Raw genomic sequence first — 72,089 nt, 5'->3', positions numbered from 1 at the left:
ATTTTGAGCTCGTTTTTGTTGAGGTAGTGGCTAGAGGAGTGGGGAGGGGGGTCTTACATCTCGTCCAACCCCAAAGCTCATAGAAGTAAACTCCAGAGCCTCATTTGCATCTCCTGGCTTTTTGTAGTCCATGCCTCTCCTTGCTGCTTCTCTAACATATCTTTGGGATATAGTGACCTCTCTGCTGCTTTGATGTCATCCTAAGGTGTTGAAATATATTGTATCCTATGCCTGGATGAAAAATATAAATTTCTTTTTTTTTGGGGGGGGGAGTAGGAAGTAGAGGTTGGCATGCTGCTTTTATATCACTTTGCCCCAAAAAAACAGAACAAGAACATCTAATGGATCCTATGATCTTGCTGTTTTCATCCTCTTTCATCTCTCCTGAAACTAAGTATCTATCATTATCTCTTTAAAGATCTTCCAGGCTCATTTCTCATTTCTGCCCTCCCTTTATTTCTGCCCCTCATCTCCTTTCTTCCCTGCTCTTCATCTTCCTCTCTCCCTTGCTCCCTCCCTTCTTCTCTTTTAATTTTTTGAATGGACACACTTCTTCTTAAGAAAAATAATATACAGCCTATGAGCAAATGGAATGAGGGGGATGAGAAGAATAGGAAACTTTGAGAAAAATGAGCCCTCGTTTGTTTCATCCAATTATTAGCCTACCGTATCTGCTGGGGGTATTATAACCCAGAATTAGAGTCTGAGTGAGAAGATTTGGGAATGATTCATAAAATAATGAAATTTATTCAAATGGACAAAGCTAAGAATTTCACTTTTGTTCTTTAGTCTTAGGGAAACACTTATGTCCATGGACCTAAGAAAGTTGTGTTTGGGAATAGAAGATGTGAAAAACAAAGGGAGGAAAAATATAAATAAGTGGACAGGTTAAAAAATTGAGGAGAAGAGTTGAAAGAGTATTAAATAGAATATGGACATTATGTGGCTGAGGAATTTGTTATATCTGCAGAACTTCAGCCATACTTTCTTCTAAGCCCCAAACCAACTGTGAATCTAAGCCATAAATCCTTGTCTTTAACTCCTCAAGTATATTCTCCAGGTGGCCTGAACTCTAACCAGTAAATGTATTATTCAGTGTGTTTTGCCATGTGGAGAGCAGAATTTTGAAAAGTTCACCTTTTTCATTCTGATTATTCTTTTTGGACTCTTCTTCCTTTGAATCCATTGAGACAATACCATGTAAATGTCGTTCCAGACATTTTAAAAACAAATAATGGTAACTCAACTTCATCCAGAAGACAGAAGCCAAAAGACAGGCATTGTGGAATTTAGGGGAATAAAATGGAAATAACTAGATGAGTACTCTCCCTTCAAAATTATGGTGGAATATATATATTTAGTCAGTTTAGTAATTCATTAAATATATATTTATAACCTACCATGTGCTTAGTATGTTTTCAGATGCTAAAACTTGGAAACTTGGTCCTAGAAGTCAGAATAATCTGGGTCAATATATTAGAAGCTATGTAAATGCATGTAAGTGGTTCCTCATCCATAAGATGACAATGAAATCTCCCACCTTAGAGTTCTTTGAAGATTAAAATAATACACTTAATGCTTAGCAGAGTGCCTGGTTTATAAGAGATGCCTTGCAATAATTAGGTTCCATCTGTCATATCATGACAGATGAAAGACACTCATTCATTTGTCAGAGATATATGAATGACCAGAGAGATCAGAAATGGCTCCATAAAATAAACAGCTGAATCTCTTTGTTTTTTTTTTTTTTATATATTTTTTAAGTCAACTGAACTTTATATTTATAAAATAGCTTTTTGGTTATTAGAGAATGATATATGCCCAGTATAAAAAAGTCAAGTATTCATACAAAGTAATAATAATAGTAAAAGAGTCAAGTGTTCATATAAAGTAATAATAATAGTAAGAGCTAATATCGATTGAGGGTAAATTAAGTGCTTGCTTTCATGTCTAACCTTTGCTGCAGTACCATGTTTTAAAATTGATGCTATTATTGTATCTTTCAGATGCTATACACACACATGTGTATATATACACACATACACATAAAAAAACCCATATGTTTTATATGTATATATATGTATATAACCACACACAAAAACATTTTCTTTTAAGGTTTTTTGGTTTAACACTGAATTTGAATTTATGGAAAAATATCATATTTAAAATATTGAATCTTCTCAAATGTATTTGTTGTATTTTTCAAATTTATCCATAATTTCTTTAGTATTATTCAACAGAGTTTTGTCTTTCTGAAATAGAAATCTTATAATAAAATCTTTTTAAAAGAAGACCTTACTTACAAGTTTTATTACTGGGTATCTTTACATCATGCCAGGATGGAAGGTAGGTTTGGAAATAGAACATTCTAAACTAAAGAAACAAACAGAACCATGTGCAAATTCATAGAAACAAAAACATTATGGTATGGTCTAGGACCTTTAAATTGATTACCATGGTTGATGGACTGGCCAGTTGAAGGGAACATTTATTTTTTCCTTCATAGGGATGTGATATTATGATTTATAATAGATAATATTTGGCCTTTGTCCCTTTTCTGGCAAAAAACCCTCCTAAAACACATATAATTTCCTAAGTGAGAGAGCTTAAAAGTGTCTTTTTAATTATGTGAATGAGGTAACATTGGGAACACACCTGAATATGGGGGTTGGTGGCCAGTGGACCAACCATGTGAATGGAAGCTTGGAATTTTCACTAGTACCACCTTTCTACCTCTCTAGGAAGGGTGGAGGAGCTACAGCTTGACTCAATCACCAGTGGCCAGTGATTTAATAAACCGTGCCTATAATGTAGCCTCCATAAAACCCCAAGGAATGGGGTTCTGAGAAGTTCAGGCTTAGTGAATACTTGTGGGAGTGGCGAGAGAATTGCATGCTTGGAGAGGTCACCAAAGCTCCAGGCCATCTTCCCATACCTTGCTCTATCATCCCTCTCTTTAATGTGGCTATTTTTGAATTATGCCTTTTTATTATAAACTGATGATATTTAATAAGTAAATGTTTCTCTGAGCTCTGTGACCCATTCTAGCAAATTAATCAAACCTGAGGTGGAAATTGTTGGAAAATAGCTAGTCAGGGAAAAGTACAGGTAATGATCTGGACTTGGAACTGGCATCTGAAGTGGAGTGGGGCCTGTCTTGTGGGATTGAGCCCTTAATCTGTGATATCTGACATTATCACTAGGTAGATAATGTCAGAACTAATTTGAATTTTAGGGCATTCAGCTGGTGTCTGGAGAATTGTTTGGTGGTATGAAGGAACACCACACACCCACATATACCCACGTGCACACACACATATAGAACTGGATACAGAACCCAAATCGGGAACTTTAGGGTTTGTTTTTTTTTTAATTGCCCATCAGAATGATCGGATTGCTCGTGTAATCCTAGATTGCTGTAATAATTAGGCTGATTCCATTTTTGATGTTTAAATGTTGACAGCTTTTCAATTCCCATCCCTCCGTCTTCCCAGACTGCCCCACATCTCAACAGCCAAAAAGGCCCTCACATCTCTAGCTCCTGCTAAAGGGTGAGAATATCAAAAATAGTCTGTAGCCTGAGGTATAAAAAACCCACTCTGGCTTCATCCCTCATCACAATAGCACCAAACTACCCCAACCTTTGCTCCCTTCTTCCACATCCCTGCTTGAGTTCTTCCCTAGCCGGGACTTCTTGCTGGTTGTGAGTACTAGATAAATGTACTTTATTCAGTCATTGGGCTTTGTGTTGTGACATCTGTCTCCGCATGCAAGTACATTCCTGTCTGAGCAGTCATTTCTGCCTCTAGGTGAACTGATCAAACGTTGCTGGTGTTAGACGAGACAGTTAGTTAGGCTTTCACAGGATGCCTGGAAACCAGCAAAGAGGGAGTCAAGACCTGTTATCAGGAAAGTCAGCAACCGTCCTGGCAGCATGCCACAAACAGGCTACAGGAAGCCAGCTCAAACCACACAGGTGCAAGACAAAGACGGTTAGAGGCCCTGACCACGTAAGGAAAAAAGGTGTGAAACCCAGCACCGAAAGAAATACCCACCTCAAGTAATAAATATCCCACCCCTTAGTTAACAACCGTCAATAAAAGATAGAGAAACTCCAGGTGCAACTCTCCCTTGAACTCTCCCGCTCTCACAGCTCCAGAGTGTACTCTCTCTGTAATAAACCCTTTGCTTGCACTGCTCAACCACTGTCTAGTCTTTCCTTGAATTCTTGCGATGAGATTAAGAGCATTTGATGCTGACCCAAGGATGACTGGGCAAGGCCTCAGGGCCAGAGGTCACCCCATTCCTCCCAGCAACACTTATAACACAAAAAGGTAGTTGTTTCCTTTACCTCTGGATCCTGCTTTCATATGACAGAGTGGGAGCCAGAGGAGTATGAGGTAAACTGATACATTACACATCCAAATTGAGCCCAATCTTGGAAGCTCCATCTGTGAAGCACTCTCCCCATGTTTACTGGCAGGATGCTGATAGCACAGGTGTGTGGATGTGTTGATAACAGAGCTTCTGTAAACCTTGTTCTCTAAAATATGGTATTGAGCACAGCCCACTTCCTGCCTCTGCCACCAGTCCTTGACTCTTATCAATTTAAACCTCTAAGAGTTTGGAGTTTATCTATTATAAAAGCTAATGTTATGTTAAATAGTACAGACTGTCCCCAGCTGATGATCATTCAACTTATGATTTTTTTGACTTGATGTGGCAAATCTGATTCATATCAGTAAAAACCACACTTCAGATTTTGAATATTGATCTTTTCCTAGGCTACTGATAGGTGGTAACTTCCTCTCTTCTGATCCTGGGTGGGGCAACAGCCACAGCTCGAGGTCGGCCAGGTGATCACCAGGGTAAACAACTGAAATGGTTACAATCATTCTGTGTTTCAGTACAGTATCCAATAAATTACATGAGATATCTAACACTTTATTATAAAATAGGCTTTCTGTTAGATAATTTGCCCAACTGTAGGCTAATGTGAGCATGTTTAAGGTAGACTAAGGTAAGTTATGATATATGGTAAGTTAGGAATATTAAACGCATGTTTGACTTACATCTTCTAGTTATGATATAATCCCACCTTAACTCAAAGAAGATCTCTATACTGTTTATTCTGTGTCATGATATGAATTATCATAATTTATGTAAGACAGTTATTTTGCATCTACATTTTACTGGGAACTTTCCGACATTAACGACAGAGCCCAAGGTCCCCAACTCAAGAAAAGACTTGCAAGTAAGAAATATCAAATCAAGTTAAGCTATTTTAACTATTTGAAAGGATGTTTTTAGCACAAAATTATTTATGGATTATAGTCAAATTTATTTTTACTTGAATTATTTAAATCTTTAAAATAATTAGACAGTTACATTAATTGACTTTGAATATTTAAACCTATATTGAGAATACCAAGTGTCCTAAGCATGCCATCACAAATCATAGTCATGATGATTTCCAACCCCCCCTGGCCATTGTATTGATGGAAAAGTACAGAAAGAGTGACAACTGACAAGGAGATTGAAATCTTTCAAGAAGCAAACATTAATGACCATCTGTTCCTTTGGGATTCATTATTTTTCTATAAATGTTAATAGATTTAACAAAAGTATTCTTTATCAGAACACATGCACATAACAGGAAGAATGATAGTAAGAATAGGAAGACTAACAATAGGAAAAATAGTAACCAGGAGAGAATAATCTGTTTTACTGTATCTTGTTTCATGTTGAGTTTAAATGTAAACAACTAAGATAATTAAATTAATAATGTGTGAAAGTGTACTTTAACAGAATTTTGTTTTGCTTTGTTTTCTGTTTAAAGATATATCCTGATGACTTTCTAATGTTTGTTTCCTGTTACATGACTTTGGGGTTATTTCCTGAAATGAGAGAGAACAAGTCGTAAAGACTTGATACTGAATACTTACTTGCTTATTCTCATATCACTAATTGTAATAGAACCTCATTTTTAAAAAAAGGGAATTTGAACAATGTTCAAATGAAGGGAGAAGAATGTAGTGGTAAGGTTTGAACTGGCACAAAATGTCTAAAGAACTTGTGTTTGACTTGCCAAAAACTTCCTCTTATGTCTTACAAATTGTACTTTCAATTCCTGTGTTCCTTTTTTTTGTAGAGAACCTCTTCCAATTCTAAAGTTCTGTGATCCCTCAGATAATCTTTATTATGAGAAATAAATGAATAAATGTAGAAAAGTTTTACTGTTTTTCTAAGATTCACTTTCAGCTCTTTCTCTCTTTAATATTCCTCAAGAATGGTGAAATGAAGAATAGTATTAAATGACTATTGTAAAGATGATAGTATGCACAATGAAGCTGAAATTTTAAGAAATTATTTAAAAAGAAACTAGATGCAGGCTTTTAAAGATAAGCACTTAAGATTCTTAAAACTGTAAGTAATATTGTGTATGACTATGTATGAAATCTGACATTATTTTAGCACATCTTTTGTGCTAAAAGATTTCAATGTGCAATGATGGCTCCTGGTAGTAATTCTGGGATAAATATAATTCTGGATACTTATATTTTTATCTTGCCAAAGTCAACAAAAGTGGGAGAAATATTAGTAAGGCATTTTCTAATTGTTTTCCAAAAATCCCTTACTCAAAAATAAAACACTGCTAGAGGATTTTGAAAATAAAAAGTTTTCTTTTAAATTTAAAATGTAAGAATATATCTAAACCAAGAAAAATATGATAAACAAAGTTATTCTGACCCATTCTCAGTCCAAACCTATTTCTAATCCAAAAGACTTCTTATTTTTTCAAGGTTAGCATAAATATGCATGAAATATGCAAAAGATCTTGATATTTCACAGATTTTGACCTTTTTGAGTTTGCCTCATGCATTTATTCCCACATCTTGCCATTTAAGTTCATTTTCTCTTATCTTCAGTCCACATATTTACTGGCCATTTAAATTAGTTACCAACACCTCTCCATCAGAGGGTATTTATGTCTTTTTCTATAACTGACTTTGTAACTTCTTTTCCCCTTCTAGAATAAATTGTTAGTGATTCTCTGAGAATGCTTTTCTGTCTGGAGCATGCAGAAAACAATGTGTTAATGCTCCAAACCACAGAATATAGAACAGCATTTCCTACACTCCAATATTATCCTGAAGTTGTGGTTGTCATATTGTTTTGTTTTTATTTTGCTTTTGGCTTTTTGTTTGTTGGTTTAACCAACTCCTTTAGTATCAGGGAAAAAAAAATCTGTTTAATTTTGGCCCTGTCACCTACCATTTTACAAAGTCAGGGAATTATAGGTTTTGAGAATTTCACAAAACCTTTCCTTATGAAAGCATAACAAATGAAATAATCACAGCATAAAGTGTAATAGAACTCTGCTAAAAATATAGGTAGCTATTATTTGTCATATGCTTATCCAATGATGTTATCATTAGAATTATTCTTCAATTAACAAGTTACATTACTAGGATTAATAACAAAAAAACCCTTAGAAGTCTGTAACATTGTAGTTTTAGAATGTACTTGGGAGCAGAAAACTGAAAATTTCACATGGGTGGTTAATGAATCCAACCATGGAAAACTCAGACAAAACTGGGTACTCTGAAAGGAGACAGATGTCTTTAATCTTACATAATTAATATGTGTTTTTATAGTTTTGGTCATTGGCTGGTAAACCTGAACATTGTATTTCTGTGATATTCTTATTAATTTCATCCTCTTCCAAAGAACAATACCACTATCATGTTCAACTGGTCAAGATCCATGTCAGTTTGAAGATATATCCTTACTAAAGTGCCAAAGAGGATACTTTCTTATTAATAAGCAGTAAATATGATTTTGTCACTCAAAAGAAGGACAGGAAGGAAGGAAGAAAGGAAAGGAGAAGGATGAGAATGGGAAACTAACATGTGGTGAATATTTTATCTGTTTTGCTAGGCACTTCCACTTATATTACATCATCTTCTCAGTAACCCTATTTCCCATGGTAATAATATATACTGAATTCACAATAAACCTGTGAAGCTTCAGAATAGCATTCCAGATAGTGAAATCACAAGGGTGTCTTGCCTCATAAAACTGGTTTGTGATAGAGCCAAGTTCCCCTGCCTGTAAAAGCAATGCCATTTCCCCACATCATGTTGATAGGGAGACCTTGTCCTATCAGTCTTATTTCTGGAAATAAGTCTAAGGTAAATAATCAGTTATTATAGGAGTAACTCTTTCAGTGAAAATACTGTGGATGAAATTATCTTAATGTAATATGTTTATCTCTGTGTAGATAGTATTTCCTCACACCATTTTTAAATGATTAAATAATTTTTAAAACTCATAGAAGACCCAAATATATGATTTTCAAATTATAGTAACACTCTTCACTCATGTTTTACAATTACTTCACATGGACAGTATCATTTAGAAATTAAATAGATTTCTTGAATGACTGAGGACTTTTTGATAGTTTGTAAGAAAGAACACTAGATGAAGGTGGTAAAATACACACTATGTAAGTAGTCACCATGTTATATTATTTTTCAGGCATTTAAAAATCCTGGAAAATGTAAATTATTTTTTCCTTTATTTTGAAAAATCATTAAAAAAACTATTCTTTTCTGCAAGGGGGAATTGCATGAGATGGCCCTTGCTTTGTTCTAACACTATTACTTTCAAATTCTATATTAATCATTAGTAATATATTCCTGCATGCTATTTTTCTGTATTCTCATATACAGTATTTTTTAGTCCATCATGAACTATGTTATTAAATTTAAGATATTTAAGGGACACCTGGTGGCTCAGTCAGTTAAGCATCTGCCTTCAGCTCTGGTCATGATCCAAGAGTCTTGGGATAGTGTCCCGCATGAGGCTCCCTGCTGAGCAGGGAGTCTGCTTCTGCCTCTGCCTACCACTCTCCCTGACTATGCTCTCTCTCTCTCTCTCTCTGACAAATAAACAAATAAAATCTTTGAAAAAAATTCAGATATTTAAGAATAAAACAGTATGTTTGTGTGTGTTTTCAGTCTATGTGTATATATTAATGCATGATCAGACTGATAATAGGAGATAACGTAAATTAATATTGAATTACTCCATTCATCTAACAAATTTTAATTTAGCTCTATAATATGCCATTTACTAGACTCATTAATTCATTCATACCAGAGGTCAGAACGGTGAATTAGATATTGGAGTCCTTGCTATATGAAGCTTAAAATCTAGCCTGGAAGGTGGTTGTGAAAGAAAAGCTGCACCAATACAAATAAAATCACAAATTTGATGTGTTGTAAATACCATAAAGAAAAGGTGACTAACAGTTTGCTCAAGATAGACCTGGTTTATTTCTCGTGTGTGTGTGTGTGTTTGTGTGTGTGTGTGTGTGTTTATGAAAGAGTAACTCCTTTCATTTTAAAAATGTCTTGGTTTGAAGGAAGATGTATAATAGTCACGTTAATTACTGTTGAAACATCCTTTTACTAGTGGGATGAGTCTTAATCATGATATATTTTTGTTGATACAGCATTATCTTCTGCTTGCTAGTATTTTTTTTTTTAATTTTTGCATCAGTGGTATGATTGCCAGGAATTAGTGTGTGTGTGTGTGTGTGTGTGTGTGTGTGTGTGTGTAGTTTTAAATAAGTTATCAGCATTGTTGGATTTGCTTTCTCTATGCCTTTTCATATCTTTCTGATTCTTTGGATTTTAAACTTGATAATATTTAGCCATTAAATTATTTGGGGGATGCTCTTCAATAATATTACCTCTTTGTTTTCTATGGAAATAACTCTTAGAGTTTCCTTGCTGGGGTAATAATTGGTAAATTATAGTTTCCTTGAGAGTTATCAATTGCATTTAGATTTTCAAAAATATTTAAGTAAAGGTATGAAACTAATGTCATAAGAGTTTTAAATTTTTTGCTTATGATGGTTATTTTATTCTTCCATTTCATGAAAATTTTGGAAAAATTTTGTGTTTTTCTACTTTTGTTTAAATTAGTTTAGCTGGTGGTTTGCATATGGTTTATTACTTATTTTTCTGAGTGTTTTGTTTTCTACTCATAAAATATATATTTTATACTTATGATATATTATATGTTATATTTTTCTGTATTATGTGAGGATTTTTTTCTGAGCACCACTGTGTAATCTGATTGTTAACTTTTAAATATGTAGAAATTTGAAGGTGTCATGAATCAAGTCATTGACTTCCCCTCTACAAAGCAACAACTGCTTACTTCACTCTTTAGAAGTTCTCTTTTCCAGGTGACATTGAAAATGTAACAAGACTTCACTTTGATAAATTTAGGTACCAAGAAAATCCATAATGTAATTCAGCAGCAGTGCTCAATATATGGGAAATAGTATTTCCAAGCTAGACACTAAAAGTAAAACTTGCTTTGGAAATACTAAGTCACATTTAAGCCTAAAAGATATGGTGAAATGTGATCCACTATATCATGATTTTCAATTTAAAATTTAGTCATGCTTATTCCTTCACAGTCTTTCATAATATATGGAATTAACCAGGATAGTAAAATGGAAGTCAATTTTGATGATCCATTCTTCTTAGTCATCAATACTCATTCTATCAGTACAAACTTCCACTTTTCTCCTCTCATTAAGTTTGAAGTAAATACACATGCCTTTCCTCCAATGTCATTTCCTTGATATAAGTCACCATAATTTCTGGCCTGAATAGTTGCAGTAGACTCTTAGTTTATATCCCTGAATTCACATTTGTACTTCTCAAAAGATTATTGGACAATAGCCAGTATGATCTTTATAAATACAAGTCTGATAATATCACTCCAAATTAAAATATTTCAGTGGTAAAACTCATAGAAGATCACATAGGAGAAAACCTAGGAGACGTTGGGTGAGACTATGACTTTTTAGACACAACACAAAAGTCATGATTTATGACAGATGTAACTAACAAGCTGGGCTTCTTTAATTTAAAACTTCTATAAGAGACAATGTCAAGAGAATGAGAGGAAAATCCACAGACTAGGAAGAAAAAATAAGCAAACTATATGTCCAGTAAAGACCTGTCACTCAAAATATACAAAGAATTCTTAAAATTCCACAATTAGAAAACAAACAACCTGATTTGAAAGTAGGTCAAAGTCTGTCCTTGCAGATGCAAGTAATGGTTCTTTATGTTTTCAGTTATATGACATTCTGAAAAAGGCAAAACTGTGAAGATCGCAAAAGGTCAGTGATTGCTGATGGTTGGGGATGGGGCCGGGGAGCGAAATAAAGCACAGGATTTTTTAAGGCAGTGAAAACACTCTGTATGATTTCCATAATAATCAATACATATTATTATACATTTGTCCAAACTCATAGAATGTACAATACCAATAGTGAACAGTAATGTAACCTGTAGATCTGGATAATTATGATGGGTCAGTGTAGGTTCATCAGTTATAACAAATACACCACTGTGATGAGGGATGTTAATTATTGGGGAAGCTGCATGTGTGAGGAAAGGTTATTATGGGAAATCTCTGTACCTTCCTCCCAATCTTGCTATAAATCTAAAGCTGCTCTTCAAAACTGGTAAACAATAAAGACTCTCAGTGGCTTTACATTCTCTTAAATACAAATCTGAAATAATCATCGTGGAATGCAAGGCCTCGTGATGAACAGAATTCCATCTGTGCATCTAATTTCTCCTTATTCCACCTTTGATCTCCTACTTTGGTCATTTTATCAAGTTTCACATATGCCAAACTCTTTTTCCATCTGAAAATTGTGTGCATTTGGTTCATTCTGCCTAGAATAGTCCTATGTTTATCTCTTTCTCCTTTACTAGATATCAGTCTTTGTGTAATTTTTCTCAGAGAGGTACATTATAAACATTGAATCTGTAGTTGATTTTCTTCTTTCATATGATTTACCATGAATTGTAATTACATATTTGGTGATATATTTATGTCTTCACTGTAGTATTAGTCCCAGTTGTCAAGAACTGTGTCTGTTTGTCCACCAAAGCATAACTAGCATATTTAACATAATGAGTAGCCCATAGTCACTCAGAAATGTTAGTTTTGACTGACTGATTTCACTGTTAAGTAAATTTCTTTTGCATCATTATATTATCTTGTCCTTATAGAAATCATAGCTGACAGGTTATTATTATTCATATGTTGCAGATAAGAAAGCAGAATATTAAAAAGCAAAAAAAAAAGAATATTAAAAAGCATTCTAATTCTAAAGTAATATAAATTCAGAAAGTAAAACATGTTCAAATTCCCATTCCCATTTACTTAATATTTGTTTATTTTTATTCTTATGAAGATATATTAAATTGGGCAAATCAAGAAATCCATGGTGTTCAATGGTTGAGTTTTCCAAAAATTACTATGTTAAACAGTATGGAGATTCCTCAAAAAGTTAAAAAATTGAAAAATCATACTATTCAGTAATTCCATTACTGGGTATTTACCCAAAGCAAACAAGAACGCTAATTTGAAAAAAAATAAATGGAATCCTATGTTTATGGCAGTATTATTTATACTAGCTGAGCTATGGAAGCCACTTAAGTGTGCAGACAGAAGAATGAACCAAAAAAAGGTAGTATGTATACACAATGAAATATTACTCAGCCCTAGAAAAAAATGAGAGACTGTGGACTCTGAGATACAAACTGAGGATTTGGGAGGGGAGAGGGGTGAGGGGCTGGGTGAGCCTGGTGGTAGGTATTAAGGAAGGCACATATTGCATGGAGCACTGGATGTGGTGCATAAACAATGAATCTTGGAACACTGAAAAAAAATTAAATTAAATTAAAAAAAAAAAGAATAAGATCTTGCCATTTGTGACAATATGGATGGACCTGGATAGTATGATGTTAAGTGAAGTATGACAGATAGGAAAATACAAATATGGTATGATTTCATTTGTATGTGGAATCTAAAAAAACAAAACAAGTGAACCAATAAAAAACAGACCCATAATGATCAGAGAACAAAAGTGGTTGCCAGAGAGGAAGGGAGTGAGAGAATGGGTAAAATGGATGAAGTGGAGTGAGGGGTACAAGCCTCTAGTTATGGAATGAATAAGTCATGGGGATAAAACGTGTTACAGCATTGGAATTACAGGGAGTGATTTTATAGAGACAGGTAGTAGCTACAGTTGTGAGCACAGCATAATGTACAGTTGTCAAATCCCTATGTTGTACATCTGAAACTAATATCATATTGTGAGTCAACTGTATTTTAATTTAAAAATATATATATTTTAGGAACAAATCCTAATTTTTATCATAAGTGGCAAAAATACTAACTTTTGAAAACTTCTCAGTTTTAATTGCTATGTATTTTTTATACTGCTAGTTACTTCATAACTATATCGATACAAATTTTTGAAAGTACACAAAATATTTACGTGTAGATAGCTGGGCAAAGAAAGTAAAACTTTGGAAAAAAGGATAATAATAGGATATTTATAAGATAAATATCAAGTTATATACAAAATGCATACTAGAAGTGATCTGAAGATTAAAACAGAATTCACAAGAAATACAAAACTGGGCTATGAGAGAAATGGCTCTCATGGGTCACCACAAGGAAGACAATATGCCAGTTAATGAGTAACATCCTCAGTAACAGTTCTACAGTGAAAATAATAATGAGTTTCATGGTGATATATACTCAGCATCCCTCAATATAGGCTGATGGATAAGAGTAAAAATTAAGTTTCTGTGGAACAAAATGATATATTCTCAATGAACCCTCTGTGCAGAGCCATATTGGTATTTTAGATCAATTATCTTATCTGAACAGACACAAAATGGCAAGTTAAATGCGTACAACCTTACAGTGATCCTTCTAGCTATCTTATCCCAAGCAACTGGTCTCTTTTTTCCTGAGAGAAAAGTCTCACGGATCAGATTTAAATAGTTAGCTTTAGTCTTGGAATGCTGAGAAAATAAAATTAAATTAAATTAAAAATATTAAAATTCTGACAAAAAATAGTTACCTTTGATTTCAAGTTAATGATTTTGTTTCCTTTATATACTATAACAAGTGCATGAACAGCTAGCAATAAATAGATCAGAATTACCCTGAGGTGGTCCATATGACAAATACAAGATTACTTCGGACTCATTCAACACACAGCTCCTTTCTCAGTTTTAAGATGTTCAAAGGACTCCTCAGTGGTGGTTTTCACCATTGGATATAGCCTGCCATGTTTAACTTCCGATAAGCTACAATTCTAAAAGAATATTTGATACACTATTATTTTCATCTAACATTATCCTTATGTAGAGATGACCCTGTAGCTTTTAGATAAGAAAGTTTTATTATACTGGAAGGTCAAAAGTACAGTATTTAACCTAAAGCGATGTAGTCTTATCTTTTTTCTGCATTCGCAAAGTTTGTTAGGAGAGCTCCACAATATGTAGCAGTTAAATTCATAGGCTCCATTTAAAGCCAGATGCAGTTTTATTAAATGACTAATTTGAGAAAACCTGACTAGAGTAGAGAATTTAATAGTTAAGATTAGATGATATCATGTGTTAACCGAAAAAGCTATAAATTAAATGACTCAGGAGCTTCATTATTCTTTGTATCAGGGGCTCAGAAGCTAATGATCTCATGTATCTAGAAGGAAACAGGCAGGGAAAGAAAGAACAGTTCTTTACAATGTTGTCACCCGGAAGCAGTGTGATATAATCATTAAGTAGTTATTTATTGATGAGAAATGTTAAAAACTCTAATCTAATTTATGTACATGGTCTCAAAGTCAGATTGATAAAAGGTCTGGTTTTATGAATTACTTCCTCAAGTCAGATTGCTGAAACTTGAGGTGTTTTGGTTTGAATTATATCAAAACATCCCTATAACTATCATAATACAAAGTGAAAGCTGTTTCTGATAAAAGTTGTATTTTTTAGAACATTTGGCTAGAACTTGTCATGGTGGATTGAATGTATTTTAAATTGAATGTTATGTAAGCCTTTAATAAAGATGTGAATGCAAATCATTTAGGAACAAGGAAACTAAGCTAAAGTTAATTTTAGCTTTCCTCCATCATTTTAAATTATTCTTTCCTAAAGTGAGAGCTATCAAACCAGAAAGGCTTTTCCAATGTTTTGTGCAAATGACAAATAGCAGTGCTTCCAAATGTGTTTGCAAACAATTGCAAACAATAAAGACAACTTCCTGTAATCCTAAAACCAACAAAGAAGAAGGAAAAAAAAACAAAACTATTTCCAGCCACATGTGGGTAGAAATAGATGTTTTTCTGTCACAGAAGAAAAAATAAATGATTGACAATAGATTCAATTTATGAACATATGCATGGAAAATGTGTGATAACTCGGTAATTAAATTGTAGACAATAGCACATTCCCAAGTGTAAGGTAACGCATGTTATCAACAGCTTGGTGAAATCATCCAGCTTGACACATCATCCAGAAGATGATAAAATTGGGAAGAATAAATTAATTTTTCCAGCTGCACACACAGAGGATAAGGAGCAAAACAAGGGAATTTTATTATTTAATAATTACTGATATTTTTCATTTTTAATTAAACAATTTAGTTACCTGTTCTTTCTGAGAATAATAAATAAATTAAAAACAGGATATCAGTTTTTTTTTCTGGTTATCTATTTTGGCAGAATACTTCCATGGCTGGAATATTAATTTATTTCATTAGCCAGGATGACTCGCAAGAGGCTTCACAGAGGACTTAAACTGGTTTTGACTATTGAGTCTACCATTTATTATCAGAGAAAATTAAAGCAAGTTACTTAACTCTCTCCTCCGCTCCATCTATAGTTTTCTTATCTTAATGTGAAGATATCAGGGTTATTCTGAGAATAAGATATCATGTATAAAAAACTTTATTGCATACTAGTTACTCATTGTTAAATTAATCTTCTTCCCATTTCTATATACACAAATATTCCAGTGACAGAATTATGCAATAAGATTTGTTATAAAAATAAGACTCATTTTTGTTTATTCTATCTACTGTGAGCTAGTTTCTGCGTATATTTACATTACTAGGTCTCTGATAAAATTGAACAAAACAAAAGAAACAAACAACAATAAAAAGAAAAACCTAAATGATAAAAACTAAGTGATAGTTCTTATTTGGACATCATTCATACAGGTGTTATCTGCACATGAATAGCTCCTGTCCTAGTATTCCCTTCGTAGCTTTCACACATACACTTAATCAGCTGATTTTATATATATATGTATAAATGCATATATATGTGTATATATATATTAGAAAGCTGGTGGTCTTTGTTATGGTCTTTGATATATACAAACTACAGGTTGAACTTCTGTGTTACCAGTTTCTCTTGTGCAAATATTTTAACATAATTTTGCTTACCACATATTCCTTTAAACTTTGTCTTTCTTTATAGAAAATGCCTTTCCCCCCCCATATTATTAAGTTAAGTCCACTTCTTGATAATTGGACACATCACACATACTTCTATTGACAGTGAGTCCCTTTATCACATTAATCTATGCTGATTTTATTTACCTTCTCTCTTTTTTGTCAACTCCAAACTCATCAGCAAACCCTATATCGTACCTTTGAAATATATAGTCTTCACTTTCACCCCTCCTCCCGGGTTAACACTTCTGTTCAAATCATCATCAGCACTGTCTTACGAGAGCCTCCTAGTCACATTCCTTGCTACAAGTTCCTTGCACTTCTAAGGTCTATCCTCTGCACAATGGCCCAAGCTATCCTTTTAAAAATGTAACACATTATGTCACTTCTCTACATAAAATATTTCAATGGCTTCTCTCTCTCTCCTTTTTTTTCCCCTGAATTAAAGTCAAACTCTTTACCAGTTGCTGAAGTAAATAAGCCCAATTTTTGGATAAATTCTTTTGCTTCTAACACTCCCTTTGATGAAATGAGACAATTTATGCAGTTTTGCTTTTAACAAAACCATAAAAAAGACAATCCAATAATATTAGTGAGAGGTAACAAAACAAATAAAATCAATAGTTAATTCTAAAGCATATATTCAATACATCAGTATAAAACAATAATGCCAAATATAAGTCATATCATGTCATTCTTCAAACTGCTAATTTTTTTGAAAATTAAAAAAAATCGTATCTTTTAAATTACAACTAATACTTCTGGGCTTACTTTTCTTTTTTTTAAGGTATCGTAAATTCTGGCTGATTTTCAAATCTCCTTTGTAGGCCACTGTTCTATAACTCTCTATGTGGAATATTTCAGGTTAAGACTCAATATTTATTAGAAATAAAAATATCACAATTTTATGTTTTTAGTGTTACCAGAGCAGAAGAATTGAATAACAAAATTCTCATTTCATTTTCACTCTCCATTTTACAAAAACCATAGGAGGGAGACCCAAAAAATCGACCCTTAAGTATGAAAATAAACATAGATTTTAAATATAATCACCATGTGCTTCGAAAAACCAAGCTCTAAGTTTGGAGTTTATATGTGAGGCTGCTGCGTTTTTCAACAGTATGGATGAAACTCTTATCGTTTCAGCATAGTGAGGTCTACCAATCCAAAATAAATACTGATATTATTAGATGTGAAGAAATCATTGAATATAAACACACCTGAGATGCTCATCAGTGCAGAAAAATAGAACATTAAAGAAAATATGCACATAAAATATTTTGTAATTTGCATATATGCAAAGTGCTGTAGAACAGTATTTTCCATGTATTGCTGCTCTCTTGTCAACTTCTAGCTAAAATCATTTTTGCAACTCGAGTCGTTTTGTCAGTCTCTATTGAAATATATCATGTCAAATAATTCACCTTTAAAAGGACTCTAAGTATTCATATTCTTGCACCAATGGAGAGTTGCTTTTTTTTTTTCTATCTACATGTAATTAAATCACATACTTAAGTAAAACTCCCTATGCCAGTAATCTGAACAGTTTTACTTATATATTTTTTTTCTTTAGTGTATATGGGGAGATAGGAGATTTGTAAAAGCAATGCTATTGCTTACAGAAAATAGTATCTCATTACTGATTCTCTCAATGGCTGTAAATTCTTTCTGACATGAAAATCCCTGGGGTTAAAATCCTATTTAAAGTTCACATTTGAGTTTATAATGGTTCTGCTTCTGTGCTGATTTAGATTTAATCAGAACATGAAATAAAAAGAACACATAACCTTTTACATCTAAAACAGATTATATAATATTTGTAATTAATAAGCATCACTACATGGATAAATGGCATTCTGCATGACAATTTTATAGCATCATTAATATCAATAGTAAATGTCAAAGTACCCAAATGTCAAAGCATTTTCTTTACCTTACAAATACTCTTCTTATAACAAATGGTGTAGCACCTGTGAATTCATGATAAAGTCATCCTGAGATCTGAGAAGGAGTTCACAAGCACATGATAAAGAAGTTAAATCATCACCCCAAGTTACATGGGAGCTCCCCAAATACTATGTTTCAGACAGTTGATTTTTTAGTTCAGCTGGCAATGTCAATTTAGGGTCATGTAAAGTATTACAAAGTTTAACTATTTTTCCAGTCAAATATAAGTCTGACCTAACAATTTGCTGAGCATGGATTCAAATCAAACTACTAGGCTATGATGGTTGTAGCTAATAGTTTTCTTGAATGAGTGATCGGTTGGAAAAGAGACCTAACCACTCTATGTTTAAAACTTCATCATTGTACATTATTTCACATCATTTCAATAACTGAAACTTGATTACTCTAGTGTATGTCTCTGTACATTCTCTAGTGTTGGCCATTTCTGTCATTCTTCTCAAATGTTCCTGCCAAAAGGAAACATTGGTGTTTTCCGTGCCATTCTCTCCTCAATCTCAAAAGTTGTTCTACTATTCCCAACCTAGCAATCTCTCCTTTGAGGATCTTTCATGGCATACCAACCCTTAACATCACATAGAACTTCATAGTCTTTCTTCAGTCCTCCCTCTCTTCCTTCATCCCTTCTATTTGTCCTTCCAGAGATTTTGAATTATCACTGAGTGTTAGGCATAGTGCCAGATACTAATAATAAAACTTTGAATGAGATACAGTTTGTTTTCTTTTTCTTTTCTTTCTTTCTTTTTTCAAATGAAATCATTTAATTTAATGCCACAAGCATGAGCCCATTATACATGGAAACAAAGTTAAATGCCACAACTAAATCCAGCAGACAAACTTGAAATGATTGCAGTGAGAGCAGATGGATGGGGGCTGGACGGTGATTTCTGTTTTCAATATTATAGCCTTCACCCTGTTCCTTGCCATCATTTTTGGGAAGATTCTTATTCACATTAAATTAATTTTCTCAGTCAGTTAAGCATCTGACTTCTGCTGGGGTCATGATCTCAGGGTCCTGGGATCTAGCCCCAAGTCATCTGGGTCTACACTCAGTGGAGAGTCTGCTTCTCCTTCTCCCTCTGTCTCTGCCCCTCTCCCTGCTCATGTGTGTTCTATTGCTCTATCTCATATAAATAAATTCTTTTTAAAAAAATGGATTTCTCTAATCCTTGTTTCCAGGCCCTGTGATTACTTCACATCTAATTACTTGTCACTTCACTTCTTGTTTTTTCCCCTTGGCTATGATCCACATTATGGTTTAGAAGCTCATTTTTTGCTTAATTCTTTCTTCAAAGTTCATCTTAGCTACTCCTTTTCTATAAAAGTTATTGAATTTCAGTTCTTAAACCCTATAGTATTTTCTATTTTATCAGAACATACCTAATACATACCTATACCATAATACATACCTATATGTATTAAATAACTTACCATTAAATGTCTACTTTGTACCAGGAAAAGTTTACTTGCATTGTTGGATTATGCTCACCATGAACTTCTTATATGTAGATTCATCTAAATAACCTTTGAATCTGGAGTTCTGCTTAACAGAGCATCTTGTTAGCTATTCAGTTATTTCTTAAAATAAATCTATCTTGTTTAAAACAATGGTAATGGGGTTATTGATAGTATTGAGTAGGGGACAGGTGGGGCTAGGTAGGGAGGAATAGATAGGGATCTCCGGGATCAGACTCACAGAAATCCCAAAAATGTGGAGGTGTCAGGAAACCAGAGGATAAGGAAACACACCAGCTCACCCTACCCTAGGTAACTGAGGGGGAGATTTTCTGTATGTTAGTCTCCTGTGTTCAACAGAAAATAAGCAGACCCTAAAAAGAAGTAAGACATTAAAGATGTTATCACTAGTTGGGGCGCCTGGGTGGCTCAGTGGGTTAAAGTCTCTGCCTTTGGCTCATGTCATGATCCCGGCGTCCTGGGATCGAGCCCCGCATCGGGCTCTCTGCTCAGCAGGGAGCCTGCTTCTCCCTCTCTCTCTGCCTGCCTCTCTGCCTACTTGTGATCTGTGTCTGTCAAATAAATAAATAAAAATAAAAAATTTTAAAAAAAAGGATGTTATCACTAGTCTTTAATCAGTGGTACCACCAGTAGAGAAGTCAAAAAGATTGAAGTTCTCGGTTAACTTTCTATGAAAGATCAACCCTAAAAGCCCTCGGTGGCAACCCTGAGAGCTCACACCTGAGAGCTTTTTTTTTTCTGTATCCTTGCTTAATAAAACTCCTAATGCTTTACTCATTCTCCTTTGTCCACAAGATTCATTCTTCGACTCTGAGATAAGAACCTAGCTCCCCCACTTCAGTATCACCCATTAAGTTTGTTAATATGCCTAGAATGGTCCAAATTATCCTAAAACAAGATTTTATCACTTGCATCAAGCAAAATAAAGTCCCATGGGGGGGAAAAATCAATGTTATCTTTGTCATATGTATCTTAAACTTATATAATGAAATGGATATGAAATCTAATATAACATATCTATCATAGTTATTTACAGTTACCAAGAGAGGCAGCATGATAATGTTGGGAAGAAGAATATTTGACTTTTAAATTTCTGCTGTCAGGTGTTCCAGATCAATGAATATTTGCTATGACAGGGTGCTGAGACCCTGAATAACCTTTGTCCCTCACATGAGTCTGTAGAACTTCTCTGTCTGACAGAATTCTAGCAGATTTTTAATCTGGTCCTCTCTTCTTAAAGCCCTCTATGGTGGTTGACTCTATCTTATCATCCCTGAAAATAACAAGCCTCCTTTCCTTTGTTCTTCAAAATAGATATAATAAACTACTCACAAAGAAAATAAATAAAGCATTTAAAAAGTTTATTTCTAAGGAAGGAAATAGCTACCACCAAAGTTCAGGAAATGGAAAATAAATGCCATTATATTGCTACTTCAACCAGACACAAATTCTTAAATATCTGACAACCAATCCAAAGAATTGTAATGTACTTCCCTTGTAAAAGTCGTAGGAAATAAGTTGCTGCAAAAAAGAAAAGCAGAAACTATGTATATTTTATATATATATATATATATATGTATATATATATATATATATATAAAATATGCTGAATGCTGAATGGGGAAGAAAACAAAAGACTATATAAATATTCAACATGTTAGGTATCCAACTAAAGAGGCTGAATGTTAGTTCCCCAAGTAGATACAGAGATAATTATATAAATAGACTTTTCAACTAATTCCATAATACAGCATTGTTCATATGAGAAATTATAGTCTGGGCTCCAAGCAACTGACTACTGCTCACTACTAAATAATAAAGAAGTGTGAAGTGTTGTATGTTGGATAGTGTCTAGTCATCATGACGGATTTATAAAGCTCCTGAAAACTAATAGTAGTTGGATATTAGCAATACATAGAGCTTTTTAAAAAGTTAAGACTTAAAGGTAGGGTTTTTTTTTTTTTTTTTCATTTTTAATGTTCTCTGAAGACACTTTTCCAATGGGAGGGAGTATATGTAGATTTAAATCAACTGATTGCTATTAAAACAGTATGTACTACATGCACTTGAAGTTTCTGCTCAGTGATGAGAGGTGGAAATAATGTGTATCCACCCTTACAATAACAACAAAGCAGCTGTAGAATCTGGGAGTTCATGAATATTTTTGAGCTCATCAGGGAGCTAAGGTTGCAGGACAACTGACTAGCTTGTAATCTAAATGACAGCTGATGACCTGAAGGGAGATATAGGATGTGAACCTTTGCTTCCTTAGGGCAGAAACAGATCCAGACCAATAAGGAAAATTCAGCAAGAATGGCTAACAACTTGTTGGAAACTGCCAGGCTAGGGAAAGAGTGCGGTTGATCCTAGGGGCAGCAAATATAAAAGATGTTTGTACCATTTTGCAGGCTTTTTCCTAAATCACCCCTGGCAAGATTCCTGGGAAAGCTACCTTGATCAGGTGACTGAGGAAAGGGAGCCACAGCTACTGTGGAAGGGAAACTAAATTCTATCCAAATCCTTCTTCATCTCCCTCTTGCTGAGAAACTCTTTTCCACGAGTCTCTCTGTTTCCCTGGATCTTGCAAGTAGAGGCACAAATAGCTTTTTGTCCTAGATTATTTGTCCAATAATATCTGTATAGGGAACAGCCTTGGAAGATAGAGATACTATCTCCCTCAGGAACAGAAAGCAGGTATGTTTGCTGTCAATGTAACAAAGATACAGTTTCTAATGGGGCAAAGGTTAGGAAGGTTTGTTTGCAGCTCCTTATAAATGATGACAGCTTTCTAGGTTTTAAGTTCCTTACCTGTGACACCTCCCCCAAAACTATTGCCTTATGGGATTTGGGAGGAGGGGAGCAAAGGAAATTACTGAGAACATAAAGTTCTTGCTGTTTGCTTTGTTATGAGCAGAAGTCTTTGTCTTTGACCCAGGAATCCTGCATTTTCTGCCAGCATACATGGAAGTAAGGAAATATAACTTCTTAGCTTTATGTAGGGTATAATTTTAGATTTTTTAGTTTTTGACACATCCTTAGGGAACAAAATCCTTAAGCTATGGAGTAAAAGAAACATACTTTGTTCTCCTTAGGAGTCTGGTAAAAACATACTCCAATGAAAACAAATGAGGCTCTTTTAGCCCTGAAGGGGATCAGGGAGACATGGTGGGCCCAGAACTTTAGCTCAGGAAGGTTCAGAACTGCTGAGAAGGTCACCACCTTAATACCTGGGATCGTAGGGCCTGCCTAAGTCTGAGTCTTAATCCTAACAACAGAGAATCACTACCACCTCCAAACTAACAAGGAGCAAATTACAGGTAAGAGCTCAATATTGCTCTGAGAATTGCAAGACCAGGGACAATGCTCCTTGATGCATAGAATAAAGAAAGGACTTAAAGTCGAAGATGGAGATGATTGAAAAAATTCTCTGGCAAATGTACCCATACCCTAAATTCATAGTAAACAGAGGAATTTAAAATTTGTGTTGCACTGAGGATAACCATTGTAGCAATAAACCCAAAACCTGGCCACATTTCTTACTACATCAACTATAGGCCCTCACACTAAAACCACTGATGGAGGAATGATGTGCCCTCTTTTAAGAATAAAACCTTTTTACCTTAGTCTTTCTTTCCTACATAAGATGTCCATCTTTAAAGAAAAAAAAAAAAGCAAAACATGTTAGGTGAGAAAGCCCACTTCCAAAAGACAACGAATCAGCACAATGACTCATATGTGAAAAGATTTTGGAACTAAACAGGGAATTTTAAGTAACTATGATTAATGTGTTAAAGGCTCAAATAGAAGAGAAGGGCAGCATGAAATATCAGATGTCTAGTTTTGGCATAGAGATGAAAACTATAAGAATGAAAATAACAGAAATGCTGAAAAACAATAAGCACAGTAACAGAAGTTTAAAAAAAAAGGCTTTCAGTGGCTCCTTAGTTGGCTTGACCCAGCCAATGACAAAGTCTATCAAACTTAAGAAAGGTCAGTAGATACGAGATTGAAATAGAATAAAAAAAAAAAAAAAAAAGAAGTAGAAGAAGAAGAAGAAAGGTAAAACAACAACAAACAACCTAATAGGTGTGAAACAATATCAAACATCTGTGTAGCTGAGATCCCAGAAGGACGAAAGACAGAATGAGGCAGAAATATTTGTTATAAAAGATAAGAATTTGCCAAAATTAGTGACAGAGAATTCTCACAAATAAAATAAGCTTAAGAACATCTAGAGAGATCAACAAAAACAAAATATACCTAATTTTATCATATTCTATTTGCTTTAACAAAAGACTGACAAAATCTTATAGACACAGAGGGAAAAGTATATTGCAAATTACAAAAAAAGTAAATTGCAAACAAAAACAGTAACAAGTAGGCATCTCATTATAAAGCAGGTAAACCACAAAACCATAGCATGATGTCTTCAAAATACTGAAAGGAGAAAAAAAAAAACCCAGAATATCAAGCAAAAGTAACTCTCAAAAATGAAGGAGAAATCAAAACGGTCCTGGACCAACAAAATCTGAGAAAACTCACTGGTAACAAGTTCCACTACAAGGATGTTTACAGAAAGTTTTCCCTGAAAAGGCAGTATGAAACTGGGACAGAATCTTGGATCAACATGAAAAAATGGAGAGCACTAGAAATAAAGATAAAAACTTATTTTATTAATTTTAATCACTCTTAAAGATAAGTGAGGATTTAAGGCAAAATCATGACCAATTTTTTGCAAGTCTGCAGGGATAAAAAAGTAAAAATTTATGAAAATAAAAATTTATGACAAAACTGGCATAATACTTAGGGATATAGTATTGTAAAGTCTTTATATCAAGGGATATAATATTATTTTAAGACAGACACTGATTAAATGAAATTAATTATGTTCTGAACCCTAGGGCAATCATTAAAAACATTTTTAAAATAAGTGTACATAGTAAGTCTATAGTAGAGATAAATTTGAATCATAAAAAATGCTCAAGCTATGAAAAGGCATAAGAAGAAAATAAAATGTAACAACAGATGGAACAAGTAAAAACAATTACCAAGATGGGTTGATTTCAGTACAATCATATCAACATGCACATCGCATTACAGTAGTATAAACATACCAATTAAACAGGGATTGACAGATTTTATTTAAAAAGTGGCGGGGGGAGCAAGACCCAATTATACTATCTAAAATAAATCTGACTTAAAGGTAAAGATAGGTCAAAATAAAAGGATGGAGGGAGATACTTAGAGTAGTAAAAATCATAAATACAGAAAGTAAAATGGTGGTTTGCCAGGGCCTGGGAAAGGGTGGAGGGGAAGTCATTGTTTAATGGGTATAGAGCTTCAGTTTTACAAGATGAAAAGAATTATACAGGTTGTTGGGAGTGATGGTTGTGCCACGTTATGAACGTGCTTAATATCACTGAACTGTTCCCTTAAAAATAGCAAAGATGGTATATTTTTAAGGGAACAATTCAGTGATATTAAGCACGTTCATAACATGGCACAACCATCACCCCCATCCATCTCCATATAGATATATATATGTATATATTATACATATACATACATACATACACATTATACATATATATAGTGTATATATATATATATATATATATATACACACACACACACACACATACATATACATATATATACTATACTATATATATGTCTACCACAATAAAATATCAAAGCATACCTTACCAACATTAACCAAAAGAAAGCTGAGGTACCTACATTAATATCAGGAAAAAAAGTAGACTTCTGAACAATGAGGGTTATCAAGGATGAAAACAAGTATTAAATAACAACATAAGGGTCAAGTCTCTAGGAAGTCATAGCAATTCTAAATAGCCATGTACCTAACAAAAGAACTTTAAAAATATATGAAGCAAAAACTGTTAGAACTGGAAGGTGAAATTCCCGAACCCACAGTGTTAGCTAGAGCCTTCAACACTGTTCTAAAAAAAAGTTAAAAAATAAAAAATAATAGGATATATTTTGAAAATACCAAAGTTAGACTATAAATCTATAACAAATATCTGAAAAATCTTGAAATATTTGTGAATTTAACAACACTCCCAAATAATCTTTGGTACAAAATGCAAGTGTCAAGGGAATTTAAAAAAAAAATAAAAAATAATCAACAGCAACATTTTTGAGCTAAATGAAAATAAAAACACACAGTGTTGACATTGGTAGGATACAGCTTTATCAGTGCTTACGTGTAAATTTATAGCACAAGTGCTAAGATCAAAAACATAATGATCTCAAATTAGTGATCTGAACTTGTAAGAAACTGGGAAAATAACAAATTTGGCAGAAAGCAAAGGTGGTTCAATATTTAAAACCAATTTTTATAATCATTTTAACAGACTAAAGAAAAAACTATCATCTCAAAAATATAAAAATAATTTGACAAAACAATATGCATTCATGATAAAAACTACAAATTTAGAATAGAGGGGAGTCTGCATTTAATATAATAATGGCAAAAAGATAGAATGATTTCTCAACAGTAAACAAGATAATAATGCCCTCCCTCATTGCATAGATACATCATCACACTGGAATTCCTAGTCCATGCAATAAAGGCAAGATAAAATGAATACAGATTGGAATGGAAAACATAAATCTGTTTCTATTAACAGAAAGCATGACTATCAGAAAAGCCCAATATTTAGGTTAATATAACCATATCATGACCCTAGTGAACATGGAGATTTGAATTATCACTGCTTTCAAGAATTGTCACAATAGTGATATCTCATCTTTATTGGAAACTTGGATAACGACAAGAATCTGCTTTCTGCTTCTGAAAAACAAGTGTTATATATGAACTATGAAAGGCACAATCTTCAGAATTTGAGGTGAGGAATGGAGAAAACAAGGAGATCCTTGTAAAACCTAATGATAAGGAAAAATCTTATCTTCTCAGAAGCTTTAATTTATCCCTTAGCAATCCCAACCACAAAATTAGGAAGTGTCCTTTAAGACTGTCCTCAAGTCCAGGTCAGGCTCTCACAAACCGAATATTTTCAGTTATTAGGAACTTGCCTGACACTTCTGAGGTTTGATTGGTCTTGCAATGGTTTGATCTAAGATATAATGAGCAAAATGACTGTAAATTATCAGCAGTTGAAAGCTGTTCTATATAAGGGTGACTTTCCTTACATATCCATTTAAAAGGCATATTTACCGGAGGACTTTAAAAATAGATTCATGTCACTTGTCTGCTCAGATTTGATACTATTACAATCGGGAGAAGCATATATATCCTTTATGGCAAAATAGTACTTAATCTTTAGATTTGAGATATTACAAGAAATAATAGTCAATACATAAGGCAGCTTAATGGATTCATTTTTATTTGTGGTAGACCTAATTCAGAAGCACAGACGTGGAACTAAGAATCTATTAATTTTCATTTAGTCATCATCTTTTGGTTAGCCTACTTTTGTTTACATCTATAACTCAAAACATGCTCATATGTTTCATTCTACCTTTATCCAAGATAAAGATCCATATCTTTATCCAAGATAAAGATCCATATCTTTATCCAAGATAAAGCACAAGTACTGAGTGTTTCTGATTTATTCCACTGAAGGTGCCCTTCAACCTCATCTTCCCTGCTTGTCATCCTCTATTCATGCTGGCTGCCTCACAGTCTTCATTCATAACCTTTCTCTCATCTTTACCTTGCTGGGGCTCAACTAGCATTTCCTCAAAGAGACATCTTCTGACATTCTGATTTAAAGTATGTAACTCCCTCTTCCAGTTATTCCTTCTTGTCATAACTGGTCATTAAATATTCATCAATCTCTTACTAAGCAACAGTATCCCTCTCTAGATTGAGAATTCCATTCTGATAAAATAATTGTGTGTGTGGTTAATAATTTCTTATGTATGGTTTAACAGAATTGCTGGTGCATGCAAGATGCCAACCTCAACACCTGCTTCTGCCTAATCTTCCTTATTTTAGGAAAAAGAATCAGGCCAAAAGATGTGCCTCCTCCCTTTCTTTCTCACCTTTTTGCCAAACTATTGGCAATTCCTGAAAGCTCTACCTTCAAATATGCACTGCCTTAAAATATGCACTATAAATTATTCATCTGAGTACTTTTCACTTCCTTTTCCACCAGCATGCTAATCCAGCCCTTCATCATCATTGCCTGGGTTACTGCAATAACCCTGTAAATAGACTATCTGCTCCCTGCTGGCTCCTCGTCTCTAGAAACTTTTTCCAGGAATAAGAATGAATCTCTAAATATGTAAATATGATCATGTTTCCCCTTTCCTCAAATCTCTCCAGTGTTCTCCCTTCATACTGAGAACAAACCCAATGCCTACCCAAAGGTTAATAAAGCTTTTAGTGATCTGCTTTCTAATCTCGTTCATCCCTTACAATTCTTGGTTTTGCACTCCCACTCCAACATGCTGTGCTAGGCACCATGACTCATGTGCTCATCAAATCTTTACTTCATTGTAACATCATCAGTCAAGACTTGCTTGTCATCCTTTCTAAGTCATTCCATAATACTTTTTTTCCAGCTTATTGAGATATTATTGACATATAAAATATATAACTGCACGGTGTATAATAGGATGATTTGATTTTCCACAATCATTTTCTACCTGCAGACTGCTTTTTCTTTTTATTTTATGCAACTCCATCCTCTCTGTCATTTAAGTATTTATTGTTTTGTTTGTGCCTTTTTTCCCTAGAATATAATCTTTTAAGAGTATAGATTTTGTTGTTTTGTTTTGTTCAAATTCATATAGAATTTCCAAGCAACCATTAGGTTCTTAGTAAATCCTGTTGAATGAATAAATAAATGTTCAACAAGTACTCCTTTAAATATAAATAAATAAATCAATAAATGAAATAATGCATGGATGATTAAATTAAAAGTGACAGATTGAGGTTGTACAAGGAGACTTTCTCTTTGGCAGGTAATAAGCTCTATCCAGGGAAGAGCAAACTTTCAGGCTGAATGTTGCAGTGCATTAAATATGCATCTGCACATCAAGTTTTGTTCATATGTATTTGTTATATTAGCCCATATGGTCTTTAATGATATCATTTATTTGCTTGATTAAAGAAGACCCTAAATTTTTATAGGCTATAATATCCTGGCTAATTTTTTTTGCCAAGCATTCAAAATTTTCCAGAATCTAACTGTAATCTTTCATATCTCTTTTGAATCATCCAAAATGTTAAAAATCATGCTGATACCAAGCATACATCTTAGTTTCTAATATCATTCTCCAGTAAAAGAAAACTGGAGCTCTTTTTGAAATGATTGATAGGGACTATGTAAGATGATCCTAGAGGGTCCTGCCAGATTAGAAAGGAAGAATGTGTTTGATAAAAAGTCACCATAATAAAAGAATTTGTCAAAGGAGGCACAGAAACCAACTAAAAGACTTCTAAAAAACCAAAACTTTAACAATTTTTACAGCAAAACAAATTAAGTAGAATTAGATTACAACCCAAAGTATAAAATAAATATCCTTGAGTCCACACTGACAGAAATAAATAATTGAATAAGTAAATCAATGGCGGGGAGAGACAAATCTCCTGTACAGAATTCTAAAATATTTGTATATTTCCTCTGCCTTCAAGGTGGTAGAGCGTAACTCTGAAGGGGAAATCAAAAGAGGAGAAAAGAGTTCCTTTACAGTGGAGGGAAGTGACAAACACTACATCAACCAGGTGATCAAGGTCAAAAGCAACAGAGATAAGCCGTGTTATAAGCATGTCCCTTAATACGACATAATGACAATGACACTCTACTTCTGTGGTCTTGTTTCCCACAGTGCACTCCCCAGTCTAGTCATGGGAGAAACAGAAGACAGAGAGGAACTGTCTACAAAATATCTGACCCGTAGTCCTCAGAAACTGTCAAGGTCATCGAAAACAAGGGATGTCTGAGAAACGGCCATGGTACAAAGTAGGCCAAAGAGTCATGATGACTAATTGTAATGTAGTGTCTAGATGAGACTCTGGAACAGAAAAGACATTAGGTAAATCTAAAGAAATATAAATAAAATATGAACTTTAGTTAATAACAACATATCAACATTAGTTCTTCGTTGTGACAAACGTAGCATGCTAATAATGTAATATATTAATAAAAGGAGAAAACAGGTGTGAGTATAATGGATATATACTATATTTGTGACTTTCTATAAATCAAGAAGAAGAATAATTAATGAAAAAAATTATTCTGAGGGCGGTTGGGTGGCTCAGTGGGTTAAGCCTCTGCCTTCGGCTCCGGTCATGGTCTCAGGGTCTTGGGATCCAGGCCTGCATCGGGCTCTCTGCTCAGCAGGGAGCCTGCTTCTGCCTCTCTCTGCCTGCCTCTCTGCTTACTTGTGATCTCTCTCTCTCTCTCTCTCTCTGTCAAATAAATAAATAAATAAAATCATTAAAAAAACTTATTCTGATCCTATAGCTGGTACCTGATAAAATGTTAGAAGGAATCTGGGACTAAACATGGACCCAGAGTCCATCATTTTATCCATAAACTTCCCTAGTTACCTGGAAATTTTTAATAAATCATTTCCAAGCATTTCTATTTAATGTAGACATTTTCTTTGATTTGTATTTGCCCATGTCAATCCCAAGGGTGTTCCCTAATGAAAGAATACTAGGTAACAGCCTTCTAAAAGTTATATGACATCTTGAAAGCTTAGAAATTTAATTTTGGAATAACTCATACTTGAGGGAATACACCTAAGTTATATTATCTTGGTGCTATTCATGTTTTGAATATTTCTAATCACATATTTTTTTTCCTGCCATATTTTTACTCAGTAATTTTTGAAAAATCTATTAGTGTTTCTTACTACGTTTGTGAGAGGTGAAATAAAATGGAGTCACTTATGTCAAACAGTTTTAAAATGGAGCAGGGAGGCCGTTAAGGAGGCGGGCCTTGTCTCACCCTGTGCAACCATAAACTTATAAACTGGACCGAACTGCAATTACTCCAAGTCTACACAAAAAACTGCAGTTTGCTACAGTAACAGATTTTTGCTTGGTGACCAATTATATTCAGCCAAAATTAGTTTTCTGCCACCAACACAAACCAAAATTCCTGATAAACAATGTGTACAAGCATTCCCTTTTGTCTTAAACTTTCGGTCCCCTAGCAGAACACAATTTGGGTTGTTACCGAAATTTGTGCTTCTCAAATTGCACTACTGACACCCCCAAATAAATGCTTTTATTTCAGTCCTGCCTCTTTTCTCCAGGGACATTTTCAAGTAGAAAGATTTAATATCCTACTTAGTTGGGGGGAGTTTGCCTATCATTCAAACTATGCATATAGTTAAAACTTGTTTTGTGAAATCCAGTATCTTCTACTGCTGAACTCTGTGATTTGTGTCACAGGCATGAGCTCTCCGAAATTCGTTTTTGTTCTTCACAGCTTTGTGTCATCTGTTTTACTTTGGCCATGGAGACCTAACTACATCATAGCATTTGACCAAGGAAATAACCTATTCCTTTTTATTCCTGCTTTAGAAAATTGCTTTGTTTCTTTTCTTTTTTTTAATTTTATTTATTTATTTGACAGACAGAGATCACAAGTAGGTGGAGAGGCAGGCAGAGAGAGGAGGAAGCAGGCTCCCCGCTGAGCGGAGAGCCCGATGCGGGGCTCGATCCCAGAACCCTGAGATCATTACCTGAGCCGAAGGCAGAGGCTTAACCCACTGAGCCACCCAGGCACCCCGAAAATTACTTTGTTTCTTGTATTGGCATGAGAGGAGAGTGCCTACAAGATAATATTGAATCAGACTCAAAGCCAGTGGGTTTGGGTCATTAGCTTATGTGCCAAGTAACAGCTTCACATTTGGCCTGAAATCAAAGACATTTTTAAAAACTCTTAGTGCCAAATGTCTTTAATAAGCTATCCTCTTCCTCATCATCAGTACTGCTTTGCCACTTCAGATACGCCACTTTGATAAGCCTTCAATTTCATGTTATACATCAAAGAGTTTGGCTCTAAGGGGGGGTGATTAGTCATAATAAATATAAGTTTAATATGAGTATATCTTTTTATTGACTTACAATAAATATAAGTTAAATATAATTCAAGGGGTATTATCTTTAAGGGTTTTGCAGTTAACTCCTTTAATAAGGTTTACATCATCTAGAGCCTAGAATTTATTTGCAGTGCAGGCTTTCTATTATTTAATATATGTTTATATAATTATTGAAGACAACAAGAAACACATTTTTAAATAATATTCACAAGACTCACATGAGCATTTGTATTTTCTGAAAGAATTTCCTACATAGATTTATGCATTTGTTTTCATCAGGAGACAGACCTACGTGAAAATGAAAGTCCATTAATTTTTAAGATTGAGAAGTTTATTTTTCTTTCCTATGTCAAGAACTTCTTAATATAAAAAGACTGACAATTGGCATAATAATGTACAAACCTTGGCAAACAATATATTAATCTGTTTGGCAATGTACCAAATTACATCTAAACCTCTGTGCCAGTATGTTAATGCCTTTGTGCCTGTAGTGACCTCTTTTAATTTGTCATAGTGGCAGAAACAAATCTGTTAGCGAACAGTAATGTTCCAACTCTGTTCCATCTGTCTCCTAACCCACTGATAAGGACTCATTCATCCTGACCAGTTCCATTGTTTTTGCAATGTTACGTTACGGTGTTTTTCTGTACATCAGAGGATGCATCATAGGATCACTTTTAATGTAACTAAAATTTTCAGTATTCATTTCATTATAGTTGTCAGTGGCTAGTCCCCTAGATTATGACTGACTTATATAGAAGTTCAAAGACTGGGCTCCTGGGTGGCTCAGTAGGTTAAAGCCTCTGCCTTCAGCTCAGGTCATGATCTCAGGGTCCTGGGATCAAGTCCCACACTGGGCTCTCTGCTCAGCAGGGAGCCTGCTTCCTCCTCCTTCTCTGCCTGCCTCTCTGCCTACTTGTGATCTCTCTGTCAAATAAATAAATAAAATCTTAAAAAAAATAAAAAAGAATAAGTTCAAAGACCTTCATGTCCTAAAGAATTCTCCATAGATTAAATGCCATTCGATGACTTTACATGTATTACTAGAAACTTTATTAAATAGTTGAATGGTCCTAATGAAAGAGTTGAGACACTTGTACTTTTCAAAATTTATTTTTATATGTGAGCAATAGTTAAAACATATGGTACTTTTTTTTCCCCTAAAAGATTATTTAGTTATCCTTTCTGTCATTCATCACCAGCATCACTTAAGTTTCTATGGTGCCTTAGGGCTGACAGTTTTGCGTGACATTTTAATCATTTGGTCCTTACAAAGGATATATAGCCAGGTGGCAAAGTAGTAACTGTGCTCAAGCTGCCTGAATTCCAGTTTTTTGTTTTTTGTTTTTTTTTTTTAAACTACATGTTGCTTCTTTTCAGAAAAAAAAAAAAATCTTTGAAATATGTGACATATATCATTCTCGTAGTTTATGTTTGGAGGAATTCATGGGCAACTGAAATAAGTTGTCAGAAAAAGACTTATGTACTTGTCTATATAATATGTGACAGCAAGGCCATTATGCTTATCCATCTCAACTTAGCTATCTACTGACTAAATCGTTGCTGCTGGAATTATATACATATGAGGGCATACCTGATGCATTCCATATTTAGAAGCCATGACATGCAAATGTATTCTGACTCAGCAAATTCAAATTCATACTAATTTATAGATCAATGATTGACCAATGTAGCTACAAATCAGAATTGATTGTAGAATTTTGTAAAACACGTATTGATCAGGTAAAGACTTGTAAACCGTTAAGGAGGAATTGTGCAGTGAAAGAGAGAGAGAGAAAATCGTGTCAAAGCAAAAATTGTAGCAAAGTTAAGCAGTTAAGGAAGACTTCATTCAAAGCTATTGCATGAGGGTAAAGAGATTGAGCTCAACTTCACCGAAATCAAAGGCAAGAGATTTTTCTTAAGAGCTAAAACGGAGATTTGTAGAGAACCAGTGTTTGCTTATACATTGGCCAGAGAGAAGGTAAACTTCCTCATATATTCATAAAGAAGATAGTTTTACAACTTGGAGCAAAGTTAGGCTCCTACCTTCCCACTGAGACTGGCCAATAGGGACATCTTCCTTGATTATTGCATCTAAATGAGATGGTTTTTGGTTGTTGAAAAAGACATTCTTGGGTTTTGTAAAACTGTCAAGAGGCTTTTGAAAAGGATTTGCATCTTAAAAGGACAGAGGCAGAACTTATAAATTGTTTTGTTTTGTTGTTTTTAATGCTCTAAGAAAAGGAAGGTCAAGACTTCTGCTCAGCAAGAAACTTGTCTAAGATTTAATAACTTAAGAGAAGCATTAAGGTTGTCTTGGTGTATAGATAGATTTAAAAAGGGAAAATAATTAAGCAAAAAGTAAATATGGCCTTTTATCTTTTTCTTAAAGTTTTCATTTGAATTAGTTAACATACAGTATAATATTAGTTTCAAGTATACAATACAGTGATTCAACACTTGCATATAGCATCTGGTGCTCATCACAAGGGCAGTCCTTAATTCCTTAATCACCTGTTTAACCATCCCACCCACCCCACCTTCCCTCTGGTAACCATCAGTTTGTTCTCTATAGTGAAGAGTCTGTTTCTTTGCTTGCCTCTCTCTGTAATGATCTTTCCTTAAAGATGAATTGACTTCATAGGAACTCTTGACGTTAGTTTGCCACCACCTAATAGCTCCTAATTTAATTTCTGAGGCTTGAAATCCCATATAGTATCTTTTTCTTTTTTTTTATTTTCTGCTTTTCTTTCCTCCCTAGGGAAATCCAAATACTCCGTAAAGGGGAAATAGCAGTATCAGATCCTATTGGTCATTATTTCTTCTATTAAATAAACTGATTAGATCATTTCTTGAGAAGAGCATATGATTTGAAAAGAATGAAGTTTACCATTTGGGTGCCTGGGTGGTTCAGTGGGTTAAGCCACTGCCTTCAGCTCAGGTCATGATCTCAGGGTCCTGGGCCCCTGATTCCGGCTCTTTGCTCAGCAGGGAGCCTTCTTCCCTCTCTCTGCCTGTTTCTCTGCCTGCTTGTGATCTCTCTCTCTCTGTCAAATAAATAAATAAATAAATAAATAAAATCTTTAAGAAAACAAAAAGAATGAAGCTTACTGTTTAGGTAAGACTGGGTGTCTAAGGATGAAGCTAAGATATTCCATTGACAGATTTTAGTTTTGCACATATGTTCCTGATATTTGGGATGATTCTGCTGGTTCTAGCTATTTTACCACATAGAAATTGTTAGTGAGTTATCTCAGAGATGAAGTTTTTGCATCCTAAACCCCTTAATCATAGACACTGTGAGAGACCCCTTTATCAAAGGATAAAACCTTCATTTCCTCTTTGCATTTCCTATAGTTCTTATCCCGTGGGTCACTGGATATTTGATTCATTCAGTTCTTTCACTTATCCATCCATTTGGTATCTACTGGATGTAAAAACACAATGCCAAACAAGGCAGAATCCCTACTTTCAGCATCCTTACAAAAACACATTTGTAAATGCAAAATTATTGGCATAATGTGATAATGCTATCATCAGTTATGGACAGAGTGCTCGCCCAGTGATAGAAGATTGCTTTTTTTTTTTTTTTTTTCATTTCAGAATTGGCTTTTCTAAAAATTCAAACTGGGGTAGACCCTTAGGACTAAAGAAATATAGAGTAGTAATCTGAAGAAACAGACCAAGTTATTTTTTTTTTTTTAAAAAAAAGGACATGAGTTATGAGTCATCAGAGATTCCATAGTAGCTCATGTTGGCAGAATATTTGTCTTAAACCGTTTTTACTTCAACGTGTTTAACCCCATCTTTTAGTGCTTTCATTATCAGTTAGAAATTTCAGAAGGATTTGCAGAAAGAAGATAGAGAAACCCTGAACAAGACGGGAAAGAGCTCAAGCTTTGCACTTACCTAGTCTTGGTTAGATTGCTGAGTCTACCTCTTTTATGCAGATGCTCTTGGATGACAATTTAATCTGAGTGTAAAAGGGGACTGTTCTAGTTCTTGCCTCACGGGACTATGAAGATGAAATTTTTATATGTAAAGGCCTCAGCAAGGTGATTGGCTACTGTCAGAGCTTGGTAAAAGTTGAATGTTGTACTTAGACCACCATTAAATAACTGCAAGTTCTCCAGGCTGTGATGTGGAATTTTGTGGAATATCTGGTGCAAGCCGTAACACATTTTTGCTAAATTACAGTTTCACCTAAGGCTGATCTACCAATGAGGAAGCCACTTTCAGTAGTGTGATTAATAGAAGTTTATATGGGGAAAAAGAATAATTATTTCAAAACTTTAATTTGGTATTATCTTCTTCAAAATAGTAGGGTCTCATGATTAAAAGAGGACTATCAATTTAAATATGTTTAAATTCTGTAGGGGTTATAACTCAGTGAGTACCATAAGTATTATAAAGAAAATAAATAATATAAAGGCCCAGGAAAGAGAAATCTAGCCGAAATCATTTAAAATTAAAGATTATGAGTTTACTTTATACAACTTTTAGAGTAAGTTTTATTCCGGCAATATTTATTAAAATTCCCGAGTCCTTATTTTCCTAATTAAAGTAGTAGGTTTCACATTGTTTAGACACTACTATTGCATACATTGTGAGACTATAATCTTAATTTCTACGGAATTTAATAAATTTACCACTTACAATAAATTAAAAGTCAGAATCCTCATGTAATGGACTAGTTAATAAGTCTCACCAGCTGAGCAATTTGCTACTAATAAGTGACCCACTAAATCTGAATGAACCACATTTGTACATCATTGCTATCTTTTTTTTTTTTTTTTTTTTTTTTTTTGGTTTTTTGACATCATTGCTATCTTAATGGTTCAGTCAATACCAGGGATTTTTTATGGCAATATGAACCTGCTTCTCCTCTAAAGCTATATATAGGGGCTTTCCAAAGTGATTTTACATTTATTTATTATCTGGGCAGAGTAAAATATGATTAAATATGCTGTCATATGTAATCAGGTATTTTAAAATACATTAGCCCCCCCCTTATCCATGATTTCACTTTCTACATTTTCAATTTACACATTATAGTGGTCAATCACTCTCCAGAAGGAGATGATTTTCATGATGTCTGGTCAGAAGGGCAGTCGTAACCTAATGCTCCATCACAGTGTATACGTCATTCCCCTCACTTCATCTCATCTTGTACGTGTTTTATCATCACACATCATCACAATAACAGTGAGCACAGTACAATAAGGTATTTTGAGAGAGAGAGAAACTACATTCACATAACTTTTTTTACAGTATATTTTTATAATTATCCTATTATCAATAATTGTTGTTAATTTCTTACTCTGCCTAATTTCTAAATTGAGATACAGGTACCCCTGAAACAAATATCTGTAAAGGACCCCTGGAGTGTTTAGCTAGTATTTATCCATTCATTTGGTCCTGCCTATGAGGAAGATAACCAGATGTGGGGAAAAGAACCACCCAAAAGGAGCAATTGAAAGGGGCACCTGGGTGGCTCAGTAGGTTAAGTGTCTGCCTTTGGCTCAGGTTGTGATCCCATGGTCCTGGGATTGAGTCCCACATCAGGCTCCCTCATCAGGCTCCCACACTGGGCTCTTGCTCAGCAGGGAGCCGCCTTCTCCCTCTGCCTCTGCTGCTCCCCCTGCTTGTGTTCTCTCTCTCTCTTTCAAGTAAATAAATAAAATCTTTTTTAAAAAAGAAAAGAAAAAAAAAAGAGCAATGGAAAAATGAAAAATTTCTCTGAACTCAAGGAGGATTGGAACAGTCTATGTTACCACCACCACCAGAGTGGAAAGTCTTAGAATTCTTGGAGCATCAGGGAGGATCATCAGTACAGCATAATGATCCTCAAGATTCATGCACTTATCACAGAGTCGTAAAATACATGGAAATCAAACTGAATAGAGCTGAAGGAGGAACACATAAATCTATACCTGGAGTCAGAGATTTTGATACTCTTCTCAATGGTTGATAAAACAAGTGCACTGAAAATTAATAAGGATTTGAAAACTTAAACAACAGTCTAAACCAACCCCAACATTGATGTACAATTTTCTTAACGAATTTTTGTCTATGTTCATGAGGGCTATTTATCTGTAGGTTGGTTGGGTTTTTGTATGTGTGTGTGCTGGCTTTATCTTGTTTTGGTATTGAAGTAATACTGGCTTCATAAAAATGAATTGGGAAGTTTTCTCTTTTTTGGTTTTTTTTTTTTGAAGTAATTTTATAGAATTTGTGTTCATTCGTGTTTAAGCATTGGGTAGAATTCTCCAATGAAACCATCTGGGCCTGGGCATTTAGTTTGTGGGAGTTTTAAAATTATTAATTCAATTTCCTTTCATTGTGTTAGAAGGCAATTCAAATTATCTATTTTATGCTGGGAGAGCTGTGAGAATTTGTCTTTTTCAAGGAAAAAGTGAATATGGAAATGAACCATTTTGTCTAAGTTGTAAAATTTATGTTTACAGAGTTTTTCTAGTACTTCTTTAATGTCCTTCTGATGTCTGCAAAGTCTGTTGTGATAGCCACGGCTTCATTTCTGATATTGGTCATTTGTGCCTTTTTTCTTGTCAGTCATGCTAGAGATTTGTCAGTTTGATTGGTCTTTTCAAAGAACTCTTTCATTGATTTTTGTCCTATTATCAATCTGAAATTTCAATGATTTTTTTTGCTATTGTCTTTTCTCTACTTCTTCTGCTTTCTTTGGGTTATTTTCCTATTTTTTTTTTCCCTAGCTTCCTTTGGTGGGAAACTTAGATTATGGATTTAAGGCATTTCCTATTTTCTAATGCATGTATTTAGTGCTATTAATTTTCTTCTAAGCTCTGCTTTTGCTCTGTCCCAAAAGTTTTCAAATATTGTATATTTATATTCATTATATTCATGTATGATTTTAACTGTTTTAAATTTATGATTTTATTTCATCCTGTTATAAATCCCATGAGTACTTGGAAGTAATGTGTGTTCTTTGGTTTTGGGGTAGAGTGGACTATAAATGTTGATTTGATCCTATTGGTCAATGACATTACTGAGTTTTTTTTATATCCTAGATGGTTTTTTATATAACTGTCCTATCAGTTATTGGCTGAGAGGTATTAACATATCTAATGATCATTATGGATTTGTCTGTTTCTCCATTCAATTCTATTAGCTGCACACACACACATACACACACACACACACGTACATATACATATTTATATATATATATATTTTTTTTAAATTTGACAGAGAGTGAGAGCACAAGCAGGGGGAACAGCAGAGGGGGAGGTAGAAACAGACTCCCCACTAAGCAGGCAGCCTGATGTGGGGCTGGATCCCAGGACCCTTAGATCATGACCTGAGCCAAAGGCGGATGCTTAACCATCTGTGCCACCCAGGCACCCTGCTTCACATATTTTTTAATCTCTCTCTCTCTCTCTCTCTCTCTTTTTTTTTTTTTTTTTGGTAGATAAGCATTTTGAATTGCTATGATTTCTTTGTGATTGATTCTTTGTCATTATGTAATGGCCCTCTTTGTATATGGTAACTTCTTTTGTTCTGAAGTTTACTTAATTTGATATTAATATAGGCACTCCTCCTTTCTTTTAATGTTTGCGCAATATGCATTTTTTCCATCCTTTTATTTTCTAACTACCAATGTAATTATATTTGAAGTCAGTTTCTTATATACAAAATACAGTTAGGTCATTTTTTTTGTTTTGTTTTGTTTTTGTTTGTTTGTTTGTTTGTTTTTTAATCTACTTTGCCAGTCTTTGGTTTTTGAGTTCCATATTTAAGCCATTCACATTTAATATAATTATTGATAGGCTAGGCCTGTCTCTGACATTTTATTTTTGTATTCTCTATTTGTCATGTCTCTGTTTCCTTTTCTCTGTCTTTTCTGTTACTTGAATGTTTTTGAGAATTCCATTTTGATTTATTTTAAGTCTTTTTGAGTGTATCTCATTGTTTAACATTCTTATGGTTATTCTACCAATTAGATTGTATATACATTACTTATTACAGTCTCCTGCTGTTGCCATTTTACCATGTTGAATACTTTAGCTCCCCATGTTATTTTATTCTCTTCCATTTGTAATACACTTGTCTTAACTATTTTCTTTATATACATTTAGAACTACACCAGACAATAATATAAATTTTTCTTCACTCTTAAGATATGGTTTTTAAAAATCAAGAGAAAAAGAAAAAAAGAACAACAAAAACGTATGTTTTTGTATGCTGTGTTTTTTATTCCTTCTTAATATTCCAATTTTCTTTTTTTAATTGTTCTTTTTCTTAGAAAACTTTAGCTATTTTTAGGATAGAGCTGCAATTAAACAATTCTCTTAGTTTTACTTTATTTGAGAATGTCTTAATTTCCCCTGTATTACTGAGGGATATTTTTATTTTTACCATGTATAGAATTGTAGAGTGGAATGGGTTTGCTTGTTGTTAATTTGCTTGTTTTTAACGAGGACTGGAAATACATTGTTGCTATTTCCTCTTATCTCAGTAGTTTCTAATGAAAAATTCTTTGCCATCTAATTGTACTTCCTGCCACAGATAAGATGATGTTTTTTTTGTTGTTGTTGTTGTTTTTCCTGGCAGCTTTCAAGGCTTTTTCTTTCTCTCATTTTCAGAATTTTTTTTTAAGATTTTATTTATTTATTTGACAGACAGAGATCACAAGTAGGCAGAGAGGCAGAGAGAGAGAGATCTCCCTGCTGAGCAGAGAGCCCGATGTGGGGCTTGATCCCAGGACCCTGGGATCATGACCTGAGCCGAAGGAAGAGGCTTTAACCTACTGACCTGACTCACGCAGGTGCCCCTCGTCTTCAGAAGTTTAAATATCACATGTTTTAGTATTGATTTCTTTCAAAATTTGGATTTTGCTCAGCTTATTTATTTATTTATTTATTGCATCTATGATAGATTTTTCTAAACATTTTAGAGAAATTTTATTATATTCTTCATATGCTGAGGGTACTTTTTTCTAATCAAAAAAGATGGGGTGCCTGGGTGGCTCAGTGGTTTAAAGCCTCTGCCTTTGGCTCGGGTCATGGTCCCAGGTCCTGGGATCGAGCCCCACATCAGGCTCTCTGCTAGGTGGGGAGCCTTCTTCTTCCTCTCTCTCTGTGCCTGCCTCTCTGCCTACTTGTGTTCTCTGTCTGTTAAATAAATAAATAAATAAATCTTAAAAAACACAAAAAACAGAAAACAAAACAAACAAACAAAGAAAAAAAAGACTGTAAAATGTCCTTTGGTTATTTTGGTAAATTATTATCTATGAGGAGAATACAACATGGAAACCAGAGTATAGGATTTATGACCATACAGACCCAGGCTCAAATTATACCCCTTCATCTTAGAATCATACAACATTGTTTGCAACAACATTGTTTGCTCACTTATTGAAACTGTAGGTTTACTCATTTAGCAAATCTGGGGGAGATTTTGGCCATTATTACCTCATTATTACCTCAAGTACTATTTTAGCCCTTCCGTTGTCTCCCTTTAGTAGGATATCAGTTATGTCAAAGTTATTATTTTGTTATAGCTCACAGATCCATGGATATCCATTTACTCTTTTTCAGTTTATTTTCCCTGTTATTTAGATTGTGTAACTATAGTTCCATCTTCCAACTCACTGAATCTTTCTTCTGTCTCCTCAGTTCTGCTACTGAACCCATCTGCTGAATTTTGTATTTTCAGCTCTCAAATTTTCATTTGGCTCTTCTTAACATCTTCTGTTTCCTTGCCAAGACTTTCTATTTTTACATTTGTTTCAAGCATGTTCTCAATTGCTCACTGAAGCATATTTAACATGGCTACTTTAAAATCCTTATCAAATAAATCTAGCATTTCAGTCATTCCATGTTGGCATCTATTGATTGTCTTTTTCATTCAATTTCAAATCTTCCTGGTTCTTTCTGTTGAGATCTAAGCATTGTGGGTATTATGTTATCAGACTGGACTTCATATATACTTCTATTTTAATGATTTCCCCTGATACCACTCTGGCAGAGGAAAGGAAAGCATTGCTATCATATTACTTCCAGTTGGATATCATAGTCCAGGTTCCCACTTGGCCTCCATTGTCATTCAATGTGAGGGGGCTCCTCCTTACTGCTGGCAGGGGTTGGGTGTCTAGTCCCCATGTTGTCTCTATGGCAGAAGTGGCTTTGTTAATATTGGATGATGATACGAGTCCAGACTCTCTACTGTTTTTGCTCTGACAAAGCCCAAGTAGGGGTGTGTGGGAAGAAGTATCTCATTATCACCAAAAGAAGGCCAGACTTTCCTTGTGGTCTCCATTGATATCATATACATAAGGATCATTGTCACTCAGAGGAAATGAAATTCTCCACTCCCTGCTTGGCCTTATCTGACACCAGCCTTGCAAGGATGTGGGAAATTTCATTATAGTCTCATAAGTATGCGAGTCTCCATTCTTTACTCTCCCTCTTCTGATGTGGAAGGGAGTAAGACCAATTTTTTTCTGTGCTGTTTAACTATGTTAGCACAATTATTTAAAAGTTTTATATCTTGGTATGCTGCCTCTTTCTTGGTCATTCAGCTACAATGCATAGTGGTATTTTTTGTCTTTTTAAGATTTTATTTATTTATTTTTCAGAGAGAGAACTAGAGACAGAGCACAACAGGAGGAGCAGCAGACAGAGGGAGAAGCAGACCCCCCACTGAGCAAGGAGCCCAATGTGGGACTTAATCCCAGGACCCTGGGATCATGACCTGAGCTGAAGGCAGATGCTTAATCGACTGAGCCACCCAAGCATCCCTACAATGAATAGTTTTTGTTGGGTAATTTTTGTCTGGGCCTGTTGCAGCTATAGCTCTTAGAGTTCAGCTCTAAGTGTAAGCTATACAAAACAAAAAGTAAAAATAAAATAAATAAATAAACTTTTTGTATTGTTACTCAGGTCCCAAAGTCCCTACACAGTCTTCTCTCTCTCAGAATCTTATATTTTTCCTTTTGATTTTAAACAGTATTTGGTTTATAATTTTGAAATCCTTTAAATTTTTTAATATTATTGGGATTTACAAAATAACCTACTATTATCTCCAAATTATTTTTCTAGTACCTTATTTACTATTGCCTAGTTACATTTTAGGCTGTCATAACATTTGCTAGCTGCTTCTCCTGAGGGTTTAGTGGGGTAAAGACTGATCAATTAATTATCAAAATATTTTTCATATACCTTATGTGAATAATAATCTACATATGAAATTTGATAAAAATCAAATTGAGAAAATATTTGTATATATATGATAGTTATGACCCAAAACAACCATGACAACAACAGCAACAAAATGAATATACAAATATCAACAAGCTAACTGTTTTAAAGGCAAGGAAATAGAGAAATAATGGAAAAACTAGAGGCAAACGGCTAATAAAGTACAGGCAGATATTTCAATCATAATAGCAAAAGTCAACAATAGTATTTATTCACTAATTCTTTTGAAGAAGATTGTAGATATACCAATGAAAGTATTCTCTGAGCAACACTCTGTCTTGTCTTATTAATTCAATGAAATGTTGCTGCATTTTTTTAAAGTATTTTGAAACTATAAACTAATATCCTTTAAAATGTTCATAAACTGGCTCATAGATCTACTGATAAGAAGTCTGTAAAAAAGACATAATATCAATGCAAAGCATTGAATAAATGTTATAGTATTTTCTGTAATCCATCAGTTGGAATCAAACCACTGTCTAACAAAATGATGGTAAAATATATTATGAATTTATATAATATCTGTTATTGAAAAAAATATTTATCAAAGGATTTATTGACAGGGAAGTACAAAAGGAAAATCAGTTTATAGACTTGCATAGACAAAATGAGCTTAGCAATGCAAAATACGTAATATATGCACATATTTAATTACTTAACACCATTAATTAATGCCCTAGTGACAGAATTCTAGAAAGGTAAGTAAAAACACAATTACTGTCAGACTAAACCATTATGATTCTATATGCTTTATTATCTGTCCCATTACATTTCTAAAGGCTAGCTGTTGCTTTTTTTTTTTTATTTTTTTTTAGAAAATTATTTATTTATTTGCTCATTTGAGAGAGAGTGAGAGAGAGAGAGAATGCAAGCCGGAGTAGGGGAGAGGGGCAGAGGGAAAGGGAGAAGAGACTCTCCACAGAGCGTTTCCAGCAAAGATGGGACTTTAAACGCCCACTGCAAGTGGGTACATTTTCTAGAGCCTGTCAAGGCTTGCTCTTCCTTGAATGTCCACGTATGTGAAAGATTTTATTCAATAGTTTCTTATTATTCTAACTGGTTTTAAGCTGTTAAGATGACAAGTGACTTAGAGCCTGTTTCTCCTGGTTGGCAGCACCAGTCCAGGGCAGTGAGGAGGGGCTCCATGCCTGATGCGGGCCCAGAACGCAGGCAGCCCTGCTCAGAGCCTTGAGCCGCCTGCTGCCAGAGAGCCTGAAGGTGCAACTGGCCTCCTAGAAGCTGAGCTGCTGAGCTGCCTAAAGAAAATGGATCTGCACAAGTCAGACTGACACTTAGACAACAGTGCTATTATACAATGTTCTTGTTTTAATAAAACTGTTCTAAATTCTAAAACAAACACAGAAGAAAACATGGGGCCCCATCACAGGACCCTGGGATCATTACCCCAGTTAAAAGCAGATGCTTAACTGACTGAGCCACCCAGACACCCCTGTTGCTCTTTTTTTTATGGATCCCTTACTTTTTTCCTTTTTTCTCCCGCTAATGCTTTTTCCCTTCCTTCCTTCCTTCTTTCCTTCCTTCCTTCCTTCCTTCCTCTCTCTCTCTCCCTCTCTTTCTTTCTTTCTTCTTTCTTAAAAATTTTAGAGAGAGGTAGCAACAGAGATAGCCAGAGAGCACAAGCAGGGAGGAGAGGGAGAAGCAGGCTCCTGCTGAGCAGGGAACTCAACATGGGGCTCAATCCTAGGACCCCAAGATCATGACCCAAACTCCTCCAACAATGCTTTTCTAGAGCATTTTAAAATCAGTTTATTTTAAGATGTTAGCTGCATTTAAAGAAAAATTTTTAAAGTTTTTATTTGAATTGCAGTTAACATACAGTGTAATATTAGTTTCAGGTGTTCAATACAGTGATTCAACATACTTCTGTTCAACACTCAGTGGAAAACCTTTATTTAGCGCATACATACAAAAAAATGGAATTAAAGCCTTTTTTGTGAGTTTTTCTAATTCCATTGTTTTGTGTATATGAGCTAAATAAATGTTTCCTTATATAACAGTTCTCACATAGAAAAGTTCTGGGGGACATTCGTAAGTTTGAATGCAAAGTAAATAACTTTTGGCGGAAAAAGCAAAGATGTGGCTACATTCAGGTTGAATGGAAAATTAAGTGTTTCAATGTTAGTTCAAAATTAATATTAACTTTCCTTTTTAATATTTGACAAAAGAAATCATTAATTGTTAAATTAGATATATTTTTTCTAAGTCACTGTCCAAAAAAAAAAGAGAAAGTGAATTTTGATGAGTAAGAATATGAAGAGAAAAAAAGGCTAGAAAGAAATTATGTAAGATACTAAGATTTAATTTATACTTGCTTGATTCCCAAGAATATCTTTCTAACAATTAAGCTGTAATGAAACCTTCCAGTATAGGCTGTCAATTTTTGTATTCCCAGTAATACAAAGGCCTTGAGAAATTTAGATTCCCCTTTTAAAAAACAAAAAACTGTGGGGTGCCTGGGTGGCTCAGTGGGTTAAAACCTCTGCCTTTGGTTTAGGTCATGATCTCAGGGTCCTGGGATTGAGCCCTGCATCTGGATCTCTGCTTAGTGGTCAGCCTGCTTCCCCCCCCTCTCTCTGCTTGCCTCTCTGCCTACTTGTGATCTCTGTCTGTCAAATAAATAAAAATAAATAAATTTTAAAAATCGAGATGCAAGGATTTTAGCATTGAAAATGAAAACAAGAATTTTTGTATTTTCATATAGATTTAAAGAAAATTTATGTAGATACAATTTTTTAAAATCATGACACAATGTGATTAGCATAGTCAGAAAAAGGGTCATAGTTTTCAAATGATTTTGTATTTTTATATTGTTATTTAATTTGTCGTAAACACATTCAAATTAATATGATACCTGGCAGTTTGTATCAGACTTAAAAAAAATGATGTGTTTTATTATAGACATTTCCAGACACATTTTAAAAACTATCATTTCAAAGTGGAACATACCAGATTACTATGATTTGCATATAAGAAAAGTGACAGAGTGGCTTGAAAAAAACTAGAAGATATAGAGAAATTTGACATTCATTGATAGATATTGTATCTGAAATCAATATTTTTCTATAAAAGTCTTAATTAACCAATCTGATGTTTTTCTTGGCCCTGCATAGTTTGTATACATTTAGGGACTGAATCATAACATGCAAAAATAGCATATCACTTTCAAAAATTAAAAAGGAAATCGCTTGAAGTTCCACTTTTAAAATTTGTGTTTTTAAGAGGCGCCTGGGTGGCTCAGTGGGTTAAGCCTCTGCCTTTGGCTCAGGTCATGATCTCAGGGTCCTGGGATTCAGCCCTGCATTGGGCTCTCTGCTCGTCAGGGAGCCTGCTTCCCCCTTCTCTCTCTGCTTGCCTCTCTGCCTACTTGTGATCTCTGTCAAATAAATAAATAAAATCTTAAAAAAAATTTGTCTTTTTAAAAATCTATAAAAAGTATGTAACATTGTATGGGGTGCCTGGGTGGCTCAGTCAGTTCAGCATCTGCCTTGAGCTCAGGTCATGATATTAGGGTCCTGGGATCCAGCCTGCTTCTCCCTCTCCTCCCTGCTTATGCGCTCTCTCTCGCTCTCTCTCTCTCTGTCAAATAAATAAGTAAAATCTTTTTTTAAAAAAATAGTGTATAGCATTTTAGAATTTGGAATTTGGAATTTTAATTGAAAACTAAAATACAATTTTTCCAAATGTTGTTTATTTACAGTAAGTTTTTATTGCATATCTTTCAAACAAGGTCCTTATTAGAGGAATTTGTGTTATTAAGAGGGAATTTGAAAAAAAAAACTAAATCTTATTTTGCAACTTATTAGTATTTCTGCAACTGTTCATAAGAAAATTTTAAGGTAGTTATAATCCTGCATAAAATGAAATGATTCCAAAATTCAAGTATTTCAAAGTTTTCACTATGATTTCATGGAATGGAATGGAATATATATATGTGTGTGTGTGTGTGTGTGTGTGTGATGCAAGTAAGATGGTACAGCAAATAAGTGATAATCTAAGATTGGACTCAAGGAGATATGGGAGTACAAGGTTAGAATGAGGAAAAGTCATGAGAGTATTAAGTACATGCCACTGTTGTGTGCATGGGCTCAGTACTCTAATCTGTATGTTGCTAAATCTCATTTTAAAAATGTAAAATGTGCCTAATTATCTACTCACATGGGAAGAAGGAATCCTTTAAAAATAATATAATCCTTTAAATAAGGAATCCTTTAAAAATAAGATATTGCCTCAAGTCATAAATAAAGAGAGAAACCTTTGGAAAAGGGGAAATAAAATTTGTATATGTATACAACCATGAGTCATTTTAAAACTGATGACCTTCTTAAAATATGTATGATTATATTAAACTGTGTGTGAGAAAAGTGAAGGCATATAAAATTGCTGTAAAAATTTTGATAATTAATTTGTAAAATTTGAGCATGTAGTTGAATAACTAAGATGGGCTCCTCTTTTTTTTTCAACAAAAATTTTTATATTGTGAATTTTTCAGGTATATCCCTAGCACCATGTTTGAAATATAGCAAACTCTCAGTGAATAGTTTTTGCATAAATGCTATGTTAGATTGTGCAGATTAGCTCACTAGGCACCCATTCTAAAATCCTTCACTTTAGTGCTCCTTTACTATGTTGGCGGAACTCTCTCTCTCACACACACACACACACACACACACACACACACACACACACAATCAGATTCTTTCACACAAAGACTCACCAGATGAATTCAGTTAAGCCAAGTAGACATATTCACATAAGACTTGGAAAGCAGAATGAAGGAATGTGGCATGGTAACTGGACGTGAGAAGACATGGTACAAGCATCCATTTCTCTGAGGATAGCTCTAGCAAAGTTTTTGTTTGGTCTCTGGTCTTGTAGGGGTCAAGTAGTAGGCATTAACTTAGTGGGTTTTCCACTAGAACTGTCCCAGTTCCTTTAGTTCTGGTTGTATCATTCCAGAGTAGGTGCATTGTTGTCTAAGTTTCAAGCCATGCTATTAATCTCACTATATGCCCTTGCCAAGCTATGTGTTCATAGAATTGTGTCTGGTCAAAGGGATTTTATTTCTAATTCATATAAACTTGCCTTAAAGGCTTGTTGGGCCACCCTCATTACTAACAATATGGCACCAGACGTTGATCATCTGGTCTTTCTAGAAATTGTGTATACAACCAATACACTGTAAGATATTCTTAAAAAAAAAAAAATTATGTTAGACTCTGTTGTCTATTAACTCAGAAGTCTAACCAAAATGAAGAGCTCTTGCCTTTTTACTTCATGTGTGGTAGTAATATTGTTGTGATTCTTTTCTGTTATTTTTTTGTGTGTGTGTTTCTTGTTTACCTATTTACAATATGTATATTGAAAGAAAACCTTAAGCAAATAGTCTACAAAACTGGAAATTATTCTCTTGGTAGTTATTCTCTTGCATACAACTCAGGGGGAAAAACATTAAGTATAAAATATTGTGTGGATCGTGACATATTCTCACATATTTTTATTCTAAATTATTTCCATTTTGTTTGAACTGAAACCAAGCACAAAATTCTACACATATGAGAGCAAGCAAAAAATAACTGTTTTTCTTTGGGAAACACTTTTTCCAGTGGGATAACCTATAAAATACTCAAAATTGCTTTTTTATCAAGTCCATAGCTTCTTTATTACAACTAAACCAGTAAAATTCTAGCTCATCAAGATTTGTTTCAAAACTCCTGCCTTGCAACCTCCCTCCTCATCCTGAGCTATTATGTCATAAATCTTGCTCAATCCTAGTAAATTCCCACCTTTTGAAGGACTGCCTTAAAATCATCCAGCTCACAGGTTATAATTTAATTAAAATTCTCTGGAAAGGAAAATATAATGTTTAGAAATTAGTGGTTATAAAACAATGTTCTCTAATCCCATGTCCCTCATATATTCATTATAATTTAGAAAATAGTTTACACTAGTAAATATTGAGCACTAAGACTTATAAAGTGACTTATTTTCTTTTCTGTAACTGATTATGGGCTATGGGCTTGAAGAGATCTAACCATTCCTTCATACCTTAGTCGTCGTTGTTAATGTTATGTATTTGTAAATTGGTTGTTTGGGTTCCAGTGCATAAAGCAAAATAAAACAAAGCTCATAGTCTTCTGTGAGAATGAAATCTTTAAATTTTCCCACATTAACGTATGTTCTAACCTGACTATATACTAACTGGTTGACTGGTTATTCAATTTTGAACAAAAATTATGTTTATTATTATATTTCTCTTTTGGTTATAGTTTTCTCTAATTTTTTAAGGATTAAACCATGTGTGTGTGTGTGTGTGTGTGTGTGTGTATGTGTGTGTGTTTATGTTGAAGTGTATCCTCACTTCAAAATACTCTCCTACCATAATTTTATAAAATTTATATCTAAAACAATCTATAAAACCAAATGATTTACAACTAACAATGAATGCCTGTGAATATATTATTAATGACCAGCTTCAGGTATCTGTCTTGGATTTATAAGAAACCCAAGGGTCCATATTCATATATTTTCTTTAATTCAAGGTCTGAATTGCCCCAAACCCTATATAGCAGATATACTTTTGTTTGAATCACTTAACAACTTCTTACAAACATAAAAGCTGTACCCCACCTGAGGTGAGATTATCTGGCCAGACATACAAATTATTGATGTTTCTTTTACAGAAAGGACAAATAAGTGGAAAGATATCTTGTGTACATCGATTGGAAGAATTAATATTGCTAAAATATCCATACCATTCAGAGCAATCTACAGATTCAATGTTATATCCTATCAAAATTCCAATGACGCTTTTCACAGAAATAGAAAAAAATCCTTAAATTCATATGGAACGACAAAGATACTGAATAACCAAAGCAATATTGAATAAGAAGATTAAAGCTGAAGGCATCACACTTCCTGATATCAAATTATATTACAAAACTATATTATACAGTGTTTATACCAGTATAAAAGCAGATACATAGAACAATGGAAGAGAACAGAGATCCCAGAAATAAACCCAGGCATATATGGTCAACTAATCTCTTCCGCAAGGGTGCCAAGAATGCAAAATAAAAAAAAGATAGTCCCTTCAGTAATTGGAGCTTTGGAAAATTGGACAACCACATGCAAAAATATGAGCACCCCTATCTTTTACCATTCACAAAAATCAACTCAAAACAAATTAAAGACTTAAAAGTAATACCTGAAACCATTAAACTCTTAGAAGAGAATGGGAAAAGCTCCTTCACATTGGTCTGAGCAATGAATTTTTGGATATGTCCCCAAAAGCACAGATAACAAAAGTAAAATAAACGAGTAAGTTTATATCAAACTAAGGAGCTTCTTCACAGCAAAAGAAACTATCAACAAAATGAAAAGGCAGCCTCAAGAATGGTAGAAAATATTTGCAAACCATATATCAAATTAGGTAATAATATCCAAAACATATAAAGAACTCAGAAAATTCAGTAGCAAAAATTAAAAAAAAAAAATTAAAAAAATAGGCAAAGAACCTAAATAAATATGTTTCAAAGGAGACATACAAATGAAAGTAAATGAAAGTAAATGAAAATGTGTTCAACATTACTAATCATCAGAAAAATGCAAATCAAAATGACAGTGTGATATTGTTGCAGGATTGTAGGGTTCATGTCTCACGGAGTCAAAGAATGAATCTCATGGATTTAAAAGGGCGAAGTGAAGTGAGTTTATTAAGTGAAGGTAAGAACAGAAAGAAAAAAGCTCTCTAGAATGAGGGTTTCCTAAATGGGTTGACACTAAGAGTTTTTAGTGGCAGTCCTTAATTGAGAACTGACTGGGAGGCTTGTGGCCTTGAGATTCTTGTGCCATCTTGGTTTGTTCCGTATCTCTTGTTCTGATCTGTCTCAGTGTCTCCACCTGCAAAGAATAGTTTCAGAACCTATTGAGGGGAGTTGGGCCTCTTATCCCTCCTGCCTATACTTTCGTCCCTTCCCTCTTCCTGGGACAGGACTTATGGGCAGAAAGAGCTATATTGGGATTGTGAGGAGTGTACTTTTTAATTAGTGTACTTCTTAATTAGTGGTTGTGTACTTTTTAATTAGTGGGTGTTAGGGCCAGCGCGAGTCTTCAAGGAATTCAGAAGCAAAGATTTCAGGATGGTGAGGGGTCAGCTACTGCCAAGAAATGGTTACTTTTAAACATTAAGGCATTAAGACAGCCACGAGTTCCTTGAGGAAGGTCACACTCTGCATGTTTCCGGTATCTATCAGTGGGCTGCAAACTATAAAGAGATTTTAATTTAAATTACATTTCTTTTGCCTTTTTTCCCCAAAACAACATCATATACATCTGTTAGGATGGCTCACCCTTCCTCCCTTCCTTCCTTTCTTTCTAAGCAAATGTTGGTGAGGATATGGAGAAAAAGAAACCTTGGCACATGGTTGGTGAAGGTGTAAGTTGGTACAGGGAACAACATGAAGGTTCCTCAAAAATTAAAAAAAAAAAAAAAATAACTCCAGCAATTTCACCGGGTATTTATCTGAAGGAATTGCCATCAGAATCTTGAAGAAGTAGTATCTGCACTCCCATGTTCATTGCAGTATTATTCCCAATACCCAAGGCATGAGAACAATAGAACTCAATATAAATGTCTGTCAGTATACAGTAGTTTTTGGAGTAGTGTTAGCATCTGAAGCAGATGGCCAAGAAAGAATTCTTGAGATGTCTTTTGATCCTATTAAAGCACCAAGACAAGACAGTGGGTGGAAAGAGTTGCATTACAAGTGTGAGTGGTAACTGATTACAGACTTGGGAGATAGGAGAGGTAAGGACAAAAGGAGGTTTCCAAAAGGACTTTCATATGCTACAGGGGACTTAGGGTATACTGAAGGCCTTACCTTTGTCAAGCTAAGGCTGTGTTTGTTTTTTGTTTTTTCCTTTAGCAAAGCATTTATATTAAGATATTTGGCTGTTTCCTGGAAGAATGTTACATTCTGCCTGCCTTGAGTACTTGTCAACAGGCTGCAAGTTATAAGGAAATTTGATTTTACCTGCATTTCCTTCTGCCTTTGTTTTCTGCATCACTGTGGAGGGGAGGGTGATGTTAGGGCTCCAGGAAATTGAATCTATGGGCCTCTGCATGTGAGGTTATTGATAAGACTGCTTCTTCTTGTAAATCATTACGGCATTTCTAAGTTGAGGGAGACTCATTTTCTATAGAACTGTGATCTGTGTTAGTTAACCATTTGTTTTTCACTTCCCTTAGTTTTAGGGCAACCAGAAGTACCTAAAGAATATTGCACATATCCCACCCAGGAGTCGGGGGGTGGGAGGAAAGTGGGGTTTGTAGGGTGTCAACTCATGCTTTATCCTAAGTTTGCCTTCTGCTCCCTCATCAAATGGATGAATGGTTAATATATTACACACACTATGGAATAATATTCAGCCTTAAAAAATAAGGAAATTCTTCCCTTTGTGATGACATGGTTGGACATTATGCTAAGTGAAATGTTAGCATGGACAAATACTATACAACTTCATTTATATGAATAATCTGAAACAATCAAACTCATAGAAGCAGAGAGTAGACTTATGGTTGCCAAGAACTGGAGGAAGGGGAAATGAAGAAGTAATTGTCAAAGGGTACAAAGTTTCAGCTTTGTGAGATTAAATAAATTCTGGAGATCACTTTATACCATAATGCCTATAGCCAACAATTCAGCATTGTTTTTATAAAACTTGCTAAGAGGGTATGTCTCCTGTAAGAACAGGACACACACACACACACACATACACACAGAATAATAATAAAGGAGGTATTAGGAAAATTTGGGAGATGATGCATGTGTTTATGGCCTTAATGGTAGGAATGGTTTCATGGACATATACTTATCTCCAAACTCACTGAACATATACACTAAATATATATAGCATTTTACATGCCAGTCATATCTCAATAAAAAAGTAAAAACAAAAACATCTGGGAGCACCTGGGTACCTCAAGGTCTGACTCTTGATTTTGGCTCATGTATGATCTCAGTGTTGTGAGATCAAACCCCATGTCGGGCTGTGAACTCAGTGAGGAGCCTAGTTAAGATTCTTCCTCCCTTCTTCCCACTAAAAAACAAACAAACAAACAAAACAAAACAAAAAACCAACTATATAAAACAGTAATAGAGAAGTTTCCCTAAACTTAGTATAGGGCTAAAGTCGTAAACAAATCATCCCACTTTTCTTAAAAAAATAAAAGAACAAGATTATGAACATGTTAATATTTATTCTTCAGGAAAGAAGACTTTAACACTTAACACTTTTGGGGGGGGGGAAATAGCTCTAAGTTCATATAAAGTGAAATACAAAATTTCACTTAAAAAAAGAATATTTTCAATTCTGAAGGAAACAAAATGAATGAGTTTATCCCCAGGATGAGTTTTGTTGGGGAAATATTAAAAACAAAGTCTTCTCCCAATCCAGGAAATCTCTCCACAAAGACAGTAGAGAAAGAAGTTTGTTGTTGAATAACCCTGAATGCCATGCACTTCATAGACAGATTGCTAAAAGGTTGCAAAACAGAAAGAAACCTCACCTTTTAAATATCTAAGCAGTGACAACTCATTACATGCATGTTATCGGAACAAATTGTAACTAGTCCTCAAGTGAGAGGCTTGACAGCACTCTTTGTCACACATAGGTTATCCTAACTTCACCTGGCAGTTAGGATGTGTTATGCCCCCATAATGGGTCCGTGATTAAAGGAGCGAGACTGATACAAAGCGAAGGTCAAGCAAAGCTTTATTTCGCGCCAAGCATCAAGAATCTAGCCCAACATTCAGGGACGCACCTCTTACAAGAGAGGGTGATCCTTCTCTGTTTCACAGTCTAGCTTTTAAGGGCAAAGGCCATGCGGTCGGGCCTGGCCACGCACAGGTGGCCAATGCAATTGTAATACACACAGGAAACTCCACAGTGATGCTAGGTGACCAACTGAGTTACAATTTACCTTAGCAGACATTTGAACCAGCCTATTACACCTTGATTGGGATTGGCGCCCAAAGGGCGGGGCCCATACTCCTTGGTAATCAGGGAGACAGTATGCATCCCCTCACTGATCGGATGTCTCCACCTGGCCTGACCCACCTTTGTATCTGGGCTTTGTTACCTGAGGCTGGTTTCCGGGACTTGTCTCCAAGTAAATCCCCTGGGGGAAGGGGAGCAGGGACAGTTTCTAAATAGGTCCTTACAGGATGACTTTATGTTGGTTAATTGTTTTTATCTGGAGGAAAAATAAACCTCTCATTTCCTTATAACAAGTGGTTGTTTTGATACTTGAAATAGGCACTCATCTAAGCCTGGTTCCTATCCTATAGAAAGTAGGAGATCTGGGTGTATCTCCCGTGATTTGCCATTTCAAAAAAACGGCTCCCATATTTTTAACACACACCCTCTCCTCCTCCTCCTACCCCCCAGTGCAAAGTGGACAGGACCCCCATTGCTAAGAAGAACTGTACTGGGATTGTGAGAAGGGATTGAGTATATATTTTAAGTTGGGGGAGCAGAGATAAAGGGTTTCCAAAAGGATTTTCATATGTTAAAGAAGACTTACAGGATCCTGGAGGTCTGACTGTTGTCAGGTTAAGGTTGCTTTTGCTTCCAGCAAAACATTAACATTAAAACAGCTGTGAATTCTTTGAAGATTGTCATGCTCTGCCTGTCTCAAGTATTTGTCAATGGGCTGCAAGTTGTAAGGAAAATTTACTTTTATCTGTATTCCTTCTGCCTCTGTTCTCCTCATTATTTCCCCCTGAACAATTTTGATCCTTAAATCTTTGTTGAGGTTGGAAAGTCTTATATTCTGTAACTTCTTCCTGCTGAATAGGGGTCTAGAGATGTGCCTATGGGTCAACGTTGGTCCTTTGGGGGAATTTATATATAGGAGTTACCAAAGGCTGAGATAGCCGTATCCAAGGTAGACAACATATGTGAACCTTCTTGAGTAGAAAGGATCATGTGTAGGCTGGTGTTAAGGCAGTGAAGGAGTTTTGGCACCAGGCAGGGAGACACCAGAAAAGACAACAAAACAAGATTATGAGAAAAAGAAGCCCAATAAAAAAGGCCTTTGATAGATGACCAAAATGTTCTGCCAGTCCAGGAGTTTACCCAATCACTAAAAGGGAGAGAGAGAGAGATCATGTAAAGCACTAATTCTCAGGTCAAACACTGATAAAAGGGGTGCCTGGGTGGCTCAGTTGGTTAAGTGTCTGCCTTTGGCTCAGTTCAGGATCCCAGAGTCCTGGGATCAAGCCCTGCATCAGGCTCCCTGCTTAACTGGGAGCCTGCCTGTCCCTCTCCTTCTGCCGCTCCACTTCTTTTCTCTCACTTGGCACTCTCTCTCTCTCAAATAAATTTTTTAAAAATCTTAAAAAAACCAAAAGCTGAGAAAAAGCCAGCCAAGGAAAGGACTATTTAGTCTTTGAAAGTATTTATATACATTTTAAAGAGATGAGAAAATACTTAAAATTACAAATTTTCTAAGGTAAATTCTCAGAGAAAAGGGGAAGGAAAATCTCTTCTCCCATTTTCAACTGGGAAAATTAAGCCTTTTATTATTAGTTTGTATTTGTCCTTAGACTTTACATTTACAAAAGGATCTACAAATGGCAGCATATAGAACCAAGGATCAGTATAGAAGTTGACCTTTAATAGTAAGAAAGATTAGAAAGACCAAAAAAAAAAAAAAAAGAACAGAATAACCAGAGACTTTAAAAAAATATTGTGATAACAAAAAGGTTTATCTTAGCTATATTTGGAACAAAGCAGAAGGAAGGAAACTATTTCTAGAGGAAAACAATAATTGTTAAAATATTTCATTGGGAAAAACATGTATGCAACCATAACTTCATGTTGATTTATTTTCTTTATGAGGATTATAATATCCAAAATCTCAAAAAAAAGGCAATATCTAAGAGATTAAGGGATTTGTCTGTCTTTACAATACTTTATCTCTGAGGCCTGGAAGATTTCCTGGTACTTAATACATATTTATATAAGGTTTATTTATTAAATAAATGGGGGTTCATTATATTACAGTAATTAGAATACATCATTGGAAAAGGGAGTCATTTTAAGCATATGATTAAAATCATATTTGTATTTTAAAAACAATCTTTTAGAAAGTTCTGTGGAAGCTGGGTTTTTAATGTACACAACAAAGAAGGAAAACATGAAGAACTTTTACAGTGGGGAATTCAACTCATATTTCTGCCTGGGTTACTTAGCCTGCTAAGATATAGAAAGAACTGTCTCACAACCATAAAACACCCTGTGAATTTCTGTGGACTAAAATTTCTCCTAATCACCTCAGGCTCCAGTTTTTTGCATCTACTGAATTCTCATTATGTGTTTTATATTTTATGGCTGCTTTTTCATCTTTGCCTTGATATCAACAAAAATGTTAGTGAATATATCAGTTAACATTCAACCAGAGAAGAAAAACCTTGTGTTTGTGTGTGTGTGTGTGTGTGTGTGTGTGTGTGTGTGTGTGTGTAAAGGGATTTGTTACATGAAGTGGCCATGTACAATCATGGAATCATAAGAGCTGGATAAACAATGTCTATAAAACTATTGTTTTTACATCTAGAGCTGGAAGTTAATATCCACAGGGCATGTAGTCATTTAGGAAAAATGGTTGGGCGCCTGGGTGGCTCAGTGGGTTAAAGCCTCTACCTTCGGCTCAGGTCATGATCTCAGGGTCCTGGGATCAAGGCCCACATCAGGCTCTCTGCTTGGTGGGGAGCCTGCTTGCCCCCCTCTCTCTGCCTGCCTCTCTGCCTACTTGTGATCTCTATATGTCAAATAAATAAAAGGTTAAAAAAAAATCTTTAGGAAAATGGTTGTAAAGAAGGGACACTCAAGGGCACACTAAAATTCTCAAAAACAAATTGGATTCTCATAGGATGAACTGGACTCCATTTCAGTTCTTGTCACCTCTAATTTTGGTGGTCAGAGTATCCTGCAGAAGCCAGAGCCCTTCATCACTAAACTGAACACATACCTGTGGCCCAGGCATCAGAGAAACTTCAGGAGAAGGTAGAGCAGGTTCAGTGTGAGTCAGCAGATCAGCAAAAATGTCTGTGAGCTAAACAAAAATGGCGGCTGCTTCCCTTGTGTCCAGATCTTCCACTAATATCCTTTGTTGTTCATCCAATTTGGAAACATACAAGAAAATAAAATTTGGGAAATGTACTTTGGCCTAGTCAACATTACATATCACAAAGCCATCTGCATTTATAGATATATTTTCTTAATTCCCTCACTTCTCACCCCAACCAAGTACACTCTTCTGGGGCAGCCATCCACAGTGTATTAGACATTTTTGGAAAATAACAGTTCAGATAAAAAATTTTCTCAACCTCTAATGCCAGGTTGGGTTGTTGATTCCTTCTCCCTTATGTTTCTCATTCACACTCTGAATAACCAAACATATGTGCATTCACACCCATTCATAAACAATACTCCTCCCAGATCAAATACAAACCCTTTTTTAATTTTTTTGCATATATCTTATAAAAAGTTAAATCAATACTATAAAATTTACAATCATTTTCTGCAGCAACCACAAATTAGTCATTTTAAAAATTAAATCTTTTCTCTATCATTTTAAAAATAAATGTTGTTCTCTTGAAGATACTAAATACATTTGCAAAGTTATTTGTCAAGGTTGTCCAAGGAAAGGGTTTTTTAGATAACCCACAAAATAATCATTAGGTGGCACAATAAAAAATGAAATACAAGAACAAGAATGCATTTGGCATAATAAATAGCCTTTATTCTTTGCCTTGAAATGTTTTCCTCTTACTTATAAGTTTCCTTAGGGAAAATGTGTCCTTGTTGCTTATTCCCATTTAAATGTCCTGGCAAATGGTTATGATACATGCTATAGACCAATTTGACTAGTTTATTCTCATAAAGACAGAACTGTGATGCTATAAATTTACGATCTGCCAAATGTTCTTACATACTACTCTGCAACTTACCATGATCATCTATTATTTTTTTCTTTAAATATTCTATGCCTTTTGACAGAAATCCAATAGTGGTTGCATGGTTTGATGATATTTGGGATTTTCAAGGTCATTGTCAGTGACTGCTAGATCATGATCTCTGTAAATACACATTTTGAAGTTTTGTATCTTGTGACCTCTTACTATGTGAAATTAGAATTTATTTTCAGTATAATCCTGCTATCACAGGTATTTACTATAAACAATTATTATTCAGGAATTTACTTCCTTTTTGGGATTTACTGTGAACCAGTAGCTTTTGAAATTGAAAACATAAAATTTAGTAGTTATAATCTACGGGATTTCAGTGGATTAGGACAGAGTTTGAGATAAGTGAAGTAAGTAGGTATTCTGATCGCCAATGGAGGTGGATAAATTGGCATAGATATGGATATAGATTATGGTTTTTCAAGTACTGAAAAGATGATTTACATGTAAAGGAATGTAAATCACAGGAAATTAAAGCTCAGTTTAATATTGGTGTGAACTAATAATCTAATTTCCTATTATAAAACCAATTACCAATCTCATTCGATTTCTTTCTTTCAGAAATCCTTGTCTCCCCTTTGTGTGGATATGACCATGTTTTGTTGAGTCTGTCCACGTGACTCTAGAAGATATACGGGAAAGAGAAAGCAGTTATCTCTAAAGACCACCCTCAGAGTCAGAAATCACGTGAGCACTTAAGCATCATATTGGCATCAAGTCCGAGAGCTCAAAGATACTTTTCCTATTAATGTAATGACTGTAAAAATATTCATCAGCTATTGTTTTCTGAATTTTTGAAAATTCAAACTCACACTTCTATTGCCTCCTCCACCTTCCCAGATCTAAAGAAAAACAAACAAAAAACCCCAAAAAAGTTTTATTTTTGAAAGACTTCAACATTCTCATATACTTACCTCAAAACATTTTCACTGGTTTACTGTGATTCTTTGAAACCTCAAATATCTGGTTTCAGTTAAAAGGTATAAAAATAAAATGCCCATCAGTACAATCTTTTTAGGAAGCAAGTGTCCTGTTCCTATCTTGGGCAATTTAATAGTATTCTGCCTTTGGGTGGACAGTTGCCTCTGTTGTAAATTGGACGGTTTCCTCCCCACATACAGAAGGGGTTTGAGATTTAGAAAAACATTGTGTATTATAATAGATGAAAATTCTGCCCCAAGGAAAGAATGAGAGGAGGAATATGACACAAATATTCAGTTGGATTGATTCCAGATAAGATAATATTATGGACATGAGCACATAAACATAGAGTAGTTAAAAAGACCCAAGGAATGTTTATATTTTACCCCCAATAGATAAGCTCACTCTGATAACATGGTAAAACAACTTTTTATGTTAAAAATATTAATAGATCCTAAGGAAAAGTACTTCCATGCTGGAACAATTTATATCACTTTTTGTGTTAATGTCTACTATATATATATATATATATATATATATATATATAGTAGTATATATATATAAATTCATATCAAGATAGATATATATATAGATATATATATATAATTCATATCGATATATAGCCACAAAAATATATGTGAACAGCAATCAGGATTTAAAATAGGAAGCATTTTTATCATTTTTTGAATGTAAAATTATGTGAAATCATTAAAATACTGTGTCTCAGAGTCCAAAAGCCCAGACGACTATCAAAGAGCAAGGAAACAGCCTATTAATAAGTGTAGTATCTACAGTTTAAAAGATTATTTCAAAACATAAGCAGAAATACGTGCAGTGATATATAAACTTCAGTGTCTCAAAGGGAGCACATTCATACAACTTTTTTTTTCCCATTTATACGTCTTTTTAACAACTATCATTGTTGTTTCAACCAAAAGATGACAGTGTATGTGTATGTGTATGTGTGATTGAGAGGTAAGCCCTGTGATCAGCAGTCCTTGCCATGGACTCAGACAGACTAGGATTTGGTTTTCCCTTAGCCTCTCTGGTGCTATAGTTCACAGCTATTTGCAGTTGCCACTGTTCAGAGGCTACACGATGCCTTTATTCCAACTGAGAAAGGTATTGCATACCAAGTTACATTTCGAGCTTCTCTCATGGTGAACAATGAGAGAAACATGTTCTGCACCATATATACCCTGAGATGCTGTCTTGACCAAGTGACAAATCATTCTCCCTTGGAGTATCTTTATTTTTGTATAAATATCATATATACACATCTACAAGACTCAGGGAGTAGTTAAGTAATTATAAATAGGTCTCTGTAGTTCAATGATAAACCAATACTCTATTCTTTACTGATAAAAATGACATTTCAAATTTTTGGTACAGATTCTATTAAAATACATTAGTAGAAGTAAATTCCAACTATATTATTAGCTTGCAAAAGACATCTTAATTAGAAGACTATACCTGGTTATACCTAGCCTAGCTGGCAAGGTTCAGTGCTTCATAAATTAGCAGTTGTCACTTCTTTGAACTGTATTATTTACTTTTATTGCTTTAAAAAATCTTGGCTTGTTGGTTTAGGTCATTAAGCATTTATACACTTAACCTTCTCAGCACTAAAATCCTTGATTCTTTGGCAGTCCCTCAACAGATGGGATAGTGCTTAATATTTTTGTCCTCATAAATTGGAATATAATTCAGCAATATAAATTACTTATCTAAAATTGATTTGACTCTGGAAGCTAAAAATTAGGCACCTCATTTAAATGAGTTACTGCCTAATATGTCAGAAGATTTCATTCATTTTCATGGTCTAATTACATCAATCAGTTGCATCTAATAATTTTTAAAGTCAGCTTGCTATAAATTATAAATATATGGAGAACAAAATTATATCAATCAAATTATCAAGAGATCTAGTTTTATGAACTGGTGTGCCAGAATTATATCATAGCTCTTTTACTTAATATGCAATTAATAATTTTTTTTAAGTTTGCAAATTTGAATTTATTTTTTAAGGCTTTATGGGTTCAGTAACAAAGAGGAATGCCTTTAGTAAGACTATCTGGACATCACTTTCACCTTGTGCTGTATTTTTAGTTTCAGTCTTCACGACAGACCAATAATTTAGATCAGAAAATATCTTGATATTGGGACAAATAAAGTAAAACATGAAACAAAACAAATCAACAGACCTTGAAAGTTTTAAATGCCTTTGCCAGCCTCCATTTGAAATCCTCTGTACTTCTCTGGAAAGTTCTTCATTCTGCATGGATGTATCAATGTTTCTTTCTGTCTAAATCACAGCTACACTTTTCTAATTTTCATTATTGCAAAAGGACTTGTAGAAACAAGGCTGCTGGAAAAGATTTTGGACACTTAGCAGAAGCCCTCAAGAGCAATATTTTTGAGAGAATCAATTCATATTATCTCAGAACATGTCCCTTCCTTGTTATTCCCAACAAATTTTACTATTATTTGATACTTTTCTCCTTTCTTTATTTTCCCCCTCATTAACTATTCATTAGTCGTTTCCTTATTTATTTATTTATTTTTTAATAGCTATGTCCTAAGCTGGTTGTTGAGAAGGGTAAATTTTTTTTTTAAGATTTTATTTATTTATTTGACAGACAGAGATCACAGGTAGACAGAGAGGCAGGCAGAGAGAGGGGAGGAAGCAGGCTCCCCATTGAGCAGAGAGCCCGACGTGGGGCTCGATCCCAGGACCCTGAGATCACGACCTGAGCCGAAGGCAGAGGCTTTAACCCACTGAGCCACCCAGGTGCCCTGAGAAGGGTAAATTTTTAGATCTAAATGCACTGCACAGTGTCTAGACATATTAAGTGCTTAAAAAATACCTGATGCATTAAAAAAAAAAAATCTTTGCAAACATACTTACCTTTATTTTCTTTCAATTAGAATTTACAGATGCCATATAAAATATATGAACTTTTAACCAGATTTCCCCCCACTTTTTTTCAAGGTCAAAAGCTCAACTTTATTCTGGAGATGATTATGGATTAAGAATCGTCTATAACCTTAGCTTTTCTAGCCTCACTGTAGAAGAGTGTGAAGTAGAAATACTACTGCTGCTGATCATGCCAGGTCCTGAGGTTGTCTGTGTCCAGCAGCAATGACTGGAAAGGTAGAGGGAGCAGCCATATGGTGACTATTAAGATAAAGTTGAGTTTTTGTACAAAGCATTAAGTGAAGCCAGAAGCACAGTGGAAGATGAAATGGGAATTTATGAAGAGCTTAGCATGGCAACTTTGGGGTATGTTGTTTGTTTTGTTCTTTATTTTGAATCAGATCTTAGCAAAATGAAGTGCAGAGCAGCAAATTTGGATGAGAAGAATGCAGAATGATTTGTTCCTTAGGAATAGGCAAGAGCTACAAATAATGGGGAGGGGATAATTTGCTGTGGACAGAGTACCTTTGCTATGTTTTCTTTTTTCCCTTGAGAAAATGGTATTTCTTCTGTGCTGAACTTTCTGAGAATGTGGATATTTTTATATCCCTAAGGCAAAACTTATATCCACAATGCCATTCTCACCATTTCTCTCAGTACCCTCATTTAAATGACATCCTTGCATATGGAATATACCTGATTAAGCAGAAACACACTCTGCCCAGCTGTGTGAGACTTTAGGGAGGGATTTGAGAATGTAATGGCATAACTCATGTAGTGTTATAGTACCCAAGGTGATCCAATGTGAAAGGAACTGTTTTTATTGACAGGTTTTTGTTTTGTGTTGTTTTTGGCCAGATTCCAATCAAGGAGATAGGTTTACTGCAGCTATCTTTACCTATTATGGAAGAAAACATAGAAACATAACTCATTGAGAAAGGATACATCATCCCACCATGGCCCATTTTGGAGGGAAAATCAAGGCTGTGTCTTTGAACACCCTATCCTGAGAGTCCATCTTAAGGTTCATGGAGCAGAAAGCATTTTGTAAAGCTTATCAGGAGAAGCCGCTCTCCTTAGCATTTCAGTAGTATTACTTCAAAAGGCCTCATGAACAAATGTTCACTTAGACATTGGGAATGAGGTATCATTGAGGAAACAAGAAAGAGACTGCCTAGCACTACCTAGACATGGACTATGAAACATATGATGTACAGAAAAAAGTTATATAGACCTGGAAGAAAAGATTCTAGTTGTGGTAGATGAAATTCTAAGGAAGACTGCCCAAAGATTCCCATCCCCTGGTTATGCAGTGAAACATAAACCTAGGTACTGCTGAAAACAGACTTTGCACAAGGAAATAAGGTTACAAATTAAATCATCTGACCTTAAAATGGGGAGATTATTTTGAGTTCTAGAATACGTCACAGAAACACTATCTGGAAACTCCAAACATTTGTGTGACACTGAAGTATATATTCAATAATAATTCATCTTATTTTTTCCTCCATCTTTTTGAAATACCAGAACTATTGAAACATGTTGTAATTCTCCTATTTTGTTTCATTGCATTTTTTCCTGACTCTTGTCCTGGACTTTTTTTTTTTTTTTCTATTTTTTTCACTATCTTCTATTCTTTATACCTGTTTACTTATGCTGTCTAACTTACTTCTTGTTCTCTTCCCTTTTTTCTCAAATATACTTCCTTGGTTTCATGCAATTCTATGTCCATATTATGTCTTTTAGATACATACATACTATGTATACCACAAAATTTATAGAAGTCAAATTAAACGCATAGGTCTTTAAGTTTTATTGTTAAATCTAGACATGCATTTCATCTGCTTGTTCTACATTAACAGGAATTTTAGATTTTCCAGCAATACCATAAATTCAGCATGCCTCAAACTCCTTTGCCTGTGCAATCAGTTCTTTTTACTTTATAATATCTACAAATGGAGCTATCCCCTAAGAAAAATTGGATTCCTTTTGATGATTTCTGATGCTTTAAGAGTTTTCATCTATCCTTTTATTTTCAAATTGGTATAGCATCTACCTCCAGTACATCTCTCATACATCCCTTCAATTCTGATTATTCTCTTACCAAGATTATTGCAGAGCTAACTAACTCCACAGTTCTCCAACTCCTCCTATGTAATAATGTACTTTATGGTACAAATCACACTTTTGTCACTCACTTGGCCAAAAACTTTCAAACCACATTGCATACAGATTCTCTCTTCCCCTATTTCACTCCACCACAGATCATTTTAAACTTTTCTTCCTTTCAATTTCCTATATAATCATCTAGATAAACCACTTCTGTGGATTCTTGTGATCAGACTTCCTAATTTGATCCTATCTACCAGGAACTCCAAGTTGTATCATTAACACATGGCCACATTTTGTCTTTCCTCATGAATTTCCTTTTGATGTCCAAGCTAAATGATGCTGTCTTTAAATATGTATGTTTTCAGATATTCTTTAATGCCACTTAGTTTATATTGAACTTTTTTGTGTTTATATCTCATGTTCTACTACCTATTGTTAGCTATGTTAGATAATGTAATGGTGTCTTATATATCTTTATTTGCAGTCCCTAGTACATTACCTTACTCCCAAAAGATATTTAATACATGCTTGCCCATTTAATTTGTTGAATTGAAGGAGAACTAAGTAGGAAAAAAAAAAAACTACCAGATTTATCTTAACAATAAATAATACATTTACATTCACTTCTCAGAAATATTTTACTTTTCTCTCAATAAATGTGATAAGCCCCCTCTTCATTTACAGCATTCCATAAAAATTTCAGAAGGACTGCAGGAGAAGTGACATGATTATTGATGTCCCTTGACTTCCTGCAAAGTAAACTAGTCAAAGGTTTATTATTCTGTCAATTATTTCCAAAGAATGGCCGTTCTTTTCTTGACCTGGTTTATGTGTACTCTTTACAATTCTAACATAACTTGACACTAAATGGAACTAAGTGACAGAATAAACTAATATTCAAAAAGACAGCATGTGCTGTTCACTTATTCACTGAAACTAACTCACAAATAAGATTCCAAGAGCTAGAGTTCACTTTCCACAATATCATATTTACTTTATTTACCATGTTATCATTTTAGGGGGATACTTCCTGTAAGATAATATGGAGGTGCGTAACATAAAAGCAGTAGCATGTACATAACAATGCAACTGAAAACACAAAATAACTTACCTTTTAGTGGTCTTTTAAGTTATCTTGATTCCTTATTAGTTCTTGATTGTCTTATTAGTTATCTTGATTCCCCACATATCAATTTCATTTGGTTTTCCTTAGTTTTGTAATCTGTATCTTATTCAGAATTTATCAGGATATAAGGTGCTCAGGCATCACCCAAGGATCTCCAGCCCAACAGATCTGGATTTTTAATATGCTCTCAGTTAATGCTAAAGCTTCTGATATGAGGACTGAACTTTAAGCAGTAAGAAACTCAACTATCGAAAGAAATAAAGGTTAATCAACTTAAAAAAAAAAAAAGAATGAAAGAAAACCCTTAATTTATCTCTAGAGGCAAAATGAAATTGGATGGAGGTTGAGGAGATAGCCAGAAAGTTAACGTGCCTCATATTTTAAGATATTTTATTAGGATATTTTAAGATAATATAAAGTTTCTCTATTTTGAAAGAAAGTGCACTCTACCTTATACAGTGGTTCTTAACCCTAGCTATATAGTCTAATTATGTGATGAACTTTGAGAAAACAAACAATGATGTGGACTTTTGTTCTGGCTATGACGAAGGAGCAGGGACTAGATGTCACCTTTCCTTCTAAACAACTAAAAATTGGACAAAATATATGAAACAATAGTTTTCAGTCATATACTGTAGCGGTTTATGAACCCTGGGGAAAGGAAAACAAATGACAGAATCCCTGCGCATGTTCCAATTTCTGTCAGAACATGCATTCTGGTCTCTGAAGTGCGGGTGGATATCCTAAGTGATCTTTGTGGACTTGCTGAGTTGAGGATACAAACATTGGTCTTTAAATCTAGGTGGATAGAAGTTGTATGGAAGAGTTCTCCGTATGAGAGAAACATGCGCAAAGAAAGAGTTTCAGAATTTGCCTGGTGGGAACTAACAAATTATGGTGAGTGAGGGGCAGTATAGAAAAGAGAAAATTAAATAAGCCTCAAGAACAGAATTCAAGGGTAAACTGAGATTTACTAGTTCTACTGAATGAAGGAAAGAGAGGAAACGGGGAGGCTATGTAAGTTAATTAAATCCTCAACTTTTGTATAAATTCAATAGATTACCGTTAAAGTTAAAGAAATAGAGATAAAGTTGTCATGTAACTTTTATTTAATAGCTTCATGCGAGCATATGTGAATCTCTCCTACCAGAAGCAACCAAAAAGATAAGAAAGGAATGCGTATTAAGTAACCTGTCTCATTGGAAGCTGTATTTGATTCAAATTGAACCTTTTATTTACCTTAGAGCAGCCAAGATAGAGCTAGTTTTATAATCTAGCTGCTCTAAGCTGTTCCTTTTAAATTATGTGTAATGTGCACTATAAAATCAAAGTGCAATATTGGAAATGTCTAATCCTATAGGGCATTGTATGTAAAATAAGGATGATATAATTTCTTGGCGCCCCTGAGTGCCTCAGTTGGTTAAGTGTCCAAATCTTGATTTCGACTGAGGTCATGATCTCAGGGTTATAAGATCAGCCCCGAGTCCAGCTCCGTGCTCAGCCGGGATTGCTTGAGATTCTCTCGCTTTCCCAATACGCCTCCCCCTTATTGCACTCTCACTCTGTCTCTAAAATAAATAATAAATATTTTTAAAAATTTACCTTATTTATATAAGGGAATATATAAGAATAGAGAAGTATAGCTGAGTTTTATGTTCTACTAAAGTGCATGAAAATGTTCCTATATCTTTCAGATTTCATCACACGTGTCCATAGAATCAGTTTTACCACCTTCTTTTTCTTGTGTTGTCTATTTCTTTTATTCAGTATTTTCTCACATGTTACATTGTCACAACCAAAATAAAAACACATTGAAGTTAAACTGTGTGATCCAAGACCTAAGACATAGGCTATATATGAAAAATTCTTGAATGAATATATATATTGCAATTTATATCACTTTAGATTTACATCCTGCTCAAAGTGATGTTATGTAATAGGTAGACATTCTCCGATCTTCTTCCATTAGAGGGAAATACCTCACCAATCATCAGGGTGCTAAATAGCCCCTCATCTCTCAAAAATTAGATTAAATAAGTGTTAATATTTCCTATGTTCAAGGAAGAAGAAAAAGACAAGTAAAAAAATCATAGCTAAATGAAAACAAAACATTTTTTATATTTTTCCTGTAAAAATTTTGTTTTTAACTTTTGATTGCACAATGAAAAATGCATTCAATTTCATTTTGAATCAGGTTTTACAAGTCTGTTTTATTATAATTTTATACTTTTATGACTTGATGAATATAACATTTAATTTGCATTCCTCTAATGATATGTAATATTGAGCATCTTTTCCTGTAACTGTTGACCTTTCAAATATCTTCTTTGGAGAAATGTCTGTTCAGGTATTTCGTTTATTTTTTGATTGGGTTGTTTATTTTTGTTTTTTGTTTGTTTTGCTTTTCTGGCTGTTTAGTTGTATGAGTTCTTTATATGTTTCAAGTATTAACCCCATATAATATATGGTTTGCACATAGTTTTCATCGGTTGTCTTTTTACTTGGTTGATGGTTTCTTTTGCTGTGCAGAAGCTTTTCAGTTTAATGTAGTCTCATTTGTTTATTTTTATTTTCCTGCTTGTTCTTTAGGTGTGATTTCCCAAATAATCATTACAAAGATCCATATCAAAGATCTTTGTTCCTATGTTTTCTTCTAGCAGTTTCATAGTTTTAGGTCTTACATTTAAGTCTTTAATCTACTTCAAAGTAATTTTTGTGAATGGTGTAAGATGTGTATCTGGTTCTGTTCTGTTCTATGTGAATATCCAATTACCCAGAACCATTTGTTGAAGAAACTGTCTTTTTTCCATAGGGTATTCTTGACCCCCTTGTCAAATACTAGTTTACTGGAGGCTTGGGTTTATTTCTGGGCTCACAGTTCTATTCCATTGGCCTATTTGTCTGTTTTTAATGTCAGTACCATACTGTTTTAATGACTTTAGTTTTATAGCATAGCTTAAAATCAGGAAGCATGATACTGCTTTATTTTTCTTTCTCAGGATTTTTTTGGCTGTTTGGGGTCTTTGTGGTTTCATAAATTTTGGTGTGTTTTTTCTATTTCTGGAAAATGCCATTGGAATCTTGATGAGGATTGCGTTGAATCTATAAATGGCTTTTGGTAGTATTGACATTTTAACAATCACAATGAGCTATCACCTCACACCTGTTAGAAGTGCAAAGAGCTCAGACCTGTGGTTACCAAGATGGGGGAGGGGGAGGATGGTTGGAGAAGATGACCAAAAGGTGCAAACTTCCAGTTATAAGATAAATAAGTACGAGGGATGAGATGTATAGCATGATGATTTTAGCTAACTCTACTATATGATATATAGGAAAATTAAAAGAGCAAGTCTTCAGTTCCCCTTATTGGCAGATGAATATTAGCTGAACCCATGGTAGTAAGCATTTCATAATACATGTAAATCTAACTATCATACTGTTCTTAAACTTATACAGTGACATATGTCTATTATTTCTCAATAAAACTAGAAAAAATAAAATTTAAAAACACCCCAACCCATTTTCAGAAATTCAACTCAAGTGCTATTTCTTTTCCAAGGAAGGATGTGAGCTTTCATAGTATCTTGCTCTGTTCTTCCATATGTCATATTTGATTTCATTTCTGTTTTCTACTTCCCTGACTGCTTTTATCAGTCCAGTGCTTGATACAGGCGAACAGCCCTGACATTTAAAGAAGAGCTTGAATACCATGGACTTGGCATTCAGAATCACATTTTCCAGCTGGAAATCCCCAACCCAACATCTTTTTAAGCGTTAAACCATTTATTTAGAAAATCATAATAGAAAACAACATTTACTTCTTTAAATCCCATCCTCTTTTCGATTAGTATGAACTGTTTCACACAATCAAAACATTTTATTTAAGGAATTATTTAAACACGGGCTTATTGTGGCTCAATACAATAAGATATTCCTTTTCAATTATGTTAATTCAATACTTGCAATGATATTCCTCTTTCTCCAAGTCAATATAAAATTACAATCATATTCATTTTTTAGGTTCACTTATTTCTTTAGGAGTATGAACATTTTGAATAGTCATTCAATACTCAAAATTAAGGAAATTTCGTTCTTGACACTTGATTATATTAGATAATATTATTTGATTTTATGTTCAAGAGTAAGTGCTGTTATATTTGCTGTTTAAAAATTATTTAAAGGATCTAATTTTGGAGAAAGCGCTATATTATGTTCAATAGATAAAATGAATTACTTTAATTTGCTAAAGATACTTAGGTAATCTATAATTAATCATATCCATCTTTTGTTGAGAAAATATAAATTGTAATGGAGAGAAAACAAATAAAAGAAGGCTTTTTTCCATCTGTCCCATATTTCTTCCTATACTGCATAAATGTAAGAGATTTGTCTGATGAATGCAGAATAAAGTAAAATGTGTGGCTATATTTATTTAGAATTACTGAATGCATTTTAGTATATAACCAACTAAATTAATTGTGAAATATATTTTATTTAGAATTGCTGATGTAGTCAAATAAAATAAAAATGCATTCAAAATCAAAACATGAATTATTTTTTAAATTGCTATCCTTATCCTTTACTGAAGGGAATGAGGATATTTTGCACAGCAATGATATGCAATTTTAAAGATAGCGTGTTTCCTTCTGCTGACTGGTAATATATTTATTCTAATATTTTCAGGAATTTGAAGCATTACTTATATTATTTATTCAAATCCTTTATCATAAATTAGATTCTGAACTTCAGAATTTAATTTAATTAATATTTTAAGATATAAATTATTAACAGATTGTTATAATCAATAAGATATTAATAATGATAAATATGTAATAATAATAATAATAATGAAAGCAGTATTGTCCAAATCCAACTCCTTTGCCTAAGGATTCCCAAGGTAGTAGAAAGCTCAGATGATTATTATTATGATGTATCTCACCGAAGGCAGGTGTCTTGTTGCCCAGAGCAATGGTTCTCAAAGTGAAGTCCCTAGGCCAGCAGTATCATCTCACCTGGGAACTATTTAGAAATGCAAATTCTTGGGCCCCTAGTGATTATCATGCATGCTAAATTATGAGATCCACTAGCCTAGAATATCCCAGAAATTTTTTCCTCCTGTCTCCTTATAATCAGACCCAAATACAGCTATAAAATCTCCCAAACACATCTGCAACAACCACATCTTTTCATAATCATGGCTTATCTTCCATGAGAAATAAAGAAAAAAAGAAAACTTTATTAGCCTCAAAAATTAATCTGTTACATTTTAAATATACGGTATTTTCATTTTGTTTTCTCATACTCTCAAAATCATTTTGTTTTCTCTTTGTTTTCAGAACACTAGTAAAGGTTGATGCCATGTAAGTGTTATAGTAAAATAAGTTTGTTTTCTTATTTATACCAGGGTTCAAAGCTTGACCCATCTGTGTTACTGGCAGTCTGATCTTAAAGCTCTCCTAATTGTAGTTTCCAAAACTATAGAAAAGAAATAATTACATCTACGTTTTTTGTTTTGTTTTGTTTCGTTTTATTTATTTGACAGAGGGAGAAAGAGCACAAGTAGGCAGAGAGGCAGGCAGAGGGAGAGAGGGAAGCAGGCTTCCCATTGAGCAGGGAGCCTGATGTGGGACTCAATCCCAGGACTCTGGGATCATGACCCTAGCCTAAGGACCCCGGGACCATGACCTGAGCCGAAGGCAGAGGCTTTAACCGACTGAGCCACCCAGGCGCCCCACATCTAGGGGTTTTGTGTAGATTAAATAAAGATGGATTAAATGAATAGATTAAGTGAAATACTTCTTGTAAAGTACTTGAAACAATGTAGGAGCTCGATACCTGCATTTGCTTTCTTATATTTTCTTATATATACACATACATATATATATATATAATTTTTTTGCAAATAATTTCTCAGTGGTTCTCTTGCAAATAATGTCTTGAAGTGATTGTCAAAGTAAAGTTTCAAAATATTTCTAAAAAGTAGTTTTACTCTAGTAGCTCTGGTAAATATAAAGCATGTCCTCTGTTATTTTCCTTTGAATATGTAACTCTTCTAAAATGCTCCTATTTCATCCAATTATCTGTGTCATGTGTAACAATTCTGCCTCTTCTATTTATTTTTCCTATGGAGGTATCAATAAATTCAAAGTAGAAATCAGCATTAGCTTTTGTCCTTGATGCCACATTACCTAGTAAAAGGCTTTGCAGATATCGTGTGTTTATAGCAGAACACCTAGCCTCATCACCTTAGAAGAAAAAAATAATTTTTAGGCATTCTCATAATTATCCTTCACTTAATTCTGCATTAATACAATCCACAGGGGCGCCTGGGTGGCTCAGTGGGTTAAAGCCTCTGCCTTCGGCTCAGGTCATGGTCCCGGGGTCCTGGGATCAAGCCCCGCATCGGGCTCTCTGCTCAGCAGGGAGCCTGCTTCCTCCTCTCTCTCTGCCTGCCTCTCTGCCTACTTGTGATCTCTGTCTGTCAAATAAATAAATTAAAAAAAAAAAATCTTTAAAAAAAAATACAATCCACAAATGCTAGTTAATTTTACCTTTTGAATTTTAAATATTAACCCTTTTGCTGTTTTATCACAAAGATCTTTTTTCCTTACATTGGTTTAAATTCTAGTAACTCAAGAAATCATTTACCATTGTATACTTTTATTTTTCAGTGTTTTACTAAATCCAAAAAGCTTCCACTAAAACTTATTTAGTGCCTGTCATGTATAGTTGAAGACATTGCACTGTTTCATTTTTCTGAAGTTATAATTTATTTTATATGCTCAATGACTGTGTAACCTAACTTTTCTTTTTCTCCTTATTTCTAATTCTTTACATTATGTGCCATTGGTCTTAACACTAAA

This window comes from Enhydra lutris, unplaced genomic scaffold (genome assembly GCF_002288905.1).
Source record: "Enhydra lutris kenyoni isolate GAN:26980312 unplaced genomic scaffold, ASM228890v2 scaffoldscaffold15, whole genome shotgun sequence".
NCBI lineage: Eukaryota > Metazoa > Chordata > Mammalia > Carnivora > Mustelidae > Enhydra > Enhydra lutris.
The sequence above is the reverse complement of the archived record's forward strand: the minus strand, read 5'-3'. Positions refer to the sequence as shown.